The sequence below is a fragment of the Pipistrellus kuhlii genome, unplaced genomic scaffold, assembly GCF_014108245.1.
Source record: "Pipistrellus kuhlii isolate mPipKuh1 unplaced genomic scaffold, mPipKuh1.p scaffold_m20_p_3, whole genome shotgun sequence".
Lineage (NCBI taxonomy): Eukaryota > Metazoa > Chordata > Mammalia > Chiroptera > Vespertilionidae > Pipistrellus > Pipistrellus kuhlii.
Window position 1 is genome coordinate 74,727,463 of NW_023425529.1, and position 71,712 is coordinate 74,799,174.

Below are 71,712 nucleotides of genomic sequence, written 5' to 3' on the forward strand. Positions count from 1 at the left end.
CATCAGGGTAAAGAAGGCCCACTCTTGCACGAATCTTCATGCTTTGGGCCTCCAGTATTTATATAAGCATTTTATAACCCAAAGCATGCTTTGTCAAACATTAAAGTCATTATCTTTGGTGGGAGGATTATATGAGTACTTTTAAAAGATAGTTTATAAACTTAAGCATGGTATGAATTTAGTAAATTGAGCCTATATACATTTATAATCACCCAAACAAAATAGACATTTTTCTTTATTTTTTTAAGGGTGCAACAAGGTTTAACTTTTCTCATATGGCAAATAAAAGAATTGAGAGTGTGACCTAATAACGAAGTTTCAATACACAAAACAAAAATTGACAGAACTAGTGGAAGACAGAAACAATTTAATAATTGAATCACAGATCTGAACATTCATAGACTACATGCTACATGCCAGGGTCTGTGCCAAGCATTTCACAGCCACTGGTCTCACAATAATCCTGAGGCTGAGACTGTCCAGCCCCTAATATTATGGCCTCTGGGCCTTGCCTCGGTCTTGGCAACATCACGTTTATTAGTAGTGAAGCTGGGATATGCTCCCATCTCAGCCTACTCCCAAATCCAAGATGCAGGCGCTGTAAAAGTTTTCTGGATTATGAGTGACCAAAATCCTAGCTACTAAAGCCAAGAGTGGTTTCAGGAAAAAAGGAGAAAATTCATTTATTTAGGCTCATATCAAAATTTTCTTTCTTCTCACCAGGTGTACCTAAAATGTAATTTTTTTTTATTGTCTAAAGTTTTACATATGTCTCCTTTTTCCTCAAATGACCCCCTCCCCCAAGCCATTCCCACTCTGGCAAGCCCCCACCACCCCAGTGTCTACATACCTACACACACACACACACACACACACACACACACACATACACACACAAACGACCTTCACAACAAATTAAGGAATAGACTCCAAATATATATATATATATATTTTAAATTTCTCCTAATCTCCTCCCTACAGGTTGATTTACTCACAGGCCTTACCTGTCCAAAGACTGGCTTAACTCTAGTTTCCCTTGGAAGACATGACCTGAGAGGCTGCCTGAGCTTCCTCTGTCTTCTTGTGACCTACTGGTGACCTGGGGGTTTTACTCACTTTGGTTAGGGCCGCTCAGGTACCCAATCTACACATCAGTGGGATTCAGTTTTCCTGTTGCTTGAATGACTCCTCAGAACCTAACTCCTTCAGCAATCCACCCACTCCCTTTCCTGTTTCTTTGTCCTTTATGGGCAATAGCCATCTCTCCTCCTCACCAGGCAGGCTCTTCCTTGGATTGATGATAACTGATTTGTTTTCAGTTGTCCTTATGTTTTGTTTGCTTGTTTTGATTGTTTTGTTTTGTTTTTCCTTCTCATGTGGGGTAAAAAGCCAAATTGTGTTTTCCTTTCACTACCTTAAGACTTTGGGTGTCAACTAGTAATCTTTTGTCTTCTCTTCCTATGCTAGCCCTTGCTTGTTAGTATAATTATAGACCTTACTATTTTGGACAATCAGATTTTAATTAGCCTTTCCTTAGCCTGAAAAAAATCACCCTAAAAAGTCAGACCAATGCAACAATCATACTACTCAAATAACATCCCCAAGGCCCAACATCTGAAGAAAATACATTAAGAAAGAAAATATTTTTTATAAAAAGAGGGAAAAAAGGATCGGAAAATATTTGACTCAGCTGGCTCAAGGGTATAGGAAGCCCACACAGGGGTAAAGAAAAGGCCTTTGGTGAAAAGAATGACCCTGCAGTTCTTAAATATAACCACATAAAATGCAAAATATATTTAGCATAAAGGACATAAGCTGCACAGAAAATGTGGTTGCACAAACAACTTTGCAATTTTAATAAATTACAAAGAATGCATTTAACCAATTTTGTAACTGGCTTTCAAAAGCCTCTTATATCTCTCAGTGGTCTCCAGAGTAAACACATCTCCCACACAGTAACATCTATTTCTATAGAATTAAGTTTCTGCTCTGAAATGATGTAATCTTCCACCTGGGGCAGTTTACAAATACTTTTCCCAAATGATAGAGCAACTGAATTCAACCTCATTTCTTCCATTCCTCAAAGAGCGTGCCATGCTGGGCTGCACGTCAACCAGGAAATATTCAGTAAACAGAAGCTGTACTCCATTTATTCTGAGTTTACTTTAAGGAGCCACTTATCTCTTTTGGAATGACTTCCTTTGCCAATCACCTTGTGGAAAAGGCCTGCGAGAGACACTCCCTGAGGACGTGCAGAATCCTAGGTCAGCAGCCTGTGTGGTAGCAATAAACAACTAAACTATCTACATCTTAAGATCTTCCCTTTTCCTTCCAAAGACAATCATTCTTTTTAGAGCAATCGAAACACATACGCAGGTATACACTCGTGGATGAGTGCATACGCACGCACGCACAGGCCCAAGTATTGCAATGAGTCCTCTGTACATTCTCAGAAACACAACCATAATTTATTCTCCAGTAATGGTTTATGCTAAAACACACAAAAAAGCAAATAATAATTTGGGAGGTAAATAGGCTCTTAAAAACATTGTTCAACACTTCATTTAGCAAGAATGACAATGAGGCCCAGGTATAAATTCATTCCAAAGAATTTATGTTCTCTAAGATTTTGAGATAAGATTTGAGTGTTTCCTTATCTGATCTCTTTCCATGAAAAGATTTAAGGCTCAGAGGTCAGATCAGCCTGGGTTCAAATTTCAGCTCCACCATTTACCTCTGGGTGGTCTTAGGTAAATTTTCCACTATTTCACCATCTGCAAAATGGAAATAATAAGAATTGAAGAATCCAGAATGTACTGCTATGAAGAATTTTTGGTTGTTGTTTTCTGAACTCCCCTATCTGCTTAAAAGCTGAGCTTCCCAAAAGAATTCAACTGTCATAAATGCCCTCCCAGGGAAGTCCACAGCCAGGAAAGTATGTGCGACTCCTATTACTAGAGAGAAATCAGTGTTATAATAAGAAACCACCTAGTCCCTCAGGGGTGGCTCAGTGGTTGAGCTTTGACCTATGAACCTGGAGGTCACAGTTTGATTCCCGGTGAGGGGACGTGGCCTGGTTGTAGGCTTCATTCACAGTGTTGAGTGTGCAGGAGGCAGCAAATCAATGATTCTCTCTCATCATTGATGTTTTTATCTCTTTCTCCCTTTCCTTACCTCTCTGAAATCAATAAATAAATATTTTTTAAAGGAAATCACCTAAACAGACATTGTCATATCTCCTAAGGGCCCATTGATCTTTCTTAAAAGTCATTGTTTTCCCTTTAATGCCCTTCTGTTCCTCCCTTCTCCTATTAAGATGGCATATAAGCATTCAATTCTCCTTGAGTCATATTTTTCTGTCCATTCTGACAAACATATGTGAATAAAAGTTTGTCTTTTCTCTTGCCAATCTGTCTTTTATCAGTTTAATCCACAGACTTCCAATTCCTGAATCTACTAAGAAGTTAAAGGAAGAGTTTTTTTCTCCCCAACAGAGCAAACATGTAGTAGTTACTTACAATGAACAAGACACTATTTTAAAAACATTAAGTGTATTAATTAATTTGTTTCCCATCGTGTCTCTATATTATTTCCATTTTAGAAATAAGGAAACTCAGGCACAGAGAGGTTAATCTACTTGCTTAAAATCAGACAGCTAGAAAGTGGTGGTGTCAGGATTTGAATTTAGCAATGTAATCCCAGGATCCTTGCATTTATGAGAGTAATCTCTACCTCACAAGTGTGTACCAAAAATTAGAGGATGTAATCTACATACAACATCTAGCTTGGTACAGAGGAAGGGCTCAAATAATGTCAATTGCATTTTTACTATTAGAACAATAGTGTGCTATTGATGAACTAGAGTGTTTCCTAACTCTCCTCAAAAGTTAGGGAAGAACAAGGAACCTTAACTGTGCTTGACAGTTCGTCTAGATGATGTTGGAGTTCCTGAAAACAAACAAGTATAGAAGAACTAGACAAGGAAACTTGGTCAGGGTTATCTATCACCATCCCATGGACCCCAATAGTCCAATGACTAAAAAGTATGGGCTTGGTTTTGTTTTGTTTGTCTGACCACAGAGCAAGAATATTGTCTCAATTCTGACATAAAATGGATGAGGTATGCCACAAACTCCCACCACTTCCACGCTCATCAACCATCTTGCAGTGAGAAACTCCGCTATCTTGTTTCCCTCATCCTCATGCTGGGAAGGGAGTGGCCAGTGGGATGAGCAATGTCCACATCACTGCAGAGGGCATAAAACAGATGTGAGAGCAGGGGTTTTTGAATCGCACCAACCTGTGAGCAAATAGTAGCTTTACCAGAACTTACCTGGGAACCCTTCAGCCACCTTAATTGAAACTCTATGGATTTCTGTTTTCTCCATCTGAAAGATGGAGATTTGACATCCTTATACTAGTAAAGATGGCCTCACCAATCACAGCACAGTTGGGCCACCTTCCTGGTAATAACTCCATATGTATTCTTTAGTAAATTTATAAATTGGCTTTGTGACTTACCAACTACTTACAGAAAGTCTCCCATGATCCTTTCTTCCCCAAATAGAAAAAACATCCCCTGCTCCTCTGAAGTCCTGCAGGACTTCTTCTGGATCTCTAGTGTGGAAACAGGTAACAGTCTTTCTACTGGTATGTGCCAGCCAAAGTGCTAAGCACTTTATATGCATTTTCCTCATATAACCCTGATAACAACACTATGAGTAAGTAATATAATTATCTCCATTTTTCACAGGTGAGAAGATGAAAATGTTAATAAGGCTAAGTAACTGGTCTGAGGTTACACAGGTAGCTAGTGATGAAGCTAATACAAGAGTCTAAATCCAGAGTCTATGTCCTTAACTTTATGCTGCTTGTCCCTCTATACCCTATAATGATTTATGTTCATTATCAGTTTCTTTTTTTTTTTAATATATTTCTATTGATTTCAGAGAAGAAGGGAAAGAGAGATAGAAACATCAATGATGAAAGAGAATCATTGATTGGCTGCCTCCTGCACGCCCCCGACTGAGGATCAAGTCCACAACCTGGGCCTGTGGCCCTCACTGGGAATCTAACCGTGACCTCCTGTTAGGTCAATGCTCAACCCTGAGAAACACCAGCCAGCCATTAAACACCACTATCAGTTTCATTTTAAGATTAAAAGGTCAAGATTTGGCTGAAACTGGTTTGGCTCAGTGGTAGAGCGTCAGTCTACGGACTGAAGGGTCCTGGGTTCGATTCTGGTCAAGGGCATGTACATTGGTTGCGGCACATCCCCGGTGGAGGGTGTGCAGGAGGCAGCTGGTCGATGTTTCTCTCTCATCGACGTTTCTGGCTCTATCTCTCTCTCTTCCTCTCTGTAAAAAATCAGTAAAATATATATATATATATATATATTTTTTTTTAAAGGTCAAGATTTGTATGTCAGTTATATTTTTATGTCCCCCAGGACATTCTTTGAACACACAGATTGTCTATTATTGAATGAATGTATGAATGAACAATTATGTGCCATAATTCCTTTCCTCAGAGCCTTATCGATCTTAATTTATTTGCACTAAATGCTTTGTATCAATTGTCTCATTCCATGCTCACAGCAACTCTGCCAGCTTGTTGTTACTATTTCCATTGTGCAGATAAGGAAACCAGGGCTTAGAGAGATGAGTAACTTAGCCCAAGGTCACATGGCTAATAAATTACAGATCTGGATTGCCATCTGGGAAGAAGGAACCCTCTGACTGAGTTTGTAATCATCACTCCACAGCTGAGAAGCAGATCTGAAAGGATGGCCTCACCAAACCACAGACATTCTGTGGCCCACTCAGCCAACATCTCTCTTTTCAAACCTTTTTTTTAACTCTTAATGGCTTTTTTTTTTTTTTTTTTAAGGAGTTAGAAGGGCCTTTAAAATGTGAAGCGGTAATTCCAAAATTCCTTATAAGAAGGGATTAGAAATAGCAGTTTCATTAGAATTGAGGTGGGGCTAGAGGAACTAGAGGATTTTTTACTTTATTGGGTGGGGGGTATCATAAAACTATGTTTTCAGAGGCAGCTCAGTAATCTTTAATCAGATTCTATTATTATTTGCAGATTGCTGATGGACATTATAGGGGCACTCTAAAGGGAGTGTTTCATAACCGGCAAGAGTGGCTCAATCAGTTGAGTGTTGTCCTGTGCACCAAAAGGTTGTTGGTTGGATTCCCAGGCAGGGCACATGCCTGAGTTTCAGGTTAGGTCCCCAGTCACAGCAAGTATGGAAGGCAGCCAATTGATCTCTCTCTCTCTCTCTCTCTCTCTCTCTCTCTCTCTCTCTCTCTCTCTCCCTTTCTCTCTCTAAGCATGTCCTCAGGTGAAGATAAAATTGTGTGTTTCATGATTCTGTACCTGAATTAGTCTTGCTTACATTTTGCAAAAGTGATTTAAACATTAATAAAGTGAAGTCTCAAATTTATAAATAACATTAAGGTTTTCTGACAATTGAAATCCTAACCAGACAAGAATAAGCATGGAGAAGATCTCAGATGGAGCTACGTGAGTGGGCAGGGAACGCTCATGCCGGGGAGACAGCCATACATCATGCCCGCAGGAAAAGGGAACCCACCTTGTTCTGAAGAGACCTTGTTCTGAGTGCAGACGTGATCCAGGAAAAGGATGATGGCATCACTGCAGACCATCCCCTAAAGAAGTCGGTCCAAAGCATTGTGGCAGTCACAAAAGCAGGCATCATCAGGAAGGATGTTAAGAAACAAAACAGAAAGCACAATCTCATGCATGCGCGCACACACGCGCACACACATACACACAAGGACACCAGTATTCATCTGCTTCAGAAATGCTGGGTGGAGTTCCAGGCATTAAACCTCAAAAATGTCACAATGAAACTGGAACATATCCAAAGAAGTCACTTAAAATTATTAGGGTTTGTGAAGAGACCAGAAACTCTAAAGCACTCCAGTCCAGAAAGACAAAACAGGACAGTTGGTGGGCAAGAATCTATAAATCACAGAGGGTATTGATTGAATGAACACAGATCGTGACACCAAATTCCAGCAAAGCAAACCTAGAAGCCCTGGTGAAATTAAAGTATTTTAGGACAATGAATGTTTTTCAAATGCTAGTGTATAGGGCAGATAATAAAATAGAAAAAAAAACAACAACATAGCTATGAGTCTATAGCAGTGAGCTCATAATAGCTTATGGTGCAGTTATAGCTAAACTATATGCTCAGTCTTCTGATGTTCCATGTTATGGAAGACATAGCAAGCTCCCTCCACACTATTTGTTGAAGACCCTAAGGAAGGAGATGCTAGATTAATTTAACTGCTGTTTTAATATATATGGTATATCTGGAAATTCCCAAACTGGCTAATCAAAAGAATCACTTGGGAACCTTTTCTTAAAAAAAATAGATTCCCAGGCCTCATCTTACCTAATAATAGACTAACATGTAAATTGACGGTACCTTTGCCATGTCCATAGCCAATCAGACTGATTATGCAAATTAACCCCAAAAAAGATGGCAGTTAATTTGCATACATAGACACCCAGTGCCTGTGTCCCAGGAACATTCTGGCACCCAGATCACTGTGTGGTAAGACCTGGGCAGTAGTGGACCCCCTGAGATCGATTGCAGGGAGTTGGGGGCCCACTCTTGCCCAAGAGGCTTTTGGCCTGGGCAGGCCTTGCCATAGGCAGAGTATGTGATCAGAAGCAGAGCCTGTGATCAGAGGGAGCTGAAGGGCCCCTGCCCAGGCCTAAAGCCTCTGACGGAAGCTTTAGGCCTGGACAGAGCCCAGCCCGGGATTGGTGTGAACTATAGAGGAAACGCCTTTTCTGACTGCACATTGACTAAGCTCCCTGTATGCCATTGGTAATATTCTTAGTAACTTGGGTAATAAGAATCCAAAAAGGTGATCTAGGGTTTTTCCACCACACTTCTGGAGGAAAAAAAGTGAAGGTCTGCTGCTGGAGGGCTAAGAAATGTCATATCCTGCCCTAGCCAGTTTGACTCAGTAGATAATGCCTCAGCCTGCAGGGTCTGGGTTTGATTCTGATCAAGGTCATGTACAAAGGTTACAGGATCCTCCCTGGCTGGAGCCCAGATCATGGCTCATGCAGGAGGCAACCAATCAAAGTATTCCTCTCACTTTGATGTTTCTCTCTGTCTTTCCCTTTCTCTTCCACATTCTCTAAAAGTCAATGGAAACATATCCTCAGGTGAGGATTAAAAAAAAAAGAAAAGAAAAGAAAAGAAAAAAAAAATGCATATCCTACGAAAGACACATCTTGAAAATGCCTAAAGAAAGTTGTCATTTTTTCTTGGTGAAGTGACTGGAGTTCGTCTTGATGAAAACACCTTGGTGGCTGTGGTGACTGGCAGTAACTGCAAGCAGCCGAGTGATGGGGCTGGTGCCTTTCCCTGATCAGCCTGATTGCCTCCCACAAAGGGGGGCCTAAGTCATCAGTAGGACATCTCCTGAGGGCTCCCAGTATGTGAGAGCCGGCAGGTTGGGCTGAGGGATCCCCCCACCCCCAGTGCATGAATTTCATGCACCAGGCCCCTAGTATTCAATAATTCTGATTCAGTACATCTGGGACTTAGCCACACTGAGACAGACTTTTCCATAGAAAATGCAGAGTATAATCTGATTGGCTGGACTTGAATCATGTCTTATCTCTGAACCAATCACTAAGATGGGAAAGCCAGGCACACCCCTTGGCCTGACCTGGATCAGGAACTTCCCCTCTGGTGCAGGTTGGGTTTCCTCCCAAGAAAGAAAGTGAGTGACTAATATTCAGTCTCCCCTTCTACCGAATAACAGAACCTTAATTATACTAAAAGATGCCTGTGCCAACTGACAGTCTTCATCCCCAGACTCTGTAGCTATGGCTATGAGGTTAATTCTGAACATTGAACACACTGCGTACAAATCTGGTGTAGGATTTCCAAGAAGCTTCTTTAAGGGAACTGATTCTTCCCTTTTCCTTCCCTTCTTTCTCCTTCCTACTATGTGAATATGATGACTAGCAATAGAGTCACCATCTTCTAAGCCTGGGAATAAAAGCTAGAGTAAGTCTGTGTTTCAGATAATCCTACAAAGTTTCCTGGTAAGGCTAGGATTTCCCATCTCCTCGCTTTTACAGAATAGAATAAGCCCTCATGAGTTTTAATGATTTTTAATTTTATTTTTCTATATCAGGCTTCTGAACTGAATCCTTCCTGCTATAGTAGGATTCTGTACCAGATGTAGCTGTGAAGAGAGACTAAGCAGGCAGTTATTTCTATGTTCTACACATTCTCTTTAAATTTCACCCCCCATATCTCTGGGCATCCTGAATTTTGCTCTCGATTATACAGCTTGAAAAATACTCTTGTCATGCCTTATAAAGAATTTGTCTTTTACTTCTTCCAAAGCTAGGCCACCAACACCTGTAATATCATTTTCCTACATCTGTGCAAAACCACTCCCCTTTTAAAATGTGGTCCACGATTTACTATATCCCACAAATGCTTCTAGACTAGCTCCACTTAAGTTTAGATCATCAAAAGTAGTCCTTCTTTTAACTCAGTCTCACTGACTCTGTTTCCATATTTGTTAAGAGATTCAATCAGTGGTTTTCAGACATTTTTAGCCGTAAGTCCCTTCAAAAACCAAAAACAGGAGCCCCTAAGGCCTCAAAGTAAGGTTATGCAGGTTGGACAGTGCCATTCTTGTCTTTTTGATTGACACCTTTTAGAATTGTGTGGTATACAACCTGCCCCAAAATACACATACGAGGTAGAGTCCCAGGGGTCTTCAAACTACGGCCCGTGGGCCACATCCGGCCCGCAGAGGAGTCTGATCCGGCCCGCCAGGTTTTTTGGGCAGTGAGCGCAGCCGAGGTGTTACAGTAGGAATTAGTAGTTCATATAGTCCGGCCCTCCAGCTCTCTGAGGGACCGTGATCTGGCCCCCACTTTAAAAAGTTTGAGGACGCCTCTAGTCCTAGAGGAAGCAAGCATTGAAAAGCATTGCACTGATATTTTCAATCCATGTAATCAATAAAAGTCTAATATTTAGAATACCAAAACACTCATTATATTAATACAAATAACAGAAGCAACCCAGTTGAAAACTTGGCAAGAGATTTAAACAGGCACTTTGCAAAATAAAATACCCTATCATCAGTCAACACATGAAGATGAACATTAAAATCATAATAAACAACCGTTTCATCCACCAGAGAAGCAAAAACTAAGTGTGATAATATCAAGAGTTGCCTAAAATATGGAAATATATGAAACCTCAAATACTGTTGGTGGGAATGTAAATTGCTACACATATATATATACATTTCCCTTCATCCACTGCAAGGAAATGTATGTACATGTGTAACAGGGTACATACATATCAGGGTACATGCATTATTGTTCATAATAGCTAAAGTTGAAAAACCAGCTGTCTATCAATATAAGATGGTCTAATACAATGGAATACAATGAAATACCATTTTGCATGAAAATAACAAACTATCACTACACTCAATAACTTGGTGAATCTATTTCTCTGCCAAAATGAAAACATTAATATTCTCTGGTAAAATTATTTTATTTTTTATTGTATGGGTCAATCTTAATGATTGTTTTGATGGCAGGCTCTATAGTGAACATTAGAGACAGATGAAAAAAATAGTTGGATTAAAAAAATAATCACAGCAGCTTTTCACAATTATGTTTTCAAGATAGGAACATGAGATTAATATGGAGGATCACTATTATTTCTTTGAATCCTCCACTCAAGCAGCTTTCATGTTAAGAAGTGGTAGGCTGTTTATTCCAAAAATGGCTGCTTATTCTATCAATATATAATAAAAGCCTAATATGCAAATCAACCAAAAAGGGGGAATGATCAGTGGAAGGACCAGTTGATATGATGTGCACTGACCACCAGGGAGCAAACGCTCAACACAGGAGCTTCCGCAAGCCCACAGGCCCCAGGCCAGCCAAGGTGGGTGCAATTAACTTCCGACTGCCCCACCAGTTGCCCCACAGATCAACCCTGATTGCCAGCCAGATCTAGGGACCCTACCCAAGCACGAATTTCAGGCATCAGTCCTCTAGTCTTGCCTAATAATAGACAAACATGTAAGTTGACCGTACCTCCTCTATGCCCACAGCCAATCAGAGTGAGTACACAAATTAGAAGGCCAAAGATGGTGGCCGCCCACCTGCTCCAGGCAGGGCAGGAAGTCTGCTATGAGAGGGAGGGTAGGGGGTGAAGGGAGCAGAGTGCTACAGGAGCAGAGTGCCACAGCGAAGACAAGACTGCAGACTCTGGAGTGTGCAGCAAAGACAAAGATGGCAGACTCTAGCCAGAGCAAAGGCCTGGGTCCCAGGTGCCAGAGGAAAACTGGTGCTGGAAGCCTAGGGAAGGAAGGCCTATTGCACAAATCTCTTCATGCAATGGGCCTCTACTATATATATTAATCCAGAGGATATTTTTTCCATTGATTTTTTAGAGAGAGTAGAAGGGAGAGAGAGGGGGGAAAAAAATCAATGTGAGAGAAACACATTGATTGGTTGCCTCCCTCATGCGCCCCAGGGATGCAGGAATTAATTCTGAAACTGAAGTAGGTTATCCTTGACCAGAATTGAACCTGGGACCTTTCCATCTGCAGGCCAATGCTCCAACCACTGAGCCAAACAGGCTAGGGCTGCAACAATATTTTCTTTCTCAGGTGCTCTTTCAGAATCTTGCTCCTCCTTTATCTCATCTCCTTCGACCTTGATAGACCTCTGCTGACAGCAGAAGTGACCTCTGAGCCTAGGATCTGAAGGTCAATCCTTTCTGCCTGACTCTCTTGCTCGGGGTTTCACCCAGAGAACCCGGACACCATGCTGTGAGAAAGTTGAAGCCAAGTGGAGAAGAATCTAAGTCCCTGGCTCTGAAACCTGGCTGAGCTCCCAGCTGATAGCCAGCACCAGCTTGCAGGCCATGGGAGTGAGCCCTCTTGGGAAAGTAGCTACACCCCTCAATAGGGCACCGAGCAGACACCGGATTCAGACATAAGCCTGCTGTTGTAAGAAGCCACTATGTTTTGGGGTGTTTGTTATCAGTAATAATAATCAGAACATAAAATCAAGGGACATTCCTGCCACAATTGTCCTGGGAGCTGTGTTTTTCCAAAAATCCCCTATGTGCTCCTCCCTCTTCTTTTTTTCTTCTGTTGGTAGTTGAGGGAAGCATTAACTAGACCAAGTGATAAAACGCTTCTAGCTTAAAGGAAGCAACTTTTTTCATACTTGCTTAATGCATTTTAGGATGTCATTACCAAATAATATATGATAATTCTTCTCTTTTCCCTTGTGTGTCTGGGATTCATTTTTGGAGGCATGGTGGTCCAAAATGTCTCATCACTAAAAGGCAACGGATACATACATTCTCTAAAGGTGTTTTCCATGACAAAACAGGGAAGTCAGTTGGCCAAATTGCATGCTTGTAGGCTATTCATCCTTTCCTACATAAAAGAATCAAATATAGGGTCCAAAATACAGTTATTTTAACTGTTGCAACAGGCAAGGACTTGCCCAATTGTTCCTTGAAGTTTCTGTTCTGATTTGGGCACACAGAAAGATTAAGTGATTACACTTAGAAACCCCACATTGCCTTCAGTCTTTAAGGGCTTGTTAAGTCTTCTGTTGCCTTTTAGTTTAACCTTGTTTCATCAAACCAGTGCAATACAGATCAAGGCCAGGATAAATATTTGTGAGTTGTCTGAACTTTGTTCTGTGCCCTTAAATACTCTTAGGAAATCAATTTTGGACTAAAGAAGCTTGAAGATTCTGTCACTAAAACTGGACTGATTTGGGGCCAGTTGTGATAAGAACACAAGAGTAAGAGTATTTGGAATTTCAGTCTGCAGTACCTTCTGGAAAATGATTATTACTTCGTGAGAAACTGCATATAAATGTATACTCAAAGTAATTCTTTTGAAACAGCTTAAGGTCTAAACTCTTAATTTTTTTAGGTGACTTTTCAAGCATATTTACTTATAGCCTGCTATCACATGATCTGCCCTTACTTTTCTATCTCTCCCTCCACCTCTTTCTCTTTCTCCCCCACCTGAACACCTGCCCTCCCTCTCCCCCCGCCCCCCCCCCCTTTTCTCCAGAGGAATCATATTGAGGAATTGAATTTCTCTGGGGCCTTTTCACTGATGTAATCCTAAAAGGGGAGTGTGTGCAAGGGTCAGGGCCAGCTGGACAGCTGCTAGTCACTCCATGGATCCTTAGGAAAATCAGTTTTGTAAGTTATGTGCCCATAAGTCCAAGAAAGGGCAACTTCTCTGTGGGAAGGGAGAATGGAAGTTTCCAGACAGTTATCTCTCTGGCAACTCACCAGCTGGGGCCTTCTGGCTCTCTCGTGATTTGGCTGAGATTTTGGGTTTGATTTGGCAGATCACTTAACCTCTGCTTCCTCCACTTCCTCAGCTGTAAAATGGGGTCATCACTTCCCACTAAACATCACGGGACTTTCATAAAGACAAGCAAATACTTATGGCAAGCCGGTTACAAAAAGAGCTAACGCTTCAAAGCTCAATTCAACTACTTCCCATCAGGTGACTTTAGGTGTTATTGGCCTTTCTCTGCCTCGGTTCCTTCATTGAAAAACAAGGATCATAATAGGATCTATCTCAAAGAGCTGTTTGAGGATTAAGTGATATAATATTGCATATGAAGTACAGCATCTGAGAGTCTCAATAAACGTTAATGGTTTCACCTCCCTGCACCTTATTTCAGCTACTCTGTGTCACCCACCCATGACCAGAAGGCTGGAATTATGAGAATCTTGAATGAAAGGCAAAGACTCTCACTTTATAGACAAGAAAAAAAAAAAAAAAAATCAGTGAGGCTGGCTGACTTGCCCGGGGCTGTCTGATTCATTAGTAGAGAGCAAGAGTTAGAGTTCAGGTCTCCTAATTATTGGGTCTGGGCAAGTCTCCATTTTCACTCCTTTGAAGGCTGTGCTGGTGTTTCTATCCCCAGATAATTCTTTCTCTGTCTGATTTTAACCCTAAAGTCAGTTTATACCATCAGCCAGTGCATCCCCTAAATCTCCCATTCTCCCCACCCCCCACCCCACCCCTCAAACCTGTAGAAAACCTCCTTCCCAGAAAGGTGCCCCTAACCCTGGAAGGCCAGGAAAGGTAACACTTTCTCCAAGACCTGAGGAAGCCACTAATGGGGACAGCAGGTGAGGAGGGAGCGGAGCTGCCACTGCTGGCTAAGGTTGCCCTAGTAACCGCTTGCAGGCTCCATTCAGGAAGTGAGCCCAACTCCAAGATGCAAAATGATCGCCTTCCCGTGGCTCCCACAAGCACAAAGGAACCAAAGGGATAGAGGGATGGCCAGGAAGGGAGGCCAAGGTGAGGTGGGGGCCCACGCTGTCAGTTACAACCTTCCACTTCCCACAGAAGAAAAAAGAGAGAGAATAGCTCTTTGAATCCTTTGACTTGTGTGAACCATAAAAACCACCCATTTTAACAGGAGTCCTTTTGTGGCCGTGGAGGGAGGCAGGTCCCCCTCTGTTCACCAGCCTTCTGAAACAATACACCAGGAGGGGGGGCGGGGGTGGGGGAGAAATCCCAAGCATTGCCACTTTATGGGGGCCCGAAACTCTTCTGGCTCCCTCTTTTACTGATGACAAAGACCATTTGCTACCAATCTATTGGAAACTTTTATTTATTTTTTTTTCTTCACAGCTTGAGCTGTTTAAATGCAGGGAGCTCCCTCGCCCCAAATCGATGTCAGACACTTGCTGAATGGGCCAGGCTCAATTATGTTCCCTCCGCAGGTTCAGCTCACACTGTGACCCTGCATGGCTTCCTGCTATTCATATGTGTTACTTCCCCTTTGTGGTAATGGCTTGTGGCACTCGGCCAGAAAACATTATTAATTTCAGAAGTGGACTGACAAACAACAAACCCACAGTGAACGGAGAGGAAGTGCTGGGGAGGCCAGCTGTCGGCTTGAGCAGAGCAGTAGGAACTCAATGTATGCAAGTTTGAGGAGGAAAGATGATAATCCACAGAGAGGAAATGCACTAAAATTATCCACAGCCCATGGTAAAGAAAAAAGAAAGAAAAAAAAGAGAGAGAGAGAAACCAGAACAAAGGAAGGGGGGGAGAAGCACACAGCTACTTGAGCTGCAGCTGGACAGGAAATTGCTAGCGCTGCTTGCAAATCCCCACTTTGAACAGCCAGTCTAGGGAATGCCAGGAGCGGAAACCGTTCAGAACTGGATTAACACGGGCCAAGTGGAACTGCAACCCACTTCTCCTTTCTGAGCTCCTGCTGGCTTGGAGAAGCCGAATGGGAGACTTGGTCGTGTTCTGTGCACTTGCCTTTTATACATGCTTACTCACTGAAAGCCCCACTGGACAGCGAGCTATGGTTGACATAAAACCAGGGCCACATGCCTACCATGAAAATTACCAAACCACCCAACTGGCATCTGACATGTGCCATGTGGGTGAAAAGCTCATTTTCTTCCCAACTGCAGAGAAAGGGACTAAAGCGCATTTGAAGAGAATACAAAATGTAGTTATTTTGTAGTTCTTTTTATTTCTCACGCCTGCCCTTTACTTTTATTTTTGCCTTGTGTTTTGTTACATTTGGGACAAAGAGAGGGGATGTCCCAAGCAAATGACAAGGCAGTAATCCTTTACCTTGAAAAAACTGTTCAAAATAACCTCCGTTAGGCTCAGTTGTGGTTTCTGACCTACATTCTAAACCAGTTAAGCAGCAAGTACCTTAGAACAGGGGTGACAAAGCTTCAACTAGAATGCCAATGTAAAACGCTCAGGCCAAATCCAGGCTCCAGTGAGGAAGCTTGGATACGCTTTGCCACACACGAGAAAAGGAAAACACCACTTCTGATTCATGTTATTCCAGTTTAAGATTAATTTGCAAGTAGAATTGCCAGATAGTAACTGACTGGAAAAATAATTATCCCTTCTTTCTCCTTGGCATATGCATTAGTGAGAAGATCCTGATGGAGAAAGGAGAGGTTAACGCTGTTACTGTCATTTTAATTCTGGTGCTCCTGGGCCCCTTTGTTGACTTTTTCATTAATATCTCATTTTATACCCCAACATTTCCTGTGAAATTATTATAAGCCAGAACTATATATATTCACAGAAAATATTGACCATACACATGATATAATCAGTCCATTCTATGATGCCATCCTTATTTGGAAGCAAAAGATTAAGCTTTTACAAGCCAGTGTCAGTCCCAAGTGAAAAGTACCTAAAATGTCACTTCACATTCAAGTACAATTAAGAATTAAAAAAAAAAATACACACATTCAATAGCCAAAATAGTTATTTATTAATAATTTAAGGTTTTACATTCTTATAATAAATTGCATCTCAAAACTTTACACCATGAACATAATGAACCACCTAACTCTCCCCCTCTTCACAATCATATGCACTTCACCTATCAAAGGGGTACCCATGCTCACACACACACTTCCAGTTGTATACAAAATTTTTTAAAAGGAAAGAAACCAACCCAAAAGTATTGCATTAGAGGTTGTGACGCTCCCTGAAGAATTTTGTACAGAGGTAATATACTGTTTAGCACAGCTGAAGTTTAAAAACAAAAAAAGAAACACAAACGGGTGAGCCCATTGATTTTGGTGCCTTTCCAAGGTATCCCCTTTAAGACAACACAAGCCAAACTATTTACAAAGGTAAGGCATAGTCAACTACATTAAGGGGTTGGGGAAAATCACAAGGAAGATATATGAAAGATACTGAAGACTGCACCATAAAAAGGTCTCAGCGACTATAGTGTCCGTGAAAATGTCATTCAGAATTGGTAAAGTTCAGCATGCTGCAAATATATCCTTTGGATTAGAAAAGAGCAAAGGGTTCCATTTTTTTTTGTTGTTGCAAGAAGTGGTATACCGCTTTCTTCCTTTGGACAATTTCCTTTAAACCCATCAAAGAAGAAACAAACACAGTTCAAACAAACACTGCCAAGTGATTTAAGATCAAATATTTACAATAATCAAATGGAGTTTCAGATTTATTTTATCTATTATTAATGCATGTGGTTTTTTTTGCAAACTGATACTACAGAGCTGAAACCTGTCTTTGGCTCCTCTATATGCAAAACTAATCAGTCTTCACTGAAGACAACACAGTCAGTTCCAGATGCAAAAAGAAACAGTGGTACAAAGCCCCAAAGAACACATGCTCCTATCCTACCATTTGGTCCTACCCTATTTATCTGGAAGTCCTCAAATTCCAGTCCCTGCATGGGTAGGCTGTACACATGGGTGTGGAGCAGACCTACTGCCTGTATCTATACAGCAAATTCTGTTGTTTCCATGGAGAATGGAGCAAATCTCTCCCTTTGTAATAACCAATTCCACATGTGATAACCTTGTCTAACAGACAGCGGGTGTCATTTGGACACCTGGGGCCACAGACAAAGAAAGCAGCTCAGCTGATGCTGCCAAGAAAAACTGCTGAAGGAAAGGACACATCCCAACGCAGAGGAGTGTGGGGCCTTTCACGTGGATTGCCGGGAGTCCACCTGGTAGACGTTCTGGTTGGAGGGGGTGGTGAAGTAGAGCTGCTGTGAGGGGACCCGGTTATCACAGGGGCTGCTGAGTCCCAGGGTCCTCTCGAAGTCCAGCAGTTGACCCATGAAGTTGAAGTTAGGGGAGATGTTGGATTTCTTCATCTTGACAATGTCATAAGCATCGTTCATGGACAGATTGAGCTTCTGCATAAGATAAGCCACGGTCACGGTGACTGAGCGGCTGATGCCAGCCAAGCAATGCACCAAGACGCCGCAGTTTTTGCCCCGGGCTTCATCTGTAAACACAAGAAAGGCAAGCTTTCAGTAGACCGAAAACCACCCTTTGTGAATGATCAGTCTAAAAGATGATTTTTTTTTTTTTTTTAAGGATTCAGAAAGTAATCGTGTGTGGCAGTTTAGCCCTGCAGGCACAAAAAAAAAAAAGTATCATTTCGATAAAACATGTACACTGGGCACAATTACATATTTCAGATGTTTTCTGAAAAGGGAGCTTTTGTATTAAGTTTCTGCCAACAAAAAACTCCTTAATGTGTGCATTCTTTGCCTCAGCATGTGAATACCAGAAACCCTGCAATATGGTAGTGAATGCCTTTTATACAGACAAGCAGACTGCAAGGGTCTATTAAATTATTCCCCAACTGTTGTGCAGCTAACAATGGAGGTATTCAGGCATTTTAAGAGAGAGAGGGAAGTCACAGGGGACAGCCCATTAGGAGGAACAGGATGTCGACATGGCCTGAAAATGAGTTCCTTTGTAATAGGAAATGCATTACAATGCCTGGAGATTCGCTCCTCCAGGCTTCCAGCCCACAGTCCTTCCTGCTGGGCTCAGGTTACCCGCACTGTCTCACTCTGCACTGGTATCACAGTAACATTCAACTGGATTTTAACATCTAAGCACCCGATGTCATAAAATCACTCCCAGGTCTTTTAAAATCCTAGAGCAAGGCTAGAATCCCTGTCTACCATAAGTATTTCTTTCTAGCCTTCCCACCCATTCCAAAGATTGTCCGAATATTCGGTAGTCTGATTGTGAATGCCACCCTCCCCATTCTCAAAGAGTTAAAAGAAAGGCTCAGCCGGCATTTCAAATACACCTGTGGTCAATATAGCCTTAGCAAAAGGTGCTTTTTTCTTAGCAAGATGCACCAGAACTAAGAAGGCCCTCGGAATATTAGAGACCTGTAGACTGACAACATGAGCAAGCAGCGAGAAAGACTGAAAGCTTAAAAGTCTGGGAGCTAAGACTTTTGCATTTAAAAGTGAGCGAGTACTGTGAACGAGTCTCACCTATGAAAGAAATGGCCTCAGGGAAAAACTGGGACAGGTTTTGGCTCCAGTGATCCGAGATGGGGATCTGCTTGTATTTAAACTCTCCTGCGTTCTCAAAGAGATTCGGCAAGTTGGGGGTGACGTTCAGGATGTACTTGATGCCAAACTCCTCCAGCACGTCCAGGTTGGTGGAGTCCTTGGCGCAGCCCAGGTAAAGGAAGGGCAGGATCTCCACGGGGAAAGAAGGCTGGCTGTTGGACAGCGGGCTGCCGTCCGAGTCCGTGGCACTGTTGGGGTCTCGGTCAAGGTCAGACTCAATGTCTGAGGAGGAGTCAGAGCTGATCCGCAGGCCCCCGAGCCCCAGCACCGGCAGCGGCGGCGAGCTGCTGCTACTCGAGCCGTCTAGGTTGGTCTCGCAGTGCAGGGCGAACTCGGCTTGGAACTTACTGAAGCCACCTGCCAGGACGAGAAAGGCAACCGTGTAACTCGAGACCCCGTAGTAGTTTTCACAGCTTTGAAAGCCGCAGCCGGGCGCTGGACACACCATACAGCACCTTACGACCCCCCGACACACGGCACCAGACGTACAGACACTTAAGTGTGCATGCACCCTTGGAAATGGGACGAACGGGCCCGCCTCCCCCGGGAGCCCTTATTTCTTTTGAATCCGGAAATGCACAAAATGGCAACTTTCCTGAATATTCTGAGGGGCTAGAAAAATGCCAACATGCACCCCAACGACCTATCCCACCCTGCAAATTTTAACTCAAAAATCGAACGGCAGAAAGCAAAGCAAGGTGGGGCATATCCTGCTGGTGCCCGCTCCCCGGAAGCGGGTGAATGCAGCGCCGGGCTGGCTCCCCGGTGTGGACGCGCCAAGTTCGCAGCCCGCACCCCCCAGCCCTGCCCGGCTCCCCCACACCTACCTTCCAGGTAGAAGGCCCGGCAGCCCTCGTCCTTGAGCTTCTTGAGCAGCAGCCCCAGCACCGACTCGCCGCCCGTGTTCTCGTTCCAGTCGCTGCTGCTCTCGTCGTACAGCACCACCGTGTCGGTGCCGCAGCGCCGGGTGAAGCGGTCGCGGTCCTCGCCGCGCGTGAAGAGCGCGTGCACGGGCAGGTTGCCCTTCTGCAGGCGCCGCAGCATGATGCCCGGGATGGCCACGTTGATGGCCGACTCGATGTGTGACGACTCGTACAGCTCCTGCGGCCGGCAGTCCATGAGCAGCAGCCGCTCGTTGCCCAGCTCCAGCTGCTCGTTGAGCCACGCCACCGTCTTGCTGATCGCCATTTCCGACGCGAAGGGCACGGGTCTGAGCGTATCTATCATGGGGGTCGAGCTGCGAGAGAGGGTGGGGTGCCTAGCAGACGCCCCGCGGGGCAGGCACGGCCGCCGCTCCCGGAGCGGGGTCGGGTTCCGCCTCGCTCTCCCCGAACCGGGTCGGAGGCGGCTGGGGACGACGAGACCGGAGCGCAGCCGCCGGTCTCCTCTGCAGCCGGCTGCAGCCGCTCGCGTTCGGTGTCAATGAATCGCTCTGAATGAAGCTGCCCAGACAGTTTTGTTTCTCCCCAGTGAATGAAATCCAATTAATTTGGACTCCGGGCTACTAAGAGGGGAGGAAGAAGGAGAAAAAAAAAAGTCCAGCGGCTCCTAATCCCTCCCTCCAAGGCTGCACACCTCAAATCCACCCGAGCGTCTGTCTCTCTCCTCCGGTTATTCAAGCCTTGCACACTTTCTCCCCGACGCGCTCGGACTCAGCCCTCGCACACCCCCTGCGCGGGGCAGCTCCTCAATGGATACAAACAGCGAGCGTCTCAATGGATACATTCTCCCGGCCAGCCAATGAGCGCGCTGCGGAAGGGGCTGTTGCCGTGGAGACGGACCGGCTGGAACAGGTTGTGTTGATGAATTGTTAATGAGTTTGTCATTCACAAAAACGGAAAGGAATTTCCGCTCCGGATAAGCCCCAGTGCAAACAAGCTGCCACAGCGGCCTCGGCGGGAGGAAGGAGGGAGAGGAGGAGGCGGCGGCGGAGGAGCGGGGCACACAAACCAGGGCACTTCAGTTGTCTCATGTTTCCTTCTGTTGAGAGTTCGCACTCGGCGTCGGAACTTTTGCGCACAAATGGTGCAATTAGCGGGCACAAAAGCCCTTGTTCGTGACGCCTGTGCTCGCAAGCTAGCTTTTAGGAAAACTTGCACTGACTTTTTTTTTTTCCTTTTCCTTTTTATTCCCTTTAAACTCACTTGGACTGGAGTTCGCCTTACCCCTCCTCCCCCGCCCTCCTTTCGGCGGCGTGACATTTGTTCGCCGGTTTAAAAAGCCCAGTTCTGTGTGCTCTGATGTTCTTTCAGCCGAGGCTGTCAGTGTTGGGGCTGCTGGGCTGCCTGGGCTTTAGTGACCGGTGAGGTGTTAAATGTTAATCCGACGTCTTTGGAAACAAACCAGGGTTATATGGAAACATTTTCAAGCAAGCAAACAAGTATCTGTTGTCCAGATAATAGGCATCAAGCTTTTTTTTTTTTTTAATAGCGTTTTAATTATGATTTTTAAACAGTGGAGGCGGCAGAAACAAACTTGTTGGATAGTCTGGTGTTTTTACCCCCCCCTCCCCAGCGGCGTGGAGCGTGAGGAGCCAGCACCGTTGTTCCTGTCTCCCACCCTGCGCGGAGGGGGCGGGGGGCGCGCTGGTTACTGATTTCTGGGCAGCAAGCTCGGCTTCCGAAAAAGACACCTGCGCGAGGTGCACTAGGGCACACGGTGCCCTTGGGCTGTCCCACCACCTTGGAGGCCCGGGAAAGTCCTCCCTCAAGGCCTGCAGGTTGTAGGGATAAATTGGGCTCGGCGAGCAGTTCCTGTGTAGACAGAGAGGCAAGTCAAAGGGGGACCTGTCAGCCGCCCCCCCCCCCCCAACTTCCCTGCGTGGACCGCAGCCCCCTCCCCTGCGTCACGGGGCTCTGGCAGAGGACAGGCCGCGCCTGCGCATTGCACTCCTAGTTACCATTCCCCCCCCCCCCTCTTCCCCCCAACACCCTCATCTCCCAGCAAGATGGGCGCCGTAGGTGGGGCGACTCCGCTAATGGTGCAGGGGGGACTGTGGGCTCCGTAGCGGCCCAGGGAGGGTGAGGGGGGCTGCATGCTTGGGTCCCCTGGCGCCTAAGGAGGGCTGGGAGTCCCGGGGAACGTCTCTGCAGCTCTGCAGAGCCAACAGGTAACCGGGCGGGGGCGGGGGGTGCTGGCCCGGCCTCCCAGCAGCGCTCGGCCGAGGCGCCGGGTGGGCCCGCGGGGGGCCGGATGGAGGCGGGGCCCGGCCGGGGCCTCGGCGACCGGGAGGCGCAGTCTGGGGCGCGGAGCTCCATTGTTACATAAAGACGCCCGGGCCCGCCTCTCCTGAGCGGAAAACCACCTGTGTGCGGCCGGCGGCGCCGGGGCGGGAGGGGGAGCCGAGGCCGGAAGGCGCGGGCCCCGATCCGGCCCCCCCTCCCCTCCCCAACCCCGGGCGGAGAAGAGGCCGCTCATTGTGCGGCCGCCGCCGGGGAGGCGGAAGCGGGGGCGGCGTCTTGGCCGGCGGCGGCGGCTCCGAGCGCCTCTCCCGGCGCGCCGTGCCCATCGCCTGTGCGGCGGAGGGCACCTGAGGTCGTGGGGTCCCCCCGCCGCCAGACTCCCGCACTCACGGGCCAGCCCGCTGCTGCCCCGATCCAATTTGCATTTTTTTAGTCACCGCCTCTTGCCTGGTTTGGGGAATGGGAGCTAAAAAAAGCAGGCTGCGAGGCCCAGGTTGCCAATTTTGGAGCTGTGCCGCAGGCAGGCCGCCCCTGGAGGAGCGTGTACGACGAAGGCGGGGGTGGCCAGCTCCTCTCCCCGCTCCTTTTTTGGGCATGCCTTGGAACAAAACTCCCATCTTTTACTGGAGGCCCCCCGGTTCCAGCTGGGCTAGGCCTGCGCTGGGTTTGACGCCTCCGATCCGCCCCCACCTGGTACCAGCGTTTCCCACCCCAGACGTGTCTGTCCCTGCGACCTGGAGGCGGGGGGTGGGGGGGTGGGGGGAAGACCGGGTTCCCTGCTGTAGAACTGAGGGGAGCTGACTGTTTCAGCCCAAGGAGGGCGGAACGTTGATTTCTATGTAATTTTGTATTGATTTCAGAGAGGAAGGGAGAGAGGGGAGATGGAAATGTCAATGAAGAGAGAATCTTGGATTGGCTGCCTCCTGCACGCCCCCCCCCCCCCAAAAAAAGGGAGCCGGCCACTGGGGCGTGTGCCCTTGACCAGAATGGAACAAGGACCCTTCAGTCTACAGGCCCATGCTCTATCCACTGAACCAAATTGGCTAGGGCTCTCCTTAGCTATTTTTAAAATGCAGTTACCTGAACTCAGGCATAGATTTGGGAGGATAAATCACAACACTCTGCAAACTTGAAGGAGGAAACATTTAGTCTGGCCCGTGCTGATCAGCTCTATGGCAGTGGAAGGTCGGTCCTTCTCCTCACGTTTCCCAAAAACGGTGGCCACCGGTCGGGCCACTCCGTCCTAAAATAGGCACCCTAAAGAACCGCTGAGCCGGGCGGCCCGGGTTTAACTTGTGCCCCAATCTCTTCCTAAACATCGGACCGTGATTAAATCTTCCAACTGTTCTACGCCTCAGTCTCCCACGATGGCAAAATGAAGATAAAAATATCTGCGATGATTGGATGGGTAAAGCGAAATGCCCTAACTTGGTGTGCTGTTAGCTGCAAATACTATTTTTATCGCTCTGAATTCTGAACCTGTGCAGAGGCCCGAGTCCTTTCCATCCCAAAGACCCCCTCTGTGGGCAGCCTCACAGCTCTCCTGGAATTGGCTAGTCTACAGAGAAACCCTCTGAGAAACTGCTCTGAGCGGTTTAATCCATCCCAATCCGGCTGCCAAGCAAAGCAGGTGCTGTTACAGACCGGGCTCAAAACCCTTTAACTGGGTTAACCGACAGAAAGGACCCAGTTACTGTTCTAACTTCTGCCTTAGGGGGCCTTTTTAAAATACCCTGTTCCTTCTCCAGCCACACCAAAACGATCTAATAGAAAATAAGACGTATTGGGCATTGACTACATGGTAGGCAGGGTACCGATTTCTCTAAGTTCATAACTTCTGTCAGTCTTCAGAAAACCCATGTAAATTATCTCCATTCACAGATGAATGAATTTGCCTGAGGTCACACGTTAGGAAATGGTGGGGCCAGGATTTGAGACCAGACCTTTAAGGACTAACCACATACATGTAAGTAATACAGGATGTTGTAGAGATCATACTGCACTGCTGTTCCCTGCCGGAATGTGCAGGATTAAGGTCTGCCTTTTGAGTTTTGACCACCAGAGTCACATTATCTGTTGCACCTCCCCACACATGTTAGGGTCAAAAGTTAGGCTTACGTTCCTGCTCCTTCTGCATCTGGTGTTTTTCTTGGACTGTATGCACCTCTTCATTTAGTTAACCACTCAGTAAATGTTGCACATTGTTCTTCCTTACAGTGTTTTGAATCGTCACAACTGCCATTACTTACCTAGTTGTCTGGGTAGCATAGGGGTGTCGAACTCAATCAGAGAAGGGGCCAAAATCTAAAATCCAGCCTAAATTGCGGGCCGAATGGTTTACTGAACAGTCATAAACTGTCATTGTGATGGAAACGCAGCGGAGTTCAGTGATGACAGCGCTGTGTGGGCCACATTGCAAAGCCCGGCGGGACGAATTTGGCCCGCGGGCCTTGTGTTTGACACAGTGACTCACTGTAGCACATGGGCGTGGGTTTAAATCTTAGCTCTACCACTCACTTGTAGTCTGACAGAGGCCAGTTACTAACCTCTCTGTGCCTCCATTCGTGCATTCATTCGCTCATTTATTCCAGGTTCCAGAAAGCAGCAGTGAGTAAGACATAAGAATACCTGCTTTTCTGTAGCTTGCATCCTACTGAGGACAGAAAATAAATAATAGAAATAATTATACAGTATATTAGGAAGTGAACATGCTATGGAGAAAAATAAAGCAAGGAGAGCAGAAGTGTGCAAAATTGGGATTAGTTACAATCCTCAGAGGACTGTGAGGATTAGAGACAACCTAGGTGACATACAGAAAGTGTTGGGCACACTATGGGGACTCAAATGATGACTTTTTAGAACTCACTGCTTTATTCCTGCAGAGCTGACTTGCTGATGATTCTGTCTTGAATCTCCTCTTCCTGGCCCTGTCACCCAGCCCCCCAGGAAACATTCTCAAAAGAGTTCTAACAACTGGAAGAATCACAGGCTTCCTTATTTCTAGAGGCCCCAGTCCCCTGCTTAGGGTATGATTCCTGTGTAGAGGGCTGTGTCTATGTGCAGGGAAGCAATTTCCGAGATCCTGATCTCTCCATTCACAGGTGAATGAATTTGCCTGAGGTCACACGTTAGGAACTGGTGGGGCCAGGATTTGTATGTATGCGTGAGCTTGAATTCTCACCCTTGGGAAGCTGCTTAACAGTGTCTTTCGGTTGTGAATGTTTGTTTGACTACTGAAGAAGCATTCTGGCTTTGCAGGAATTTTCCTGCCTCAAGGACACTTGGGATTTAAGTGACCCAAAAGGGTTAGCATGACCTCTAACCTTCTTGGAGTAATCGCTATGAATACATTGACATTTATTAGCACGTCATGTGAAAATAGTGACACGGATTTTTAGCTAATTGGGAGAGCATGTTTTGAAAGGTCTGACTTAAAATGTAGTCATGTGGCATATGCAAGATTCACTTTTAGAAGCTCCAGGGAGCCCTCAAAGTGACAGTGGCTTTCAGAGCAGCTAAACCTCAGGATGGAATTTCACTGCATTTGAGAAATATCTTTGAAATAGTCTGCCTTGAAATAAAGGGCATATGGGGTTCAGAACTATTGCTGAGGTCTCTTGGCAGATTCCTAAAAAAAAAAAAAAAAAACAAAAAAAAAAGACGACAGCGAGTTATGTCTGATCAGCAGGAACTTAAAAAAGTCCCAAAGGACTGACAGTAGGGTAGGCTGTGCACAGAGAAAACCAAAAGGAGTTTCAAATATGTGGCCCAAATTAAAAGCATGACTGCAGATCCGGGTTTGCAATCAAACAGCGTCTCACTGGCAGCTTACGGAGCTTGCCCGGGGTGAGGGCTGCAGGGATAAGGCTTTTCCTGAACAGTTCTGGAGTGGGGAAAGGCAGGCTAGGTTAATGGCACTAACAGGTAAGCTGGTTGGTAGCAGTGCCAGAATCGCACACCCACAGGCGCATCTAGGGGGTGATTGGAGTACTCCTGTCAACGACAGGCACTTGGTAACATCTTGCCAGAATGATGCAACCAGCAGAAAAATGGGAACTAATGTGAAATTTAGACCTTGGCCCCAATCAGTCTGAGCTTTCAAAAAATGATGGTTTTCATCCCTGCTTTCTTGTGTTTCTGTTTTCCATTACCTGAGGGGATGCACATAATTAACATTCAGGATCCCCCTAGAGACTTTATCTAGAAGATTCTTTTGAAGCCTTTACCAAGAAATTTCATTTAAAGATAATAATGTTGATTTCTTCTCTCAAAAGCTTCATTCCAGCGGGAAAACATTGATTCTTCCCTCTAATCCTTTATTTTCACAAAGTAGGACATGTGAAAGCACATGTAAATGTGTATTCGAGAAGTCCCCAGGAAGCTTCGGCTCTGCAGGACAGCCAAACTCGCTCATTTTAGGAGGGCTGGGAGGAGAGGGGTGGACTACAGCACCTTGCTTCCCTTTGTACTGTTTCCAAGGACCCAGGGATGATTCTCAGTGGGAAATTGAGCTTATGTTGCCTTCCAGGGAGGCCAGAAAATAAATAATAGAAATAATTTTACAGTATATTAGGAAGTGAATATGCTATGGAGAAAAATAAAGCAAGGAGAGCAGAAGTGTTCATCTTTCCAGAACCTTCCTGGTCATGTTATGAAGCGTCATGTGTGCAGCCTCCTCGGCATTCGTCGTCGTGCATCTACACGCAGATTACTTGCCTCTGCCTCCATGTGTGAATCATGTTTTCTCTGGTGACTTTTCTTGTGTTCTTTTATTCACTCAGATATGTACAGCACAAATACCATTTCCCTGAAAATAAAACAGTGTCTTATATTAATTTTTTCTCCCAAAGTTGCACTAGATCTTATTTTCAGGGGATGTCTTATCTTTCCATGCCCTGGGTCTTATTTTCAGAGGATGTCTTATTTTCAGGGAAACACTGTAGCTGTTGTGTAAGAGAACTGATTACAATTCTAAGTAGGGACTGTTTCCTGTCAGCCCATTTTTGCCTTAGCAATCAGTGGAAATGTGTCTACATCACAAGGAATGCTTTTGCTCAGTTTATCAAACTTAAGAACTCGAAGATTCTCCAAGAATATGTTGGTGGAACCCCAGGTCCTCCACTCGCCAGTCTAAGCAATACTGCTTTAGGCCATTTGGTAGATAATTATAAAAGTGTGCATATATATATATATATATATATATATATATATATATATACACACACACACACACACACACACATACACCGTGTTTCCCCGAAAATAAAACATCCTCCGAAAATAAGACGTACTTACAGGTTTCCTTCTGAGTGAAATATAAGGCATCCCCCCGAAATAAGGCCCCCCAGGCTCTGTCTCAGAATGAAAATTAATTTACCATAAACTTTGTGAAACCTAAACTGCAAGAAGTTGTGACTTGGGTGAAGAATTCATGGGAGAAAATCACTGACAGTTGCATTGCAAGTGCACCGTGAGCAGGCTACCTTGACAAGAAGTACTCATTTAAAGACAGTGCTATTGCTAAACATGAGAGATTTGGTCCACTGATTCTGAAAGAAATGAAGTCACAAGAAATTCACCAGGAAATTCAGGAATTGGATTGTTATGATGATGTTCCAGAAGATGATGACATGATTGTCATTGAATAAATGAGTAAATTCTTGATACTGTAGGATTCACAGTTTGTCTGGTTTGTGTTGACAACTACTGTACTACCGTACTGTATACAGGTAATAAATTTCCTTTATTTTCATTTAACAGTAAATATGTACCGTATTCTTCTTCATGGAAAAATAAGACATCCCCTGAAAATAAGACCTAGTGCATCTTTGGGAGCAAAAATTAATGTAAGACACTGTCTTATTTTCGGGGAAACAGGATATATATTTATATTTATATTTATATTTATATTTATATTTATATTTATATATACACCCACACACATATATACACATAGACATTGAGTGACCAGATTATTATGATCTTTAAATACATAATAATCTGGTCACTCAGTGTGTATGTGTGTGTGTGTGTGTGTGTGTGTGTGTGTGTATCCTATCTAATAAAAGAGTAATATACATATTGACTATCACTCCAAGACACAAGATGGCTGCCCCCTATGGAGACACAAGATGGCCACCACAAGATGGCCTGCAAGGGAGGGCAGTTGTGGGGTGACCAGGCCTGCAGGGGATTGCAGTTGGGGGTGACCAGGCCTGCAGGGAAGGACAGTTAGGGGTGACCAGGCTGGCAGGAGAGGGCAGTAGGGGCAATTGGGCCAGCCAGGGAGCAGTTAGATGTCTATCAGGCTGGCAGGGGAGGACAGTTAGGGGTGACCAGGCTGGCAGGGGAGGGCAGTTATAGGCAATTGGGCCAGCCAGGGAGCAGCTAGATGTCAGGCTGGCAATGGAGTGGTTAAGGAATGATCAGACTGGCAGGCAGAAGTGGTTAGGAGCAATCAGGCAGAGGCAGGTGAGCAGTTGGGAGCCAGCAGTCCTGGATTGTGAGAGGGATGTCCTAGTGGGATCGGGCCAAAATGGGTGGTTGGAGATCCCTCAAGGGGTCCCAGATTGGAGAAGGTGCAGGCTGGACTGAGGGACCCTCTCCCCCACATGAATTTCATGCACTAAGCCTCTAGTATATATATTAGAGGCCCAGTGCATGAATTTGTGCATGGGTGGGGTCTGGCCAGCCTGGCCAGGGGGAGGGGACATGGGTGGTTGGCCGGCCTGCCTGCTTGTTGAGCTCCTGGTTTAGGGGACAATTTGTATATTAGCCTTTTATTATATAGGATATACACTGAGTGGCCAGATTATTATGCATTCAGAGATCATAAAAATCTGGCCACTCAGTGTGTGTGTGTGTGTTTGTGTGTGTATCCTATATCTTCCTATCTAATAAAAGAGCAATATGCAAATTAACTGCCTGTCACAAATATGGAGGCACCCATAGCTACAAGATGGTGGTGCCCAGTATCCTCAGCTCCTCCAGAGTCCCCTAGTCCTGGGGGGTGTGGGTGGGGAGGGCAGCCACTGAGAGTGGACAGAGTGAGCGTCCTGGCAGAATGCTTGCTTCATCGCAAGCTGCAGAGGTGATGGGCAAGGATGGGAGTGGGATGGGGATGGCACCGCAGTGGGGTGCTATGTGCAGATGGAGTGCCCAGCCCGTATAAGAGTGTGAGCTGTGGGGAATGGGGAGCCCCTATTTAGGAAATGGACTCGCAAAGAGGAGCAGTGCAGCCGCACACAGCCCACCCGCCTCCTGTGTAGGAATTCCAAGGAGAGAGAGGCAGGGAACATCAGGCTTCAGCTTTGCTTGCCACCTGTGGGCAGAGCCCCTTTCACTCTCTTGCCACAGACTCGCTCCTTCTAGGATGTGGATTAGCGGCCATCAGTTCTGGGTTAGAGGGCCACCGTCTCCCTTTCCAGGGCAGGCAGGACAAGTCAAGGAGGAATTAGGGTGATGCCCCCTTAAAGGGCCCAACTCCCTGAAAATCAGTCTCACCCAGCCCAAAAAGGATAAGTTCTTTGCTATTGTACTGATCTGTCAGTCACCTTTAAGCATCATTCACACATTAGACATGTTAGAACATTATAAAATAGATGTGTTTTTTTTAAACTTTATTTTCCAGATAAGGAGAGGTAGACTCAGTCTGAATCCACAGTTGTCTGGGTTGAAAGCTCCTCTTCAGTTCTGAAAGTATGGCAGTGGACAACCATTCCAACAATACTAGATGGTGAAAGAAGGAGCTGGAAATGAGACAAAAATCGTATGTGTGCACCTTCAAAGGAAAGTGGATGCTGCTCCAGTCTAGGCACTTTCTAGGAGACCTTAACAATTATCTGAAAGCTGCCATTCTGAAATAAGCAAAGGTGAGGAAGGAGTACAGGTAATGCAGAATGGAAACTGCAGTTTGGGCAGGTCAAGGACTTTGACCCAGCAATGCAATGCCATCGGAGTTGGGATGTTCTCAGATTCTCAGAACTTTGCAATTGATTTCTATTGTTTGCTTCAAGAAATTTCAAGCAAATGCCCTGAGATATTATATATCTATAATAATAAAAACATAATATGCTAATTAGACTGGATGCCAGGGATGCAAGGGGAGCCCCTCCTGGGTGCCAGAGGGAACTGGTGTTGGCAGCCAGGGAAAGGAAGGCCTACTCTTGCACGAAATTTGTGCATCAGGCCTCTAGTGAGTGTGTGTGTGTGTGTGTGTGTGACCAACCCATGAGTACTTCATTGGGCCTCATTTTGCCTCCAATACTGCAGCTAAATTCTTCTTGGCATTGACTCCACAAGATGTTGAAAGGTGATGCGAGGAATCTGACACCATGCCTGATGAATAGCTCTGTCCAGTTCTGTGAGATTTGATGATTGTGGAACCAGCTGCCTGATGGCTCTTTTAACTTTGTCCCACAAATGCTCAATTAGATTGAGATCTGGTGATTGGGGGGGCCACCTAAGCAAGGTAAAGTCTCCCTCATGTTCTTGAAACCACTCCTGCACAATAAGAGCACCACCGTGGCATGGCACATTGTCTTGTTGGAAGAAGCCATCTCCACTGGGATGCACCATCAACAAGATAGGATGAACTTAATCAGCAACGATACTTAGGTATGTTGTGCTATTCAGACATTGTTCCACATGAATTAAAGGTCCCAAATCATGACAGGAAAACATGCCCCAAGCCATAACACTACCCCCACCAGCTTGAAGGGTTGTATTCATGCATGTGGGGTGCATGCTTTCATGCTGTTTCCATGAAATTCTCACTCTGCCATCTGCATGATGCAACCGGAAACACGATTCATCAGACCACATGACTTTTTTCCAATGCTTGACTGTCTAATCCTTGTGTTTCTGTCTAAATTGGAGACGTTTTGTCTTGGTAACTGCAGACAGCAAAGGTGTTCAAACAGGCCTTTGGCTTCCATATCCCATATGATGCAGTGTATGGCTAATTTGCCTACAAAAGTCAGGTGGTCATAATAATCTGGCCACTCAGTGTGTGTGTGTGTGTGTGTGTGTGTGTGTGTGTGTGTGTGTGTAATCCTACACCAAACTTTGCACATGTTAACTATAACTGTATGGTAACTCTGCAAAGCAGGTGTACCACAGTTTTATAGTGGGGAAGGCTGAGCTCAAATGTCAGGTAATTACACTGGAATCCAAGCTCATATTTCAGAACCTTGTAAGCCTCTCTAGTATATTCTGCCCACTACTCAATAAGAGTGGCTCTAAAACATGACTTCAAACAGCCAGTTATGGATTTGACCTGATAAAATGGCAGCTTCAACATAATTTAACTTTTTCTTTTTGTTAATCCTCACTTGATACTCTTCCCATAGATTTTCAGAGGAAGTGGAAGGGAGGGAGGAAGGAGAGAGAAACATTGATGTGAGAGACACATTGATTAGTTGTCTCTCACACTAGATCCCAACAGGGGCCTGGGATAGAACCTGCAACCCAGGTTCTTGCCCTTGACCAGGAATTGCACCCTTGACCCTCCGGTCTGAGGGCTGATACTCTACCACTGAGGCCTTTTCTACAATAGTTGTCTATCGCTCCCTCTCTCTTCCTCTCTGAAATCACTAAAAATATATTTTTTCAAAGGTGAAGTGGGCTTTTGGTGTGATGCTAAGGAGTCTGGAATTTTTCTTTAGGCAGTGATACGTCATCAAAAGTATTTATACGGGGGTGTGACATGATTTCAGAATATGATTCTGGTAACAGAGAGGTGAGTAGACTGCAAGGGAAAGAGAAACTGGAGGCAGAGAATCCAATTAGGAAGCAATTGTCAGGGAAAATGATGCCACGCCACCACAATTGTCCTGTTCCCTGAAATAATCACCTCTTCCTTCTGGGGCGAGGAAAACCTCTGCTGTGACTCAGAGTCCCTCCCTATTAATAGAAGATGACAACATACTTATCTTGCCTCCTGCAGGGAGACGCTGAGAGATCCTTGTCATTGTAGCCAGGAAAGAGGGCGAGATGCTCTTCTAATGCAGTGGTGCAATCCGCTTCAGGGGAGAGAAACTGCCTTTTGCCTCTAAGTTTTAATGATAAAAATGCCAAACCTACAGAGAAGTTGAAGCTAAGTGGAAGCACAGAAACACTCTTTGGAGGGGAGCTTCTGCCAAAGTAGCCAGTGCTCACTACCCATGAAGTAGCATTTCCGATACAAGCGCCCGTTGCTTTAGGATGAAAATGCCATCGCAACACTTTTGGTTACAGCACTGTTCCATAAAGTGAGGTTTTGTAAAGAAAGGCCCGTCTCCGCATTGTTTTTTATTACAAATAAAAACGTAAGGAAAGTTACTCCTCTTGCTCCTGCTGCTGAAATGGGATGGGGCATTACAATAGAAGTTAAACAGTTGTTTAAGTGAAGAGTTGGGCAAAGTGCTTTCTGATGATGCTTCAGTGTTGGATCTGAGACTCTGCCAGGTAGCCAGGGGCAGCTGGTGGTGTCTTTTGCCCTCTGCTGACTGGTCCTTTCTGAAAGATAGGTCTCCGTTGCTTTGCCCAGGACCACATTAGAAGTCTCTCCTCTTTTTGAACAAAGGCCATTGGTGTCTATCACAGAATGTACTATAGACTGAAACAAAAATCTATGCTTGATATATCTGCTGAGTTGGTGCAAGATATTCTGAGGGATAAAAAGATAAATCACCTGGGGACAACTCCCCTGAAGAAGTCAACAGGTGGGGTCAGTGACCTAAAAGGGAATGTGACAAAGGTAGCATTCGGTGTGCTGTTAGCACAGTATCAAAGCTCAAGATCCAAAAGGACAGTCGTGTTAGATAACTGAGAGTTCTTCCACCCCAGGATAAGACAATGTAGACACACAAGGATCTCTACATGAAAACGAAAGAGTGTAGGTAATAAGGAGACATGGCAGCAATACATACAAGAAAGATAATATGGGCTACTTTCTGAGGTACATTTATGTAATGATTAGTTCTTTCAAATGGAAATAGTGCCCTGGTGCAGTAAATTATTCTGATTCATTTGTTCCCTCTTAATATAACATCACTTGGGAAACTTAATTGGTGGAATTTTTCACAAAGCAGCTGGGAGATTATAGAAGAACTAGAGGCCCGGTATATGAAATTCATGCACAGGGGAGGGGTCCCCTCAGCCCAGCCTGCATCCTCTCCAATCTGGGACCCATCAATCATCCCTCTCAGTCCATCTTTCCCTGGACTGCTAGTTCCTAACTGCTCACCTGCCTGCCTGCCTGATTGCCAGTCACTGCCATCCTGATTACCCCTAACTGCCTCTGCCTGCCAGCCTGGTTGCCCCCAACTGCCCTCCCCACCAGCCTGGTCACCGCTAACTGCCCCCCCCGCCCCTGCTGGCCTGGTTGCCCCTAACTGCTACTCTGGTCACCCCTAACTGCCCCCCTCTGCCAGCCTAATCACCCCTCATTGCCCCTCACTGTTCCTCCTGTTGGCCTGATCACCCCTAACTACCCTCCTATGCTCGTCTTGTTGCTCCTAACTCCTATCTCCCCCCCTCCCTCCCCACCAGCCTGGTTGCCCCATGCAGCCTGCTGTTCAGTTGTCTGGTTGTTTAGGTCATGACAGCCCCTGCCTTTTTATATATTAGGATAAGCCTTTTTAATCCTTAAACAAATTAGTTTTTATCTTATGGGCAGTTTAAATATCATACCATCACAGTCTGCATTTGAATGTACTCATCTATTAATTGTTAGATTCGTTTACTGCAACAAACACGAGGAAAACAATTAGACTCATGGCTGTACTGACAACAAAGTATCAGTTATAAAGGAAAGTAATAAAGATTTATGCATTTATTAATAAAGTAATAAAAGCCTAATATGCTAAGTGTCCAACTGTTCGACCATTTGACTGGTAGTTATGATATGCACTGTCCACCAGGGGGCAGATACTCAACTCACAGGCATGGAATCATGGAACAGACTGATGAATCTCAGAGGGAAGAGCGAAGGGAGGAGTGTGGGAAGAGATTAACCAAAGTTTTTTTATGCATACTAGAAGCCTGGTGCATGGATCCGTACACTGATGGAGTTACTCGGCCTGGCCTGCAGGAATCAGGCTGAAACTGGCAGTCTGGCATCCCCAGAGGGGTCCCAGATTGCGAGAGGGCACAGGCCAGGCTGAGGGACCCCTCTGGTGCATGAATCCATGCACTGGACCTCTAGTTTATTAATAAAGTAAGGTGGCCATTTGATAATTTTATTTTTTTAATTGATTTGAGAGAGAGAAACATTGATCGATAACCTACCATACATGCCCCAACTAGGGATTTAACCCGAAACCTAGGTATATGCCTTGACCAGGAATTGAACCTGCAACCTTTTGATGCACAGGATGACACACCAACCAACTGAGGTACCTGGACAGGGCTAATAATTCTAATTTCTGATTCAATATTTAAAAGTGACTTATTTTTTAAAAAAAATGTGTAAGCCACACATTGGGAAAAGATGTTTTGCAGAAGATAAATCTAACATATACAAAGAACTCTTAAAATTCACCAACATGAAAATGAACAATCTGGTTTAAAAAGGGACCAGGTTGGACACCTCCCTGAAGAAGATATATAGGTGGCAGGGAGCATATGAAAAGAAGTTCCACATCCTGTGTCATCAGAAAGCAAATCAAAACCACAGTGAGGTAGCATGGCACACCCATTAGACTGGCCAAATCCGAAAAACTGACAACAAATACAAAATGGTACATCCACTTCGGAGGAAAGACAGTTTGGCACTTCTTATAAAACTAAACATACACTTTATTATATGATCTAGCAATCATGCTTCTTAGAGTTGAAAACAGGCACATGAATGTTTCTAGCAGCTTTATGCAAAACTGCTAAAACTTGGAAACAACCGAGATGTCCTTCAGTAGGTGATTGAATAACTAAACTGTGGTACATCCGGACAATGGAATAATAGTCAGCACCAAAAAGAAATAAGCTCTGAAGCCATGAAAGACATCGATGAAACTTCAATGTATATTACTAAATGAAAGAAGCCAATCTGAAAAGGCCAGATATAGTATTATTCCAGCCATGTGACATCTGGAAAAGGCAAAACTCAGGATAGGAAAAAGATCAGTGATTACCAGGGTTGTATGAAGGGAAAGATGAATTTCCTGCTCAGTTTTGTTCTAAATCTAAAACTGCTCTAAAAAATAAAAAATAAAAATAAAAACTGCAAGTGTCCAATCCATTGTGGTGATGTAAAATCCACAGGGAAGGCACATGGGATTTAAAAAACATACTCTCAACCCAGAGACACTTCACCAGAAGCAATGCTAGTTAACCTCAATAGGGATTACAAATCTCCATTCATCTTTCTTATTAAAAAGAAAATAGACTGTAGGCAGAAAGCCATATTGAAGAGATAACTTGTGATTTTATTTTAATCATTGTATTAGCCCAAATTCCTAGGTAATAAAACTTGAGGCAAAGATTACTTGCTAAGGGTGCCTATCTTGGAAGGTGCAATTCCAGGACTGCAAAAGTGAGGGAGAAAGAGAGATAAGGCAGGAAAGAAAGGGATTCAGATGCCAGATGGTGTGTTAAGGAACTGGCCTACTCTCACAAGGAAATACAAGCCAGTTGCTCATCCTGCATATCACCTTGAAACAATCCATCAGGGGCAGGGAGTTGGGGGTTGGAGAAAGGAAGAAGGATTTCTCTTCTTGGCCTCTAATCCCTTGATTCAAAGTTTAACTCTCCAGCACCTTTGGGTTGTTACTCAGCCACTTCAGGAAGCCATTAGGGAAACCAATTCCACATCCTGACTCCCTGCCTGGAAGAGCTGGGAGGAGAGCAGTCACCCCTAAGGTGCCGGAGTCTCCTGCGTCACTGCTGGGCCCAGGAGACCCAAGCTGCTGCTGCTGCAGTAGTGAGGTGTGCTCTCACCGAAGCCCGGCTCCCTGGGAGGCTCTCCATTCAGGGAGAGACCAGAGGCTGGGGCTGCCAGTGGGGCTAAGGACTCTTCAGAAGCACAAAAATCAATACAGTCAAGTTTTTTAAATTGTGAATAATAGTAATTTTCAAGATTTTTAGAATCCAAGAAGTAGTGCGTTTTGATAGCTGGACTGCTAGTTCCTAACTGCTCACCTGCCTGCCTGCCTGATTGCCAGTCACTGCCACATGAACCTACACTGACACATAATTATCACGCCCCCCCCTTCCTTCAATTGATGGACAGACATAAACCCCACCCGTGGCCAGACATTCCTGAGCTCTGAACCACCAATCAGCACCTGCCAAATACCCTAAGCCCCCATTCCTAAGTCCCTAGGTCCTTAATCAGCACGTGCTGAGTGTCCTAAGCCCCGCCCTCTATCCTTAAAGGTGCTTGTAAGCCCCTCGCTCTCTTCCGCTCCTCTCCATGGAAGCAGCCAGCAGGGGTACCCTTCCCTCCAATAAAGCCTGTGTCCTGCCATCCCGGTCTCCGGTCTACCTTCTCTGTTTAATCTATCACTTTTGTGAAGGCTAAGATGAATGACTTTCAAATAAATGAATCATTAAATCATAATGAGTATAAGGTTGGAAATTCTATTATGAACAAGAGTTATGATTGCTGAGACATTTCTTTTGTGACTATTCAGATTGATTTCTGGGGTAAGTTTACTCATTCTTAATCTGATGACTTTCATTAAAGTTGATTTATAAAGGAGTGTCCATTAATAAAAATTGCTCTTAACCACAATGCTTTGTTTCCAAATGGCATATAATACTTTGTGCTAAAAGAAACATATCTCAACTTCTAGATTCATATTTTTCCAAAACTCCTCTTGCACTAAGGAATAAAGACCAGCTCTTTCTGCATAGTTGTGTGTTTCTAGCAGCCTCCTGCGGTGTGTATGGGCCTAGGGGTGGGAGGGCAGATGGTGGTGATGGGAGTAGAAAAAAATCAGTGAAAGAGAGTCTGTTGAAAAAATGTGTGTTACATTTAAAAATAAAATAGCAACAATTATTATTCTAGCATATACATCCAGATGACATTTGGAAATTTATGTGAAGTAAGGGGGGGGGGGGGACCTAAATGAAATCGCCTGAAAAAAGTCATAGTTTCTCAAAATGTGCATACTCCTGGGATCCTAGAAACATATCTCAATTATCCAAGTGAAACCACCAACAGTTGGTATCATCTCCACACGTACAGCAAGACACTAACTTTGGGAACTAACTGGGCACATGCCCTGTGAGGGTTTAAAAAATAATTTTCCTCCCATCTTCTAAGTTCTTCTACCTGGGCTAAAAACCAAGTCAACAGAGAAAGATTAACAGGGAAAATTTGTCCAGAGTTTCGGGGGTGCCATAAAAGATCCAAAGAAGTACTGAGCTGTTGAGGTTTCTATGGCATTCAGGAGCTAAAGGAAGAGGGGGGTGGAGAGGTGGTTGTGGTTTGGGATTTCAAAGGGCAGGAAGGCAATTCTCATGGAGCGAGAAAAGCAAATGTTTGGTAAATAAATGTTTGTTGGGCCATCTTTAACAGTGTGACACTGGAGGACTTTGGACAAATGGTCCTTGCTAAGTTCCCTTCTGCCTATCACACATTAGTTTATATTAAAATATAGTTAGCTGGGATGCGATCTCCCTTCCTGGAGCAGCCCCTTTACTTAAATTCCTGTAGGCAGGAAAAGGGGGAGGGTCAAAATTTCTTTCTGAGTCTTTTGTTCCTTAATAACGAGCCTTAAGTCAATTTTGGGGCGGAAAATCGTCGGTCCCTTCATCCAGAGATCTGAGTATGTTTATGTCCTTTCCACGTCCTTGCCATCAAAAGCCCTACTAAAACAATTCCTGTTTTCCTGCTTAATGTATATTTTTATCTGAAGGTAGTCTCCCTCTGAAGGCTTCCCTCTAGGCATTTGCCAAGCCCTAATGAGGTCACTGTGTCAGAGGAAGAATATTCATGTACTTACTTCCTATCCTGCAGGAGAAAAAAAGAGAGCATGAGAAATTCTGTTGCCACTAATTAAAAGCAGTTTATTGCATTATATTTAGAGGGTTTGATGTCAAAATTCAAGGAGAGAAGAAATAGTCCAATCTGGGCCTAGACTGAGTTTCCCACTTTCCCTGGAGTTCAGATGTCTGAGATGAGTCCCAGCGGATGTGGGATTACATGTTAGTACCTGAAAGCGGCCCCGCTCCCCGCCCCACCGCCACCACCCCTGGAATGAGTGTACACTTCCCGCGGGTGGTGGGAGGAACAACAGAGAGCAATGTGCCCACGGGCTCAGCCATCTGCTGTTCCAACCACATGCCTTCCCCCTTCCCCATTTCCTGCCAGTGATTCATCCATTCTTGTTCTCATTCAAAGATAACTGTAGTCTTTTAAGGAGGTGAATGTCATTAAAAAAAGTGGAATCTGGATTTTCTTAGGATGAGGTAAAGCAGATTCAAGGAACTGGAATTTCACAAAATCAACAGTGCAGGTATGGACTCTCCCCCTGGAGCACCATTTTCTAACAGGTTATCATCAGCCGGCGGGGGCAGGTCAACAAGACGACTGCGCGTAAACTATGAGAGCATGCGTTGCTAAAGAGCATTCTGTTCAGATGAGGACAGAACAGCAGAAGCCAAGAGATTTTCTAACTGGAGACGCTGCTCATCTTACCCACCGTCAGAGACGGTGCCTGCCTCTAATTTTACACCAATGAATGAGGTCTTTGTGACTGTTTCTAATCAGCCGACCAAAAAGCTGCCCCCAAAGCTGCTTTAAAGGAGATCCTAACCAATAGCCAGAGAAGGCGTTTAATGCTGCGAACCTGGCACCAAAGGGTATTTATTGGTGGCGTATTGGTGGCAACATTGCTGTGTGGAAAGGGAGGGGGCAGGTCCCGCTATGGAAGTGCACCAAAGTGGACACAGATGAGCCTCAGTTCAAATCCTGGCTCTGCTTCCAGCTTCTGGGATATCAGGCAGGTTGCAAAACCTCTGGACTCTCAGGCGCCTCGTTTGTAGGTTGGGGTGAGGACTGAACTGGATAATGTACGTAACGTACTTCATGTGGTCCTCGGGAGGAGGTAGATATGCAAATATCCCGTGGAAAACAATTTCTGCCACATCCTGCATCCTTAGGCCAGCAAAGTCAAGAACTCCGAGGAGAAACGGGGCTTTGGCCTATTTGACTACGGCCTCACCCACCAGGAGGAGAAGGGCAGATACCACAAGGAACCTGGCAACAGAATTGCCTGGGGCATATCCTTGTTAATGCAAGACACAGAGAAGTGGGGAGGCAGAGAGATAAGCAGAACCCATGATACCTTCTCCTACCCCAACAGCCACTAGGACTCCTGTGGCAAGTGAAGGGCTCAAGGAGTGAGCAATCCTCTTGCTGAGTAGAATATACAGCTCCCAGATCAGGCTGAGTTCTTAAAGACTCTAGCATCATGCCTCCATTTTCTCACCTGTAAAATGGGTGTTATACTAGCACTTACATCTTGAGCGGTTGTGAAGATGAAATAAGATAATCTATAAAAGACTGAGCCTTGAGGCCAGGACAGTCAGCAAGCAGTATATAAATATTACCAACCATTATTATTTTATCTCTCTTGTCAATATATGGAATTAACAATTACTTTTGCTTATTAACCTGTTTATTGATTGGTGGATTTTCATTTCATAAATACTTGTTCACTCATTCAGGGCACTGAATTGTTAGTCACTCCATTCATTTATTTATCTTCAAACATTGATTGAGATCTTATGCTGGTCTGGGATTAGGCTGGCCTCGGGAGATGCCAAGGCTCATTTGGCAAGAAGCTTGGAGGCGAGCGGGGGAGAGAGAGTTTAAAAAAAAAAAAGCAGGACCAGCCGGGGTAGTAAATGTCAGGAGCCAGGAAAGGGCTTTCCAGAGAAGAGGCTTTTTGAATGGGATCCTGAAGGATTAGCAGCCAGAGGAGGTTAGGCTTGGGAATTTCAGGTAGCAGAAACAACTTGCAAAAAAGAGTAATGTTGGGGGCTGGAGGGAGGCAGTACAGGACTAGCAGCCATGAGGACTTCGGTGTGGGTAGTGTCCAGCCACACAGCCTGCTGACTTCTTGTTGAAAGTCTCTGATTACAACCATTTGGCTGAACTGCCTGGTACTGCCCTGTTACTGTCTGAGCAAAAACTCCTATTCTCAACCTGTTTCAACTGCCAGGGAGAACTTTCCCCTGGAACACACAACCCAACAAGCCCCCATTGGCTCACCATCGGTTGAGTTCCTAAACTTCATTCTGTCTATTGCTAATGAAAAATGCACTGCCTTGGAATTGAAAGTGGTCTCAAACATATGATTTTTGGGATACAGTTCCTGCCATATATGCTGTAGTAAATTGCCCACAAGCATTGGACTTACAGAAAGACGTCCAATGAAAACTAGCAGAATGTGTGCTACCAATGAGACATGGAGTCTGGGCCCAGGCCTATGTGCTGATTGGCATGTCACGGCATGTATCATTTTCCTTAGCATTGCTCAGGAGATTAGGACACCAGTCATATGTTACCAGCCACAACTTTTAAAAAACAAATGAGAATCAAGTCACAAGAGGAAATGAGGGCCATTTGGAAATTTGAGAACCCACACGTTCTCTGTGTTTTTTTGTGTGTTTTTTTCCAGGAAAGATTTCAAAGTTTCAACCTGTTTTAATGTAGCCCATCTGGTTACTTTATTAATGAAAACAGCAGTAACTTTTAATGTTCTCATGTGAGGCAGAACTTTCAAAAAAAAAATACAGAAAGAACTTTTGGAATAGATATATTATATTTTGTCTTTTAAAAAAAATTCAGTTGGGGAGCATTTTAGACAGAGTATGTGCATAGAAATATTCAGTGAATCACGCCTGCTGCTGTAGGTCTATTCCGGTGTGTGGGGTTTCCAGAGCAATTACATAAGTGTTAGCAGAGCCAGGAACTTTTGACATTTGTGGCATTTTAATGAAGTTCTTTTCATCATTAAAAATATCCTAATTGTTGGTTCCTAATATTTAAAATGCATGAAACTAGTGAAGCAGTATAAAATGATGTTGAGGCCTTTCTATCAAGTATGGCAAAGAAACTGAAAGAAATTTATTTGAAACGAAATACAGGTGATCTTGTTATACCCAATACAATTATCTAATCATTCAGCAAAAATGTCCTGGGAGCATAAATTGTAACTGAGATATTTTTGTTTCCTTTCCTGTACTACCCATTAAGATTTTCGTCACAATCTGAATGTCTGTAGCATATTGCTTAGTTGGGCAACCTTGTATCTGATTTTTGAAGAAGTTGGGATTTCCTAGTGACTAGGACAAACCAATACCTTGCTTTTGTGTTCCAGAAGCTCACCCAAGAAATGCCTTATTTTCAAGTACCAGTATATATTTTTAAATGTTATTTATCTTTATTTTTAAAGATACTCAGGTCCCAAGGTATCCTGAAATAAGAGAAACTAGAAAAATACTAAAGCCATTGTCAACTCATCTTTTCCATCTCAAAAGTGAGCCCCCAGATTCAGGGTTCAGGGGCTTTCTAGGCAGGTGGGGACCTCGGTTCTCCTAGATCAGTGGCCGGCAAACCACGAGCCACATGCGGCTCTTTGGCCTCTTGAGTGTGGCTCTTCCACAAAATACCACGTGCAGGCACGCACATACAGAGCGATTGAAACTTTGTGGCCCATACACAGAAGTCAGTTTTTGGCCTGGGCCGAAAGAAGTGGTTCTAAAGCCAAGCCACACTCAAGGGACCAAAGAGCCACATATGGCTCTCGAGCCACTGCCCTAGATGTTTGTTCAGCACCTTGAATAACTTCTCTACTGCTCGTTTTCCTACAGATAAGAGGTTGTAGATAGGAGTGTTACTATATTTATCGGTTCAAAAGACTGGTACAAAGGACAGGCAGGCAGGGCGGCACTGACTCATAGAGGTGGTTGTCTGCCTATGCCCCATGTGCCCCTTCTGAGGGGAGAGCGCAGTTCACCACTGGGTCCAGCTCTGCGCACCCAGGCATGCTGGGCTCTTTCCACGTACCTGCAGGTTCCTGAGCCCCTTTCCTGAGCAGGCAGCACAGAACACTCTTGGCATCCCCACAGAGAAGGAGTGGTGAGGCTGTGTGAACTGCGTGGGCTGTGGCCACAGGTGAGAATGCACGTGGCATCACAATGTAGTATGCATCCTGTGACACACAGTCATCACTAGGGATTGCTTGTGGATGCCGGAGTTGTACGTGCTGCCCAGGACTGTTTCCAAGAATGTTCTGAACACTTTTCCCCGGAGCTTAGGAGACACGGTGAAAAGAGGATTTGGTACACTGCCAAGTTTTCTAAATAATGGAGATGATCTTTTAGGAGGAAGTGATGTGTTCATCTTAGGGCCAGGAGGGTGGAGAAGGAAGAAGGCAGCCTAACCAAGTCAGAAAATGCTGTGAGGTTAGAGCAAGGCGAAGTTAGAGCAGACCCTCAAGAGGCGAGGGGAGCTGCCCTACGTTGTTCCACTGAGGAACTCAGCTCACTCTTCAAATTCCTGGCTTTCTGCACCCAGAAGTCTCCAAACCCAACTAGCTCTGTCTCTTCTGATTCTGGAATCCATTTGTCCTTCTCCATCTCTCCAGGCACCAAAGTCAATCTCTTACCTTCTCTCACCTGGATTACTACAATAGCCTACTAACTGTTCTTCCTGCTTTCAGTCTTGCCCCACTAACCCATATCTCAGCAAGGATCATTTATGCCTTTTTGTCATTGGACAGTGGAAATTTATTGGGAAGAATTTCTGTTAGCTCTTAAGATGGACCGGAAGACTTGGAAATGAATAGAAACTGATGGGGATCTGATAGGTTTAGGAGCCATGTGCCCTGTCCCAGAATGAATGATCTGCTCTCATTTCTGGGGAAGTTCTTCTACCTTTCTGTGTTCCATTTATAGGGAGTGAACATTGCTCCAACTTGGATCAGGTGGCTATTGGCGAGTAGTGGGATGAGGGCACCTGGATTTAAAAGTCTCACTAGACTTCCAGTGGAAGAGAACTAACTAATCCTTCAAAAAGGATAGTGAGTGATCAAGAATCAGGATGTGATAAAAAAAAAAATCAGGATGTGTTATAGAAGGGGCATTTAAGTGCAGCAGATGATATACACTGAGTAGCCAGATTATTATGATCTCTGAACGCATAATAATCTGGCCACTCAGTGTATTTGTATCTCAAATGGGTACCAAAAGTATTCCAGACTTTTGCTGGAGATCAACCACCTATCTGCCCTGAGCTTTCTATCAGCTAGTGCAAAGGGGAAAAGGGATCAAATGCACCATTTGTAATATCTTTGATATCACATAAATGAGGTACTCAAGAGAAGTACATTGAGTGGCCAGATTATTATGCGTTCAGAGATCATACTAATCTGGCCACCCCGTGTATTATCTCATTGTACTCAAATAGCTTGTTAACCTATCTCTCTCCCCAATAGATATTTTCTTTGATAGAAAAATCACATCTTATATATCTTTGTATGCATGGCCTTTCATAAATGCATACACACACAATAAATATTTGTTGTATAAAACAATAAATGAATATCCATTTAAATGAAAGCTACACATTTTCAGAAGTACTTTATGGATCCCAGCCCCAGTCTTCGGTGACCATCCCTGACCTGAAACTACTCAACACTGAACTCAGTCCACTCACCTTCTGGGTGCTCCCAAGGGAGAGAGACAGAGAGAGAGAGGGAGGGAGAGGGAGAACCAGGAGATTGTATCCCAGATGCAGATTCATTCTGCTTCCATTCACCCATCTCTTCTAGGACCATTTTGGTCTCGGGAACTCTTCATAAGCATTTATCCCTGCAAGGCTTAGTTGTTCTTGATAAGCTAATATCTAACTGTCTTATTTGGCATAATACAAGAGAAAGACTGTGCTTTGAAATCAGATGTATCGTAGGTTCCAATACAAACCCACCAATTACTAGCTTTGTGACCCTTGATACTTTTTGAAACCTCCCTGGGTCTCAGGTTACACATATGTTCACTGAAGATACTACAAGTGTAAATGAAAACATATATGCAATGACTGACAGTTGTTAAAACTGCTTGTCATGTGACAGTGGCCAGTGAACATGAAGTCCATGATGTGTTTGTAGCTTAAAGATACACACATGAGATCCAAGATCGGTTTGGCTCAATGGATAGAGCGTCAGCTTGGGGATTAAAGGGTCCCGGGTTCAATTCCGGTCAAGAGCATGTACCTTGGTTGCGGGCATATCCCCAGTAGGGGGTGTGCAAGAGGCAGCTGATCGATGGCTCTCTCTCATCGATGTTTCTAACTCTCTCTCTCCCTTCCTCTCTGTACAAAATCAATAAAATATATATATATTTTTAAAAAGATACACACATGAGGGAAATTTGCAGTGCTAGGGTAGGTAATTTGAACTGAAAGGAAAAAGAGAAAGAAGTAGAATGAACATATCAATCTGCTCCAACATAAATCAAAGTCAATTATTGACTTTTTAAAAACCAAACTCTATAAAACACACCAAAGCTTTTTTTTTAAAAAAAGTAATCAATGGTTTTAAGGGAGAAACAAACAGCTACACTAATAAAAGAGAAAAATGTTAATTGACTCTCTCTTCTCTATGGCTACAGCCAATCAGAGTGAGTATGCAAATTAACCCAACAAAGATGGTGGTTAATTTGCATATACTGAAGGAGGGTGGAGTGAAGACTGAAGATAGCATAGAAAGAAGAGGGAGGGAAAGCGCAGGTGGGGCAGGCTGCGGCAGGCAACGGAAAAGTACAGGGCAGCAGCAGAAGGGAAAGCACAAGGCAGTGGTGGGAGGGAAAGTGCCGGGCGGTGGTGAAAGGGAAAGTGCAGGGCAGTGGTGGCAGTGGGAGGGAAAGCACAGGGGGCAGCAGCTGTGGGAGGGAAAGTGCAAAGGGTGGGAGGCAGCAGCGGAGGTGGGAGGAAAAGTGTGGGTTCGGGGGTGGGGAACCGAGATGGCAGGGAAAGCATGGGGGGGGGGGGGCTGATGATGGTGGAAGAGAAGCCTGCCAGAAGCCCTGTTCTTGCAGGAATGGGCCTCTAGTACACACACACACACACACTCACAAACACATACAGGTGTGTGTTCCTCAGCCAAGCCTGCACCCTCTCCAATCTGGGACCCCTCCAGGGATGTCTGAATGCCCGTTTAAGCCCGATCCCACCAGGGGATTCGGACATCCCTCTCACTGCTGGCTCCCAACTACTCGCCTGCCTGCCTTCCTGATTGCCCCTAACTGCTTCTGCCTGCCAGCCTGATCACTCCCTAACCACTCCCCTGCCAGCTTGAATGATGCCTAACTGCTCTCCTGACAGCCTGTTTGCCTCTAACTGCTCTCCCCTACAGGCCTGGGTCCCCCACAACTGCCTTTCCCTGCAGGCCTAGTCACCCCAAACTTCCTTCCTCTGCTGGCCTGGTCACCCCCAATTGCCCTCTCTTGCAGGCCTGGTCCCTCCCAAATGCCCTCCCCTGCTAGCCATCCTGTGTTGGCCATCTTGTGTCCACATGGGGACAGTCATCTTTGACCACATAGGGACAGCCATTTTGTGTGTTGGCGTGATGGTCAGTTTGCATATTACTCTTTTATTAGGGTAGAGGCCTGGTGCATGGGTGGGGGCCAGCTGGTTTTCCCTGAAGGGTGTCCCAAATCAGGATGTGGGTTCCCTTGGGCATGGGGCAGCCTGGGTGAGGAGACTGTGGTGGTTTGCAGGCAAGCCATGCCCCTTGGCAACCCAAGCGGAGGCCCTGAATCTGGAATTTATTTATCTTCTATAATTGAAACTTTGAAGCCTTGAACAGAGCCAAGCCTCCTGCTTGCTCCGTAAATGCAGCCATTTTTGTTGGGATTTATTTTTCTTCTATAATTGAAACTTTGTAGTCTTGAGTGGAAGCCTGACCAGGGTGTGCAGAAAGCTTGGCTTCCTCTATTGCCAGGGAAACCCAAGCCTCCTGCTTGCTCCATGGCTGTAGCTATCTTGGTTGGGTTAATTTCCATACTTGCTTTTGATTGGCTGGCAGGCATGGCTTGTGGATGTAGCAGAGTGATGGTTAATTTGCATATTACTCTTTTATTAGATAGGAGATATATATATATATATATATATATATATATATATATATATATATATATATTTCTAAAACAGTAACAGAATTAGATATTCCCCAAACTAGAACTTATACAAACATTCCATTTGAATGGAAGACATTTCTTTTCTAGTGTGTGCTGTACTCTATTCCTCTCTAATATGCATGGGGATGAAATCCTGGGTGCATTATAAGTTATTAGTTTATAGGAAACCCTGAGACAGAATAGATCAAGGATTGGAGTGTTAGCAAGCACTCAATGAGCAAGTTGTCTAAGGCATGTTGGGTATGGATTTCTGCCCAATAACTTTTTTCCTCTTCTTTGACACTCTTTTTTAAAAATTTTTATTTTAAAAATTAATCACATACATATAATCTTAATATATAAACCCAGTTCTAACATCTAAAATGACTGAAGGCTCAACCAACTGGAAGTCAGTGCTGGGTTGCCAGCACTGACTGCCCACAGCTGTGGGTGCTGTGACCCAGCACTGACTGCCAACGGGGCTTCGGATTAGGCCCAAAGAGAGGCCCAGGGAGAGAGAAGCAAGGTCTGATCTGTAACCTCCATGGCAGCTGTTGATCAGCACTTGCCTCTCTCTCTTGGGCCTCCTCTGGCGCTGCTGATAAGCCCCACCTCTCTGATCAGGCCTGTTAATAATCCTAGAGATGCTGACTGGCATAGAAACTGACCAATCAGAAGCAAGTCTGGGTGAGGTGCAAAGAGCAAATGGCTTTCTAGGAGGTGGAGCTTTTAATGCTGACTGACATAGAAACCGACCATTTAGAACCTAATTTGGATGAACTGCAAAGGCAGAGCCTAAGGTGGGGTCTGTTTAAGGGCAACAGCTGTTTGGTGTAAGGTGTAAGAAAGCGGTTCAATTTTTAATGACTGGTTTGGCAGTATAGTGCAGTGGTTGGCAAACTCATTAGTCAACAGAGGCCAAATATCAACAGTACAACGATTGAAATTTCTTTTGAGAGCCAAATTTTTTAAACAAACTTCTTCTAACACCACTTCTTTAAAATAGACTAGTCCAGGCTGTGGTATTTGGTGAAAGAGCCACACTCAAGGGCCCAAAGAGCCACATGTGGCTCATGAGCCGTAGCTTGCCAACCATGAATATAGTGAATATAGTGCATATGGCTGGCTATCAGTCCAGATATAGGGATTATGTATTTTTGTCTGCCAAGAGCATCTCCTCCTGCTGAAAACTCTCACCCTCCCATTTAAGCAATCCTATCCTGTATAATCTATCTATACTACTAAAAGGGTAATATGCTAATTAGACTGGTTTGATTTCCTTCTGGACAAAGTCATGGTGGTGGGAGCTGAGGCAGAGGCCATTAGGGGTGATCAGGCCGGCAGGAGTGGACAGTTGAGGGTGAGGTCAGGCTGGCAGGGGAGGGCCATTGGGGGTAAGATCAGGCCAACAGGGAAGGGCAGTTGGGGACAAGATCAGGCCAGCAAGGGAGGGTAGTTAGGGGAGATCAGGCAGGCAGGCAGAGGCAGTTAGGGGTGATCAGGCAGGCAGGTAGTTGAGCAATTAGAAGCCAGGAGTGCCAGATTTTGAGAGGGATGTCTGGCCACCGGTGTAGGCCCAATCCCACAGGAAGTGGGACATCCGGCAGTCAGACATACCCCAAGGGGTCCCCGATTGGAGAGGGTGCAGGCTGGGCTGAGGGAATCCCACCCCCAGTGTACGAATTTTGTGCACGGGGCCACTAGTTATATAACAAAACATTTTTATAGAGGTCCGTTCTAGAAAAAATAAATTAAAGAAACATTTTTGGCAACAACTGTATCCGTTTTCTCTTCTCATTAGAGAACATCACAAGTAGAAGACTTAAGGTATTGCAGTAGATATATTACTGGAGTTTCTCTCAAATTAAATAAAAATGTGTTGACCTAAAAAGAACTGAAACCAACTTGGCAGCTCTAAAGCACGCAGTAACGCACACTCCTCCGGTCTCCAACGTCATGCCTTTTACCCATTTTTCCTTCTCCAAACTTCTAAGCTGCTCACACATCCCAGATTGTTCCTGGGGAGAAGCTTGTGCTGTCCCGGTGTGGGAGTGCCCAGTGTACTCTGCGTGGTTTGGAGGAGAGGGAAGGCATGAGGAAGAACCAGAGGACAATGAGCTAAAAATAGCTTACGCCACCTCCAGCCTCTGCCTTCAGAGCGGACCACTTCTTCCCTTCCAGAGTGAAGCCACGCTGCCCTGACAGCCTGAGGAGAGACAGTCTGGAGTTTTCTTTGGAAAATTACTTTTCCTTTGTGGGAGAAATGACTGTCAGTCATGGTGCCTTCCCCTATCCTGGCACGGTGAGGTTGGCTACTTGACTGAAGCTAGGCCTATCTGATGCTCTTGACCTGGAATTTTGATGTTGAGAGAAATGACACAATCACTGAAAATTGTTCTAAATAATTTACTCTGGCAGCAATGGCCCAAAGCAGTGGCAAACTGCAGCTCAGGAGCCACATGCGGCTCTTTGGTCCCTTGAGTGTGGCTCTTCCACGAAATACCACGGCCTGGGCGAATCTATTCTGAAGAAGTGGCATTAGAAGAAGTTTAAGTTTAAAAAATTCAGCTCTCAAAAGAAATTTCAATCATTGTACTGTTGATATATGTCTCTGTTGACAATTGAGTTTGCCGACCACTGGCCTAAAGAAACTGAGTTATACTTCATGACTGAATTCTTAAAGTTTCCCTTGTATGTTTATAAAGCAGATTCTCAGCTTCTCCTTCTGTTCTGTGGGAACCTAATTCGTTTGTTTGCTTGAGATATACAGACTCAGCTTCTGTCATTTCCTTCGCAGAATTTAGCTTTTCAGATGCTGCAGGTTCCAATAGGCAATGCTAAAGGTCAGAATTTGGGAGGTGGAGAGAGTCACTTGGGGTCAAACATTTACTAAGGCGCTAAACTCAATTTTCCTTGAGCCATTCAAATCCCAAATGTTGGCTTTATGGCATTCCACACAAGCCTGGGAAGGCAAAGGAGCCCCTGAGTCCATTTTCCTAGGGTAAATTTGGTTAAAACACCAGATTCTCTAGTTCAGCCATTGCAATTCTAATAAGCCCCACAAGTTCTAGAAAAATGCCAGTGGTGTTGGTCTAGGTGGGTGAATTTAAATGGGTCTTGTAAGAGGCAGCGCCTGAGCCGCATTATATAATTAAATGACAGATGATGATGGAAAAGCTAGCGCTGCAGTTAGGTCAATCGGCATTTACGAAATCACTGCGTGGGAACCCTTTCAAACCACAACCTTCCATTAGGAGCCTACATTTCCCAGAAAATCCTCATTCCTTCATTTAGGCTGCAATTTTAAAGTCAGCTGGAACCTCTCATTCAACACGACAGCAACTGAAAAAGAACCAGACTGGATATTACTTTCCTGTAAGCAGTGGCTCCTGTTCATGGCATTTTGTAACCCTCAGATGTCACACTCTTTTGAAGTTATTTTCAGCTTTGGTTTGAAAAGCAATAGGAATCAGTGACAACCAGCCTTCTCCTCAAAAGGTTGAGGGAGTCAGAGGAAGTCAAAGAAAGGGGTGCATAGTTCCTTAAACATTTACCATTTCCTCAACCTGTTGACATTTCATTTTCTTCTTTTATAGTATGTTTTTGCTGTGGGTGCCATTCCAGCATCCTAATGTGGAATTAGATCTATGGATTGTTTTATTCAATAAACCTTTGTTGGATGAGTAGCTATAAAGTGCCAGGCAAGGGCCCTGGAAAACTAGGCAGACAGGCATGGTGCTTGCCTGCAAGGAGCTGCTATTGTAATGAGGGAGATAGAAACAAATGCCATGATTTCGGATCTGCTCGACCCACTAGGATAGCTCTTGGGTCTAACTATTGGGAGAAGGGGATTCTGATATCCTTAATTTCCAGGTGGAAATGGTTGTATAAAATTAGACAAACCAATCAAGGAAATTCAAAGCTTTATATCCCTGTGACTATTTTGTAAGTGCCAATTGGAATTTCCTAATCCCTTCACCTTTTGCACCCATCTGGCAGCCATCAGTTTTTTTCTCTGTATCTATTAATTTGTTTCTGGGTTGCTTGTTTGTTTATCGTTTTTTAGATAATACCACATATAAGTGAAATCATGTGGTATTTGTTTTTCTTTGTCTGACTTATTTCACTTAGCATCATGCCCTAAAGGTCAATTCATGATGTTGCAAATGGTAAGATTTTATTCTTTTTTATAGCTGAGTAATATTTCATTGTATGTATGTACCACTTCTTTATCCAATCATCTATCAATGGACATTCAAGTATCTTATATAAGCTATCTTAGCTATCCTATATAATAAAAGGCTAGTATGCAAATTGACTGAATGGCAGAAAGACCGGTCGCTATGATGCACATTGACCACCAGGGGGTAGATGCTCAATGCAGGAACTGCCCCCTGATGGTCAGTGTGCTCCCACAGAGGAAGTGCCACTCAGCCAGAAGCCTGGACTTATATGTCTATTTTCTTCATAAGTTAGGGGATTTTCTGTCATTATTTCTTCAAATAGGTTTTGAATTCTTTGCTGTATCTCATCTTCTGGTATGCATATGATGAGATTGTTGTTATGCTTGTTGTTGTCCCAGAGGTTCCTTAAAATATCCTCATTTTTTCTAATTCTTTTTCTTTTCACTGTTTCAATTGGGGGTTTTCTCCTACCTTGTCTTCCAAGTTATAGATTGATTCTCTGCTTCGTCAATCTGTTGTCCATACCATCTAATGTATTCTTTTTTGTTGTTGTTGTTAATCCTCACAAAAGGATATTTTTTTTTTCATAGCTTTTTATTTTATTTTTTAAATATATATTTTTATTTATTTCAGAAAGGAAGGGAGAGGGAAAGAGAGATAGAGAGAATATTAATTGGCTGTCTCCTACACTCCCTGCACTGGGGATCAAGCCTACAACTCAGGCATGTGCCCTGACTGGGAAATCAAACCATGACCTCCTGGTTCATAGGTTGATGCTCAACTACTGAGCCACACCAGTTGGGCTCCATTGCTTTTTAGAGAGTGAAGGGAGGGGAGGGGAAGAGAGAAAGAGAGTGAAACATTGATGTGAGAGAGACACATTGATAGGTTGTCTCTGTATGCACCCCAACCGGGAATCAAATTTGCAACCCAGGTATATGACATTGACCAGAATTGAAACCTCAACCCTTCAAGTGCTAGGGCCAATGCTCCAACCACTAAGAAACACTGGCCATCTAATGTATTTTTCATTTCTCAGAGGTTCTTTTTTTACAGTTTCTATGTCATTTTTCATGTTTTCTATCTCTTTGTTGAAGTTCTGAGTTGATCTGTTATTTTTCTAAGTTCATTGAGTATCCTTATAACCAGTGTTTTGAACATTGTATCTGATAGATTGTTTACCTCCATTTCATTTTGTGTTTTCTGGAGGTTTTTCCCTTTCTTTCATTTGGGGCATGTTTCTTTGTCTCTTTATTCTTGACTGCCTCCCTGTATTATATTAGACTAGAGGCCTGGTGCACAAAATTTGTACACTGGAGGGATGTCCCTCAGCCCAGCCTGCACCCTCTCCAATCTGGGACCTCTCGGGGGATATCTGACAGGAGGACTCTGGTAGGGTGGCTGCTCATACTGCTTGCTCTCAGTGGCTGCCTCCTTGAGACTGGAGGACTCTGGCAGGGCTGAGAGGACTGGGCACCACCATCTTGTGGCTATTGGCATCTTCATCTTGTGATGGAGTGATGTTTATTTGCATATCACCATTTTATTAGACAGGCTAGATCTGCTACATCTCACAGTATTGGCAGGGCAACCTTATAAAGTAAGGGCCCAATGATGCAATCTTCCTGGTCACCCAGGTGCTTCAGCAGTGTCTCTTGTTTGGGTGGTATGTGCCCTCCTGTTATTGTTGAGCCTTGTTTGCTGTTGGCATGTCAGTGAGTGGAACTGATGCTCAATCTGACTGCTGAAGACTGGCCTTGACTATAGCAGATGAACTGTTGAGCTGGGTCTGACCCCATGGAGCAAGGGCTCTGGTGCCTGCTGAGTTCACATTTTGGGTGTGTCATTTGTGAACCTAAGTGAATAGTGTTCTGTTGAGGGCTGAAGCTAGCCACTACATGTGTTGGCCTCTTGGGAAGGTCTCAAATGACAATCAAAGTCAGCTGCAGCCTGTGCTCAGTTCAGACCCAATTGGCAGGAGCTACAAAGTGATCTGCAGTTGAGCTACCTGTGCTGAGCTTGCAGGTGCCTGGGAGAAGCTATGCCGCAACCTAGGTCAGATACCACTAGTGCCAGGCGTGGGGCTGCTTACAAAGAGGTACAGGACACATGGAGGCCAGCTACTGCATGTTAGGGGTTTGTGGACATTTGACAGATTTTTAGGAAAGTTCAAAGCACAGGCTGAGGCCAGCCACTTATGAGGAATAGCCACTAAAAGAAGTTCAGGACTGTGCATAAGTTGAAAAGGGCAGGTTCTCAGGGAATCACTATGGTGAGGTGAGCAGTGTTGGCCAGGTTAATGGAGACTCAGAATTGGTTCCTGCCTGCATCTGCAGCCTGAGAAATGGGAGAGGTCACCAAAGGAACAATGGTACCTGCTAACCCCTCCAGTCCTCACCCTGAAGTCAGACAATTCAGTGCCTGCCATATGTCCCTGTCACTTTTAGAGCTACTGTGCCTTTGTTGGAGCTTAGGGTAAATGTTTGTGAGCAAGTGAGTCTGTGCTCGGGCCCTTTAATAAGACTTCTGGGTCTAAAGCAGCCTTCCATCTAACCCAGATGGAATGCCTACTGATTTCACAGCCAGATGTTTCGGGGACTCCTCTTCTTGGCACTGGGGCCCTGGGCTGTGTGGCCTGGTATGGAGCTGGAACCTTCACTCCTCAGGGGCACCTCCATAGCCAAGACATTCCTCCTGATTCTCAACCACCACACATGAGTGTGAGACCAGCTTATTTTGCTTCTCCACCCCTTCTACCAGCCTTGATGTGGCTTCTTCTTTATATCTTTAGTTATAGTTCTGTTCAGCTCATCTTCAGGTTGTTCTCAAGGGTGATTATTCTAAAATTTAGTTGTAATTTTAATGAAGTTGTGGGAGGAGGTGAACACCCCATTGCAATTTACTTCGCCATCTTGACTGGAAATGGGTAGGTGCTATTATTATAACCATTTCATAGATGAGGAAATTGAGGTCCCATCAGGTAAACTGTTTTGCCCAACAATACACAGCTACTTAGAGATGGAGACAGTGCTTGAAACTAGGACTATCTGACTGCAGAATCCTCTTTTCTGACCACTGCTCTAATTAGGAGAACATTATTAGACTCAGATCACAGTCCTCTATTTTATGCAAGAGGGAGCACAGGCCGTAGCAGATTAAGGATCCACTGAAAGTCACACGATATGTCTCCACCATCAGAATGAGGCCTGTCTCTACATTGCCTCTCCCAACTGGAGAAAAGCTAGAATGAGTCTGGGTTTTTGCCTGTCAATTTACAGAGAAATGTCTTTTGAGAGTTTGAGTTGAGAATACCCATGCCATTTAAAGTGTAATATTGACAGACTCATACTTAAGGGCCCAATTACAAGGCTCTCTGCTAAATTACAAGAAACATTTCTAAAACAATTGTTACCGTGCCATATTCCAGCAGGAGTCTCCAATTCCACCTGGATCTGTTCTGATAAGAACAAACCTGAAGAACAATTATGTTTCATAATACTGTGTTTATCTCAAGCTTTCAGGGGAGTCATCTTTGAAAAACTCATAAGGAGATACTTAACTTGCAATAAACTGATGGTGAAGCTGCAGGTTTTATTACTTTTATTGTTTTGGTTGTTTTTTTCTCTCTCTCTTTTAAGAGCCCAGTAAAACACGCTGAATGTTAACAATCCATTAGTTCTAAAGGAAACATTTTTAGCTCCCAGAAAATTCATTTTAACTCCCAAATTTGAGCCTGTGAACACAAAAGCATTTTGTCTTGTAAAAAGGTTTAGCAGAAGTTGTTGCCACAAGTTTACCCGCCTTGATCTACAGCACCTGTGCTTCTAGAAAATGCGAGACATGATCAGATTTTTTTACCATTTGTCCAGGAAGCTATGCTTGGACTAATGTTATTTATCCAGCTGGGTATGCTGATGAGAACAGAGAAGATCAAAGCAATTGTGGATTCATAACATCTAAAATAATCAATCAAGCCTGAAAGGCATGCCTGCTTCTACATCCTTTTAGGGTTCTGATAAAGTGGAAGGCAGTGCTATCTGTACTGGCCATAAGACACTCCAAGGGTTCCTATGACCTCTTTTTACAGTATTCTGTAGTTCTACTTAGTTTTCCACACAGTGGACACACAATAAACACAAGATGAAAACCCTAACATGCAATTTGCTGCAATGGGACCCTAGGGTTGTTAAAACAAGTAAAACGGGATGTGTAAGGAGGCCTGAGGAACTGTGCATGCCACCTCCAGTCGGGCCTACTTTAGTCCTCTCTGCTGGGAAGAAAGCTGGGCTCACCCCATTTCTGCCCCCTCCTTTTGCACTCCCCCTAACAGCTGGAAGGCAGTGGAATGCACAGGAAAAGCCACTCATTAGGGGAAACAGCCCTTGCATATCGTGTTTAACTTCAGGTGCTCAGTGAAAGCATGAGGGCTGTGGAGGGGAGGGACAAAACAGGAAGAGGAAAAATACAAAATGGTTTGGCAAGGAAAAACAATTGCATTTTACCTGAGAAACGAAAAAGGAAGTAATTTAAACTAGAATGATGCCACAGTGGCAGGTGGGGAAGCCCTGCCTCCCACCCACCCACCAACCACAGCAGGGCTGGAGAGGGGAGAAGACCGGAGCCCTGGGAGGGTTGCTCCCTCAATGACACTGGGCCTCGTTGCTTGGGAAGGAGCTGGCAGAAGAAGGGGAGGGAAGAGACTGCAGAGAACCTGCTGCCATGCTCCTCTCGCTCAGAGAACTGTGAAGACTGCCGGCTACACTCAGTCAGGGTTAAGCCCGTGAGAAGGAGATGATGTTCTTATGCAGCACAAATGAACAGTGATTCTGCCAGCACTTTCCCTACAAGGCAACGCATGGTGACTCCTCGGAGCTGCCCTGCCTCTGGAAGTGTTAGGAATACCAGGAGGCAGGCAATGTGAAAGTCTGGCTCATCGCTGAGACTGTCTTCCGGGGACCTGAGGCCTGCGGATTCAGCAGGCCGGCCCCACAGCTGGCGTTCTGTAAAGACAGTGGCACTGGCTTGCTGTCTCAGAGCAGTCAACTCCTCACACAGGCACCCTAGCTACAGTCTGTATTTAAGGCAGCAGCTTTTTCTTAGGAACGTCAAAGGTCTCCTGCAAAATGAGTTTGCATAACCTTACCACCAGGGACTTGGGCTGCATGAAACATTCCTTCGTTCCAAGAGAGTTTGGCCATCTGATTTTTGTGCCAGCTTAATTATTTTAGAAAATGTACAGGTCCAGTTCTGGTTTGGACGGACTTGCACATGCCTTCCTTTCTCTGACGATCAATGTTACCTACGCTTGATGTGATGTGACAAGAAGGGTGGGTTTACCTCTAGAGCTGTCCTCCCCAAAACTCATAATCCCTGAAAAAACATGAGGAAAAGTCAGATAAGCCCAAATTAAAAACAACAACAACAACAACACACAAACATTTTGTAAATGACCTGACTCGTATTTCTTAAATGTCAAGGCCATCAAAAACAGGAAAATGTAGAGCCTTCACAGTCCAGAGGAGCTTAAGGAGACCTGGGTCCCAGAAACAAAAAAGGCCCTGAGGTCAGAACAAGAAAGTCTGAGTAAGGGTGGGCTTAGGGGAACAATAATGTGTCATCTTTGTTTCCTTAGTAGGAACACATGTGCCATGCTGATTGATGTAAGATAACACCATTAGGGGAATATGGGCACTCTGTACTATTTTCACAATTATTTTTAAAAATCTAAAACTATTCTAAAGTTAGGTGTTTATTATAAAATAAATGTTAAACATTAGTTTGGTTCATGCTTCTGCAAAAACCAATCATTTGAGTTTACTTCAGGTTTCTATTTATGATTTCTATCCAGCCAGGATGCTCGGAAATAAAGGCATTTCAAGTATTGTTCATGTTGACCCATGTCACCCCAGTCAATTTAATAAAGAAAAATAAAAAAGAGAGTCTGTGCATGTAAGCAGACATTTTGGAGAGGAGAAAGCATGTTCTAAGCAATGGTCTTATAGGGGTGGAATGCCCAAAAGAGGATGCAATTGGTTAGGGATAGAGAATGGCTCCACTGGTCCTCAAGCCACTCCAGTGACACGGGGTTCGCCAGTCAGTGTTAGCACCGTAGGCTTAAACCCTGATGATTCCGAAGGTCATGACTTCCCTGAATCCATCAAGGATGACGTGACTTCTCATCTCAGGTACATGTGACGCAGTCAGTGTGGGAGTAAGTCCTGGAGTCCAGGATAACAGTGGACTGCAGCCAGCCTCAAAAAGATGACCGATACCTTGCATTTTGGCTTTTTGTAACCTGAGACATTCCTGCCAGCTATTTAACCACACTCTGCAACTGCTGTAATGACACTATCACAGACTTTGGACTCATAAAGTCCAAAGTTCAAATCTTCTCGCTTCCAAGTTTACCACTTCTCAGGTGTGGCCCGGGTCAGGCTACCTACTTGATCTCATTGGTCATCAGGAACAATAAAGCTGATCATATCCTGCTTTAAAGGATTTCTGGGAGGATTAGCTACATGGAGGCTGTGAGGGCCCCTTCCCCAGAGTCTGGAATGTGGCAGGTGCTGAGCAGATATTCTCTCCCCTCCCCTCCTCCTTTCTTTCTTACAGAACCAGGACAGCAGGGCCAGGCACAGCCTGGATAGCTCAGCCCCTTTCACAAATGGTTCTCTCTGTTCTCATGAGATTAGCATTTCTAATAGGATCAGGAATTCTTCTAATTCATGGATCATTAATCTTGCATTGTGCAAATAACCCCTTCTGATTTGTGGCGAATCAGAAGCACTTAATACTCTTTTAGGGTATATATTTATTATTGTTTTGCTGTTATTTGGTGGAAAGGCCCAATTTTATCCCACCAGAAAGTGTCTTGCTGGACATTGAAGGTTAATGGAAGCCAGGACCTGTGCAAAGTGGACACTTACAGAGGGTTGTTTAAAATAAGGAATCATCTGCTAAAGAGGATGCCTTGCAAAAGATGCCACTGTATCTTCGGTAGAATTGTGGGAATGAATACTTAAGAAGCAAGATGCCTGAGGAGGCTAAGAGTGGTGGGGAAAAGGAGGCAAAAAGTAAAAAAACAAAAGACAAAGCACCCAAGCAGTGTGAACAGGAAGAGAACCCTCAATACAGGGACCATCTGAGGATGAAAATGCTGAAGAAAGTTCCAATCTGAAACCCTGACCAGGGCCTCAGACACACGGGCCATTCATATTTCTGAATGGCAGCACCCACGTGGTAAATGTGTCTGTGCTCGGCTAAGCCTGTCAGTGTGTGTGTGTGTAGCAGGCCTTGTCCCAGGACTGTAGCTTACATCAAACAGACATAAACAAAGGCTTCTGCCTGTCAACCGAACCAGCATTAAAGTCAAATAACCAATCTTTATTCACAGTCTGCCTTATAACATGACAGTGACAGCTGTCAAGCAAGCCATCGTTTAGACCAAATGGGATTTTGAGGAATTTCATAGAGATGTTTATATGTTTGACCCACAGGGTCTTCTGAACCATTGGATGGTAGTGGAGGAGGAGACATAGATTTTAATGATTTTACTGTTATCATTTGCTCTTTTATCTTAGGAAACTTTTAAATCAAATACTCATGTTTATGGTGAAAAATTTTGACAAGTGAGGACCATCTAAATAAGTAAATATTATTTCATTAGCCAATGATAATGCTATCTTTGCTGTTTCCTTTTCCTTTTGGAGTTCTACTTATATTTTTTCAATATAAAAGTTTAATAAAAGTTGTGAAAAAGAAGAAAAAAGCATCCATAATTATTCTACCTTTAAAGAACTCTGGTATGTATTTTTTCAGGTACTTTATTCATCTCTATGAATAACATCCCTTCTTTAACATGGTTGCAAGCAAACTGTATAACCGATTTAGTATCATGACATTTTTATCTGACATTGCCGTAAGTTTTTTAAGGGTTACAAGGTTTCTCTTAAAAAAATCTTTATTTCTAAGGTACCCTGATATCACAGTGTAGTTATAGTGTTGCTTATATCTAACCATTCCCTATAATTGGGATTTAGTTTGTTTCCAGATTGTTGTTATTAAAAATACCATGGTATCAGGGTAGTGCTATCGTAAAAATTTAAAACATCTTAGAAAAGATATGATTTTGTTACAAGTTGTTTCTATTTATCAGACATTTACTGGGAGCTGGGTATATGCAGGTGCCAGGATACTAAAATGAATAAGATATAGGTCTTATACTCAGGTCCTATACTCAGGAGATAGGATAGAGAGGAGACAGATGCATATGTGACATATCTTAATTCATCTTGAGAAGTACAATAGTAGAAGTAAATGCAAGGTTCTATGAGCTAATATATGAAAATAATTTGCACCATACCTGACACATAGTAAGTGCTCAGTAATAAACTAACAATGACACTGATGATTGTGTTTCTTTTTTTTTTTAATAAGTTTTTATTGTTCATATTATTACAAATGTTCCTTTCCCCCCCCCCCCACCATTGCTCTCCTCCACTAGGTTCCCACCCCACCCTCTGCCCTTTCCCCTCTCCCCATTGTCCTCATCCATAGGTGCACAGTTTATGTTCAGTCTCTTCCCACGCCCCCCTCTCCCCTTTTCCCCAAGAATCGTCAGTTCACACCCCTTCCATACCTCTGATTCTATTATATTCAACAGTTAATATTGTTCATCAGATTTTTTAAATTTCCTTGTTTTTTAGATTCACTTGTTGATAGTTACGTATTTGTTGTTCATAATTTTTATCTTTGTTTACTTTCTCTTCTGAAAGAACCCCCTTCAGCAATTCATATAATTCTGGTTTGGTGGTGATGAACTCCTTTAGCTTTTTTTTATTAGTGAAGCTCTTTATCTGGCCTTCGATTCTGAGTGATAGCTTTGCAGGGTAGATTATTTTTGGCTGTAGGTTCTTGCTATTCATCACCTTGAATATTTCTTGCCATTCCCTTCTGGCCTGCATGGTTTCTGTTGAGAAATCAGCTGACAATCGTATAGGTGCTCCTTTATAGGTTACTACCTTCTTTGCTCTTGCTTCTTTTAATATTCTCTCTTTGTCTTTTGCTCTTGGAATTTTAATAATGATGTGCCTCGGTGTGGTCCTCTTTGGATTCCTTTTGTTTGGAGTTCTGTGTGCTTCCTGGACTTGCAAGTCTAATTCTTTGACCAGGTGGGGGAAGTTTTCTGTCACTATTTCTTTCAGTATGTTTTCGATATCTTGCTCTCTCTCATCTTCTGGGACCCCCATAATTCTGATGTTGGTTCGCTTGAAGTTGTCCCAGAGGTTTCTTACATTATCTTCAATTTTCTGGATTCTCTTGCCTTCTAGCTTCTGTGGAGGAGTGTCTTCTGGCTCTTTATGTTCCAAATCTTTGACTTGATTCTTGTGATCTTCCCTTCTGTTTTTAGGACTCTGTAAAATATTTTTTATTTCAGACAATATATTCTTTATTTCTTGTTGACTCCTTATTAATTCTAGTTGATCTCTTTTCATGTCCTCATAGGTCTTATTCATCTTTTCTAGGAAATTCTTGAAAAACCTTATAAGCGTAGATTTGAACTCTATATCCAGACGCTTTTTGTCCTCCATTTCTTTCGTTTGTGATCTATTTTGTTGTCGCATTTCGCAGTTACAGATGGGATGGGGTTTCAGGGTGGAGCCTGCAGCTTTGGCTTCCGTCAGCCCCGCCCTATGCGGGTCCTTCTGTGCTCGCTGCCGGCGCCTCTGAGAGAAAGGTGCCCTCGATTTTCGCCTGCTGCCAAACAGTCTATGCTCTCCCCCAATGAGCCCGGTATTGGGGTTCAGTTCAGTTGGAAGTGGAGTTGGAGGTGGCGTTCAGAGCAGTCTGGAGCCCCAGTCTCCTTCCCGTCAGGGCAATCCCGCGGCACAGCCGACCTTCCCTTCTCTGCGCACAGTGTGAGCGCCTCCGGGACCTCCTTTCGCCTCTCCCCGGGGTTCCGCCTTACAGCCCAGCTCCCTATGGCTGAGCCTGAGTCCCCGGGGTCTGGCCTAAAACTGGGGTTCAGAGCAGTCGGGGGCCCAGCACAGTCGGAGTTTTATCTCCTTTCCGCTAGGGAACGCCCGCCAGGCATTCGGCCTCCCTCCTCTCCGGCTCTGTCCTCTCCACGAGCTGCGTCTCCGTACCTTGGGCTTTTCCAGCTCCTCCGCACCTCCTTCTGGTTTTCTCCTTGCTTCTCACTGTAGAATTTCCAGTCAGTCAACCTTCCTGTAGTTCTGGGCAATGTCCGTTTTATATTTTAGTTGTATTTTATTGAAATTGTTGTGTGCGGCTGCGGCTAGGTGTTCACCTGGGCGCAGCCATCTTGGATCTGATGATTGCGTTTCTGATAAAATCATTTAACTGCTGGCTTCCATGATTCACATTTACAAATAAATAAATAAAACCAAGAGAGTAACAAAAAGCAGTCCTTGAGTTATAAATGTCAATGATAACCCATACATGCCCATTCTATGACAGCAAAGAGCAAAGATTATCAGGTTCCTTCTAATTGCCAACATAAAACTCTTCACAAAACAAAAAATGCCTTCCATAGAGATGGCTGATGTCATCCTAGCTTAAATGCTGTCAGATGGGATGACTTGGCTTTCCTGAATGATGTGGGTCAGGGAGAGCTACTCTCAGATATGAGGTAGGCTAATTTTGTTGTAATTCTAGTTCTTTTTTAAAAAATTACATATATATTAATATAATATAATATAAAACTTTGACGAATCAAAGAAGATATGGGAACTCTAAAATTTTCCGTTGGTACTGTGTTTTGCTTGTCATTCCCAATTCCCATCACTGCCTTTAGCAGCCAGGTCTGCAGACCTGAACAATGGTTAATGTTTAAAAAGGTACAGCATGTTCTGGTTAACAGCCCTGACCATTTCCTCTTCCTGATGGTGCTGCTCTGATTGCAGGACTCAGGTAAGGCCTTTTGCTACACAAGAACACATGAGAAATGATGCTCAAGTGAGATTCCAGTTGCATAAAGATAAAGAGCCTGCAACCTTAAGGAAAAACTGAACTGGTTTTACTGCAGTACATGGCAGTAATCCATGGCCACTACTTATTTTTTAAAAATATATTTTATTGATTTTCTACAGAGAGGAAAGGAGGATAGATAGTTAGAAACATCGATGAGAGAGAAACATCGATCAGCTGCCTCCTGCACACCTCCTACCAGGAATGTGCCTGCAACCAAGGTACATGCCCTTGACCGGAATCAAACCTGGGACCCTTCAGTCTGCAGGCTGACGCTCTATCCACTGAGCCAAACCAGTTACAGCAATAGCCACTAATATATACATAACGATCTCAGAGGGAAAATGCTGCCTGGAACTGGATTTAAATAGGCTGAATATGGATTCTTTGGTGAGAACTCGATCAGGGCACTGCTGGCATTGGCTCATCCCTGGACAGTAGTGGACAGAATTATATGGTCTGCTCATCAAATCTAGATATATAAAATGCTTTCCAGGCTCCCCTTTCCCCCTCCCTTCCCCCCCCCCCCCACCCCCGCAAAAAAAAAAAAAAAAAAAAATCCTCCTTCTTATGCATTTCATTCTCATCAACCTCCCTTGCAATGTTCCAGGAGGGCAGCCAATGCAGCTGCTGACATTTCCCAAAAATAATATGCCCAGTTCTCTTCCCAACCCAATTAACGATACTTCCTTCAAACTTGACTCAGCATTTCTCGGAGAAGCTTTCCCTGATTACCCAGCCATTCCTTATCACTGCAAACCCTCAGCGGCTCACTGTCACTAGGTTTGCTCTCTATCGCTGGGCATCTATTTGCTCTCTAACTATAGCTGCGCACCGGGCTGGGTCCCAGAGCTACAGGATGAGTAAATCCCAGGCACTGCCCTCATGGAGGTCACAGTCCACACGTATTATACATACAAACAATCTCATAAAAGGTGATGATAAGGGCAATGATTGAGACAGGCATGCAGAAGGACAAAGGCATTCATCCTAGGGAGTCAGAAGCTTCCTGGAAAAACTGACTCTGAGTGGAATCTTCTGGGATGAGAGGCTGTGTGGGTAGAGGGAGAGCTGAGGAGGCGCCGAAGGTATGAGCAGGCGCCGAAGGTATGAGCGATAGGTGGTGGAGGCCGGGAACAGATATGATGACCCATGTGTCATGTTGTGCCCGGATACATTAGTGATCTTCCCCTTGCTGATTAGAAGTCTCCGAATTGTTTCCTACCATTGATTTACAATCTCTTCCAGAGGATCATATTTTCTATTTATTTCGCCTTCTTCCTTGTGGGTCTGTTATAGCTCCTACTATTTCCCAAAGAGTGTGTCCGCCATCCTGGGAAACACCACCAACACACTGGCCACCTCCTGGCCACTCTGTCCAGCCCTGCTAACGAGGCTGTGTGGGGCCCTGGAAGGATGGGCCACGGGCTCAGCAGAAGCTAAGGCCTAGGAGGGGGTGCGTGGGCTGGCTCCAAGCAGGTACACGCTGCCTCAATGGAGGGGCCATCCAACCACTTCCTGGGGAACTCCACGGTCCCCATCAAATACCATCGCTCTGCTGTTTCCTCTTCTTAGTTTTTGTGATGAGGACTTACATCTTATGTTCAAAGAGTTCTACACAATGTTTCTACTAAGATTTCGTTAGATCATAAAAAATGACACTGAGCAAGTGCGGAATGGAATGCAAGTTCTAATCATTCTACAGAAACAGGAAATAATCATGTAAAAAAAAATTTAACCTTTTTTAAAAATTGATGTTGCTACCTCAAAAGTCTCAAATGCTGAACCCTTGATTCATCTGATTTTATTTAAAAACAGTTATCCTTAGTGGGCAAACAGGCCAGGGTCTTACACACCTCTGAGAGCTTTGTAGAGTTTCTCAGACCAAGAAGGAGGCAAGGGACGTGTGCACCGTTTCTGGCCTCACATTTGGCCCCTAGGTAAACAGACCTCCACATTCCGAGGCTGCCAAATCACCACCCTTCATGGATGATTAAATCCCAACCCTTTCTCCCACTGCCTGGGGTCAGGGGTGGAGAGAGGAGAGGGTAGAATGTCAAGTGGGATAAACTTACCCCCCACCACCACCACCAAAAAAAAAAGGATAGATAAAAAGACTAAGCAAGTTTTACAGGCTCTGCTGCTTCAAAGCAGTCATTTCAAGGTTATGGCTTTAGAATAACGAGAGGCAGCTGTCCACCTGAGCCCTCCTTAATGGAAAAGGCAGGATCTAGCTTGCCTCTGGAAAGAAGAAAGAGAAACCCGGAGCACAGAGCCAGGTGGGGAATTGCAGTCCCTGAGCCCAGAGCTTTCAGAACTGCCAAATGGTCGGGGGGGAGCCTTTGTTTCTGCGGGCCCAGCAGCAGGGCCGAAATCATATTTAGTGTGAAATAAAACTAATGGCCTGGGTTACATCCCCCAACTAGAGTTTTCAAACCCTGGTGATATCCCCAGAGTCAAACACTCCATGGATGAGATGGTTAAATAAAAGCCACTTCCAAACCCAAGGCCTCGTCACTGAGGGGGAAGAAAGGGGAGCCGTATTTCCCAATCTGGTTAAACTCCACAGTCCCCAGATCAAGTAATTCCGTTCAAACACATTAGAAGAACTTGTACTTGAACACTTTGGGAAAGCAAATAATACTTCCAAATTGGCTGGGTTCCAAGCCTCAGCGTCTTTATTAGTATATTAGAGATAGTAATACCTAATTCAAAAGGTTAGTCATAACGATTTCACAAGATACAATTTCCAAGTCCTGCAGAGTAGGCACCTAAAGCTGATTCTCTTCCTCCTTTTCTCCCACTATTCTGAATTCTATTGTTCTTGCCACCTTGAAAGTGATTACACGACCAACTTGGGGTGCTGCTGCTGCTGCTGCTGCTGCTGCTTCTTCTTCTTCTTCTTTCTTTTTTTAATATATTTTATTGATTTTTCACAGTGAGGAAGGGAGAAAGATAGAGAGCTAGAAACATCAATGAGAGAGAAACATCAATCAGCTGCCTCCTGCACATCCCCTACTGGGGATGTGCTCGCAACCAAGGTATGTGACCTCGACCGGAATTGAACCCAGGACCGATGCTCTATTCATTGAGCCAAACAGGTTTTGGCTGCTACTTTATTCAGGTTTTCTCTCCTAGAAGGATCTAAAACCTTGTCTGATGCACTTCCTGCAGAGGACTACACATAGTAGGTAGACAGTAGGTGTTCCATGGGTATATGTTTTTAGACCTGCCACAAAAATGCTTCACTGTTGTCTGACTTTTCCTTCTTCTCAATCACACACAAAGGATGGCGGGGACCCATAAAATGCCTTTCAATACTTCTATGGCCTTTCCCTACCTTTAAAGATAACTGGCCAACAGGAATGAAATTAGGAGAAAAACATTTATTAACAAATGCTGCTCTAATTAAAAAACAATGCCTGTTTTTCCTAACCAGACAGCATTACTGGAAAAATGACCTTCTAGCTTTTTAAGTACAGCCCCAGCAAAACGTAAGACCAAAGCAATGATCTGGCCAAGAGGGCATTTTACAGAAAATTTCGTAACTGAACTCAGCTCTCTAACCTGTTGCGAACACCAGCACCCTTGCAGCTGCCCTATTGATACCATCAACCATCAGGCAAGGAATGTTTGGGGAAGCTCGGACTTCCAACCATAGATGACATCTATAGAAACTACAGAAGGTCATTCAAGATTACCAAGTCTTTCATTTCCCAGATGAGTATGCTGAAACCAGAGGTCACAAGGCTAGAGGGGAGCCAGAAGGAAAAACCTATGAGCAATGGTTTATAGTCCACTTCATTTATTCAAAAATTGTTTCTTAAATGTTGAATGTGAGCATGACATGGTCCCAATACTCAGGGATTATAGTATAAGAAAGGATGAGAGACAAGAGAAATCTTCAGTTCTAGGACAATGTAGAGGAACGCCTGGCAAGGAGAGGGAGGCACTCACTTTGGGATCAAAATTTAAAGAGATACTCAAAACTCAGCAGTGAAGATCAAGCAGGTATTTGTATGACTGCTTTTTCCTTTTGGCTCAGGATCCAATATAGCTCGGCAGGCATGATTGTCAATCCTATCTTTATTTAGCATGTTAACATTTTGTTCATTGTGGATTTTTTTTGCATTAATTTTTATTGTTTAAAATATTGCATTAAAATACTCTTAATCTTGATTACTAAGTGTTTTGTTGTTGTTGTTGTTTGGTGTTCCTCTCTAAAATTTTGCGCCTTGGTCTGGGGCCTCACAGTAGTCTCCAGGGAAATCTCACAGAGGTCTTATGGGGGTGGGAGGAAAGGGAGGGTACTTTGTGTGAGTTCCAATAGAGGCACAAGGTTTTCAGATTCTGTCTGTAAGACGGCTTACAGTTTTTCAAGTGCCCCGTAGGGCGGGGTAGGATCTTTTAAGCTACAGCAGTTCTGCCTCAATAGGTTTTGCTTGCTAACATTTTGTGTAAGAGTTTGTTGTATTCCCAATTTGGTAGAAAGGAATCCTCAGGTCAAAACACTGTTTAGAAAACTCTTATAGCAATGAGACAAGATTAGTTTCAAATAGACAAGGCCCGTCACAGGCATCATGCAGCTCAGGAATAGGGGTTCAGGAGCTGAGAAAACAGATGAGGCAGGCAAGGCCTCAGGGCCTGAAGCGGATGGGACTGCATGTGGGCATTCCAGATGCTGATTGGACCAGCAAAGACAGAACGGGTGTCAGAGCTCAGCTGTTTGCTTTCCTTCCAAACTCCCTCTCTAGAGCTCTATTAGCAAACTCATTCAATAGACATTATCTGCTCATTTTACTGGACCAAGTTGTTTGCATCCCCTTCTTTGTCCAATAGAGAGAGGGTCTAAAAGAATATTGTTTTAAAGTTTGGCTTATCATGACAGAAAGCCTTCTTTCCTTAGACAAATGCTCAATAGAGGGAGAAGGGCAAAGCCAGAGAAAGAAAATATCTTAGAAATTATTTCTAAAATTGAGTAAGTGTAACGCAGTCCGAGCTCTCTGAGGGAGGCCATATTGCACAACTCTAGGGAGCAATTCTCATCGTAATCTAGGTAAGTGGCACCCCCTGGAGTCAGCAATGCACAACCAGTTGACTATGACAGTCATCTAAATATCCAACAGGAAATAATGGCTTGCCTCACATTTGGCTAATTCATGCATCCTTATTCAAACAATTAGGCTCTCTCAGTTTTAACGATCTGGCTCCTCACATTCTAAAATTTTCTCTAGCAAGAGCATTCAAGATGTTTTGGAGGAGGAACAATTTTAATTCTTTGGAATCTCTAAAATTCTTAGGGAAGAAGGAGGTGTGTGTGTGTGTGTGTGTGTGTGTGTGTGTGTATCTATAGTAACAAATTACTAGGTGACAGGAATCTGGGATGACAGTGAAAGTAATGCTAAGAAAAATTTCAAGATTGGAGCCAACCTTATTATATTGGTTGGATTATATACAAAACAAATCTAGTAAAATCAAGTTTGGGGGCAGAAGATACAAATTGGATTCTCATACACTCCTAGTAAGATGTAAGCTGGTATTTCTGATGGAGACTTGGTGGGGGTGGGGCCAAATATATATTCAAAATCTAATTTATATGCATATTAAAAATTTTAGAGCAGGTTTTAAAACTATGCCTAGAGTGACCCCTCCAAAAATATATATGAATATAGGAAAAAGAATTTGAGGTTATACACATATAAATGTTGGTTCTCTGGATAGTATGGTTATGGGTAATTTTTTCCAGCTTTATTGAGATACTAGTGGCTCAGTGCACGAAATTCACACATGGGGGACTGTGTCCTTTAGCCAGACCTGCATCCTCTCCAATCTGGGATCCCTCAGGGGGATGTCCCACAGGGATCAGGCCTAAACTGGCAGTCAGACATCCCCCTCGAAATCCGAGACCACTGTCTCTTAAGCACTCACCTGTCTGCCTGCCTGATTGCCCCTAACAACTCTGACTTCCAGCCTTCTCACCCCCAACTGCGCTCCCTGCCAGCCTGATTTTCCCCAACTGCCCCCCCCCCTGCCAGCCTGATCACCCCCAACTCCACCTCCCAACCCCTGCTGGACTGCTCACCCTCAACTGCCCTCCCCTGCTGGCCTGATCGCCCCTAATCACCTCTACTTCAGCCCCACAACCATGGCTTTGTCCAGAAAGACATCTGGAAGGTCTCCCAGAAGGTGTCCGGGTCTAATTAGCCTATTACCCTTTTATTAGTATAGATAATTAACACTGTGTAAGTTTAAGATATATGTTTTATTTATTTATTTATTTATTTTTTACTATATTTTTATTGTTTTTTTTTTAAATAAGTTTTTATTGTTCAGATTATTACAGGCGTTCTTCTTTTTTTTTTTTTTACCCCCTCATAGCTCCCCTCCACCTGATTCCCCACTCAACCCCATGCTCTTATCTCATGCCATTGTCTTCATTCATAGATGTAAGATTTTTGTCCAATCTCTTTCCCCACCCCTCATACCCACTTGCCCCCTGAGAACTGTCAGTCCACTCCCTTTCTATGTCCCCAATTCTATTATATTCATCAGTCCATTCTGTTCATCAGATATTTTATTCACCTCCAGGCCAATTGGCTGTGAGGACCTGCTGTGTCTATAATGGAAAAACTGCTGCTCTGGAGACTCGCTTATGGGGCAGGACTTGCTTCAGTGGGGCTTTGGTGCTCACTGAGTCTGTCTCTTGAATGTGTCACTTATGGATGTGAGGAGTTGAAATCTGGTGTCATCTCACACTGACCACTAAGTACATTGGCTTCTGGATCTCCAATGGTGTGCAGGTCAGTTACTGTCTGAGGCCACCCTGCAGGAGCTACAGCAAGAATTACAGTTTCTCCTCTTTGTTTGGGGTTTAGAGGGTTTGGAGCTGTCTGACCAGAGCTGCAGTTTGTTAGGTTAAGCTGCAATAGGGGAGGCCATTCATATGCAAAAGCTGCAACATGAAGCTTGGGTGGGTTTGTAGATTGTGTGTGGTGGAATCTTAGAGTCACTAGGCTAGGGTGTGGCAAACAGTGACGGCTGCCAGTCAGTCGTCTCTGTGTCTCTGAGTTTCTGTGTCCCCACATCTGGAGCCACAGTGCAGTAAACAATGATACCTGAGTGCAGCTCTACAAGCAAGCCACCCTCACTTTCCGACCTGACAGCAGACAGTCCAGCTTCTCCCCATAGGAATTTGGGTACCCAGCATCTCCCCAGAAATTGGATTTCAAAGTAATTGGGATCTTGTCTCCCTTCGGATTAAAAAAAGCAATGCCTGCCACCAGCCCAATTTGCATGCCTCCATACCTCAGCTTTTCAGCACTTGTGCACGTCTCAATGCTCTTTTCTCTTTCCTTCTAGTTGTAGAGCTTTCTCGTGGTTCTGGGTGATAGACATTATATCTTTTAGTTGTAGTTTTGAAATTGTTGTGCGAGGCAGCAATTTAGGTGTTTACCTATGCCACCATCTTGGTTTCTATATTTAATCTTGACATCATTAGATGTCCCAATTCCTCCTCCCCCTTTGTCCACCTCCACACAACCCCCACAGACACACCCCCACTTCCCTCTGGCCATCACCACGCTGCTGTCTGTGTCTACAGGAAGACTGACAACTGTTTGGGGGAAGTAGTGGGGGGACTGGATAAAAGAAGGTGAAGGGATTAAAAAGTACAGTGTTTTGCTTTGATACATATACATAATGAAAAGTTATTACCACCATAGCTTGAGCTAACACCTCTATCACATCACATCACATCACATAATTACCTTTCTTTTTGTGGTGAAACAATTTAAGATTTACTCTCTGAGCAACTTTCAAATACATTATACAGTATTATGACCAATAGTCATCATGCTGTACATCAGATTTGTACCATTTGACCAACATCTCTCTATTTCTCCCACCTTTCACCTCACAGCCCCTAGTAATCATCAATTCACTACTTTTTCTATCAGCTTATTTAGATACTATATGTAAATGATGTCATGCAGTATTTGTCTTTATCTGATTTATGTCACTTAGCATAATGCCCTCAAGGTCCATCCATGTCCTCACAAAGGGGGCAGGATTTCCTTCTTTCTCATGGCTGGATAATATTTTATTTTTTAACATAGGAATGATTTTTTTTTCTAATTCTCTCCTTTTACTTGTCTAACTTTTTTGAAAAATTTATTGACACAATAAACATTTGTTGAGCACCTGCCACATACTGGGTTTGTTCCAGCTACAGGGACTACAGCAGCAAACCTCAAGGCATTCAGATTCTGGTGGAGGAATGTAGGCAACAAAGGAAAGAAATACAATGTGTAAGGATATGGAGAAAAATAAAGTGGAGAAGGAGGTAAGGAATGCTGTGGGTGGAAAGCAGGGAGTGATCTGTAAATGTGTCAAAAAAGGCCTCATAGAAGGGTGTTGTGTAAGCAGACTAAAAGGAGGTGAGAGAGTCTCTGATGTGTTTGTGGAAAAAGAGTTCTACAAAATGTGCAAAGGCCCTGAGGTGGAGGACAGAGCAAGGGAAGGGTGGAGTAATAAGATCTGAAGTTAGAAAAGCAAGGGGGCCGATCGATCGTGTGAGACCTGAAGGCCTTTATAGAAGCTTTACTGTTACTCTGAGTGAGATGGAAAGCCACTGGCCAATTCTGAGCAGGAGAGTTACATTATCTGGCACATTTGTCAATGGTATCACTCTGGCTGCACTGGAAAAAGTCTCCAGGGGAACAAGACCAGTCATGAGGTATTTCAATAATCCAGGCAAGATGTCCTGGTGGCTCATACCAGAGTGATGGTGACAGTCAGAAGGCCCTACATATATTCTGAAAGTGTGGCCAACAGGATTGGCTCAAGGTGAGAGACAGAGAGAGATCAAGGAAGAGTCCAAGGTTTGTGGCCTAGTTAGAGCTACCACTGGGTGAAATAGGGACATTTGTAGGAGGAGCAGGTTGGGGAGGCAGAAGATGGGGGGTGGGGGGTGAATTTGGGACATGTTACTTTTGCAATGTGAAGGAACAATTGGATCTGGAGATCAGGGGCAGTAGGAGAAGGAGTCTGGAGCTGGAGGGTTATATTTGAAAGTTTGTAACCATATCTATGATACTAAGGCCAAGAGACTGGCTGAGATCACCAGGAGACTGAGTTTAAACAGTGAAGAGGTACCCAAACCCTGCCTCCTGGAACACTCTGAAGTTAAGGCCACAGAGATGAGAAGGAGGCAGCGTGAGGTGCTGAGGCAGAAGAAGGAAACCATGAGCTCATGAGGATCTACAGCCTAGTAAAGAATTCTTCAAGGAAGAGGGTCTGATGATCAGTTCCAACTGCTGCTGATTGGTTAGGTAAGATGGGACTGAAAGTTATCCACTGGCTATAGCATGTGGGAAGTCATTGTGACCTTGAATAGAATGGGTTTGGCAGAGTGTGCAAATGAAAGCCTGATTGGAGTGGGTTTAAGAAAAAAAAAAAAATGGAAATCATTAGAAACCATGAATGAAGACAAGTTTTTCAGCTCTGCTGCAAAGGGGAGAAGAGAAAGCTCTGCAATTAGAAATGGAAATGGGCCAAGAGAAGGATCTTTCTTATTTGGTTTTAAAGTGGGAAAAGTAAGATTTGTTTGTATTCACAGGAGAGAGAGAGAAAAAAAATGGTGATCGTTGGAGAGTGAAAATTTTTGAGCATGCTTCCAAAGAGGCCATGGATTATGCCCCAGATAGAGTTGTCAGTGCTGACACAGGCCAGGCCTTGCGATAGGGTCTCATGGCCCCTTCCCAGCACGTAGGCCTTCTTTCATAGATCACTGACAGTTTTCTGAAGAACAGATGACCCTGTGAACAACATGGTCGTCAATGGCATGACTCTGACGTTGCTTGGGAAAAGCTGTTTTGTCTTGGGTTACTTGTCTGCAAAAACAGGATGTGGTTATAATGTGCTTAAAAGCGGTCCTACACAAAGGGCTGCTGCTGCTATCTGGTCTCCCTGCGTGGAGAATGGCAGAGCAGTTGCCAGGCTAGTCGCTTGCCGGGTCGGCTAATAAAGGCTCTTTGCTTTTGCATTGGACTCGGCTCCCTGGTGGTCCTTGGGGATCTTGAAATCTGGGCATAACAATGATGGCGCAGGAAGAAGAGAAGGGACTTTCTGGAGCAGCGTCCATGGATAGGCAAGAGGGGCTGGGATCTAATGCCCAGAGGGAGGCCAGTTCTACAGCAAGGAAAGGGAAAGCAGGGCTTATGACCACAGTCATTGAAAGGTGGGTAGGAGTGTGTGTGTGGGGGGGGATCATGGGATGA

The 71,712-nt window shown here is 44.4% G+C and overlaps 1 protein-coding gene and 1 long non-coding RNA gene across 5 annotated transcripts; one reads left to right on the forward strand and one right to left on the reverse strand.

Annotated features, from left to right (window-relative positions):
* Window positions 1–16,347: 16,347 nt before the first annotated feature.
* DUSP6 (dual specificity phosphatase 6) lies at window positions 16,348–21,117 on the reverse strand. Of its 3 annotated transcripts, none has more exons than XM_036456416.2 (3): window positions 19,797–20,739; window positions 18,889–19,326; window positions 16,348–17,873 (listed from the first exon to the last, which is right to left on the reverse strand). In XM_036456416.2, exons 1-3 carry the CDS (start codon window positions 20,194–20,196, stop codon window positions 17,566–17,568), a joined length of 1,146 nt encoding a protein of 381 aa, XP_036312309.1. In that variant the 5' UTR covers window positions 20,197–20,739; the 3' UTR covers window positions 16,348–17,565. The 3 variants fall into 3 exon arrangements, with proteins under 3 accessions (XP_036312309.1, XP_036312311.1, XP_036312310.1); XM_036456417.2 differs by having other exon boundaries at window positions 17,744–17,999; window positions 19,797–21,117; XM_036456418.2 differs by lacking the exon at window positions 18,889–19,326 and having other exon boundaries at window positions 19,797–20,835.
* Window positions 21,118–21,604: 487 nt separating this feature from the next.
* LOC118730726 lies at window positions 21,605–25,240 on the forward strand. Of its 2 annotated transcripts, XR_006742885.1 has the most exons (4): window positions 21,605–22,078; window positions 23,639–23,781; window positions 24,033–24,117; window positions 24,743–25,240. It is a non-coding gene; the product is annotated as an uncharacterized LOC118730726 (long non-coding RNA). The 2 variants fall into 2 exon arrangements; XR_004991595.2 differs by lacking the exon at window positions 21,605–22,078 and having other exon boundaries at window positions 23,177–23,781.
* The last annotated feature ends 46,472 nt before the right edge of the window (window positions 25,241–71,712 follow it).

Excerpts from the sequence above, each read along its gene's own strand:
- DUSP6 (XM_036456416.2), bottom strand. The coding sequence starts at position 20,196 with ATGATAGATACGCTCAGACCCGTGCCCTTCGCGTCGGAAATGGCGATC. Across the intron at positions 19,327-19,796 it reads CCGGGCCTTCTACCTGGAAG|GTGGCTTCAGTAAGTTCCAA; the intron begins GTAGGTGTGGGG and ends TCGTCCTGGCAG. Across the intron at positions 17,874-18,888 it reads TGAGGCCATTTCTTTCATAG|ATGAAGCCCGGGGCAAAAAC; the intron begins GTGAGACTCGTT and ends TTGTGTTTACAG.